At 35.8% G+C, this 72,089-nt stretch overlaps 2 protein-coding genes across 2 annotated transcripts; one reads left to right on the forward strand and one right to left on the reverse strand.

The window, feature by feature from the left end:
* Positions 1-24,657: 24,657 nt before the first annotated feature.
* On the reverse strand, positions 24,658-26,232 carry LOC137825649 (F-box protein CPR1-like). Its single transcript, XM_068631373.1, has one exon. It carries the CDS (start codon positions 26,005-26,007, stop codon positions 24,799-24,801), a length of 1,209 nt encoding a protein of 402 aa, XP_068487474.1. The 5' UTR covers positions 26,008-26,232; the 3' UTR covers positions 24,658-24,798.
* Positions 26,233-33,326: 7,094 nt separating this feature from the next.
* On the forward strand, positions 33,327-42,012 carry LOC137826766 (uncharacterized). Its single transcript, XM_068632902.1, has 2 exons — positions 33,327-39,966; positions 40,666-42,012. Exon 1 carries the CDS (start codon positions 36,104-36,106, stop codon positions 37,043-37,045), a length of 942 nt encoding a protein of 313 aa, XP_068489003.1. The 5' UTR covers positions 33,327-36,103; the 3' UTR covers positions 37,046-39,966; positions 40,666-42,012.
* Positions 42,013-72,089: the final 30,077 nt, after the last annotated feature.

Genomic DNA, 72,089 nt, shown 5'->3' on the forward strand with positions numbered 1-72,089 from the left:
ACCAGCTAGAAAACAAGCTATCTCCCAAGTGGACCGGTCCTTTCAGAATAATGGAGGCCCTTGGGAATGGAGCATATAGACTCGAGACATTAGAAGGTGGTGTGATTCCTCGCACTTGGAATGCGACCAACCTGAAGTTTTACTTTAGTTAAATCTTGCACTTGTACACGTTTATGGGGACACTCTTTTTCCCTTAAAAGGGTTTTTTAACGAGGTCACCCAAATAAAAGTGATTCAGTTAAAAGTACATTGCAAAGTTAATGAACCTCTCCCTTGTAGTGATAAAGTCAAGAGCGGAAGCAATATCGTTCCCCGAATAGACCTCCCTCTTACATGAGTTCACAAAGCCCGAGAATAGTACGGTTCGTAGAAACGAACAAACCTCTCCCTTGTGGAGGTAGTCAAGAGCGGAAGTAGTATAGTTCCCCGAGGAGACCTCCCTCTTGCGAAAAATCACCCAATTCGAGAACGGTATGGTTCGTTAAGATAAAGGAAGAGGTATCATATTCTCAGTTGTACCCTAACTCTATACAGCAAGGGTAAGGTTGAGAAAGTAACCACCCGCTTGGGGTAACCAACATCAGGAAGAGGAAGGCGTACGCCCCCTCTCACGTATTAAACTCCAAGAACAAACAAGCACGCAAATCAGATAAAGGCAACAGTTAGAAGAAATAAATACTTATAAAGTTCGCATACAAAGAAGTTTGGTCGACAACAAAATAGAGTTACAAAAAGAGTCATTCTCGCGGCACAATTTCGCCGTCCACAACGCATTTTGACTCATCGAAGAGGGAGGGGTCTACCTCAGGATATGCGCAAGCAAACTGAGCGACAACGTCTACCTCGGCTTACAACATACTATTGGGAAGACCAGCCTTAAACAGGCTGGGGGCAGTTCCCTCCATAAGAGACATGAAAGTGAAATTGCCCTCCCTTGAGGGAGCAGTAATCACCATCGCGTCTGATCAAGGAGAAACTAAGAAGTGTTACGAAAACAGCCTGAGGACGAAAGGAGGAATATTCTTTGTCACGTCCAGACCACCAAGGGAAGATGGAGTGACCCGAGAAGAGATCATCTGAGAAAACTGTCTCGAGCCTACCGGAGGTGTGGTAGAGAGGGAGATCGAAAGGAAGATGTTTAAACTTGGGCAATCTCTGAGCAGATAGTCGCGGGACCAAATCTCCGAGGTCATAGCATGACACCTCAATGCCTCCGCGTAGTTCGTCGCTGACATGCCCGACATTGACCCTGATTTCCTGTGTCATCGCCTCACTCTGGACCCCAGCGTCCGGCCTGTCTGGCAGAGAAAATGAAAGTTCAACGAAGAGAAGCGACAGGTCATCCGGGAGGAGACAGAGAAACTGTTGAGGGCTGGCCACATTAGGAAAATCCAGTACCTTGAATGGCTGGCCAGCATGGTGCTAGTCTAGAAAGCAAATGGGAAGTGGAGAATGTGTGTCGACTTCACGGATCTCAACAAAGCCTGCCCAAAGGAATCTTACCCGCTGCCCAGCATCAATGCCTTGGTAGATAGTGCCTCGGAGTGTAGGTTGCTCAACTTCCTAGATGCCTTCTCTGGTTACAACCAGATCACGATGCACCCCAGGGATGAATGCAAGACCGCATTCATGACCGAATCATCCTGTTATTGCTACAAAACCATGCTTTCTGGGCTGAAGCATGCATGGGCCACCTACCAACGGCTAATGGACAGGGTGCTGGCACCCATATTGGGACGAAAAGTCCAAGCATATGTAGATGACATGGTGGTCACCACCCAGTAGAGGGAACAACATGCAACTGACTTAAAAGAGTTATTCATCACAATGGCAAAATACAGGCTAAAGTTGAACCCGGAGAAGTGCGTGTTTGGAGTAGAGGCAGGGAAATTCCTGGGTTTTTTGCTCACTGAACGAGGAATCCAGGCGAATCCCGAGAAGTGTGCTTCCATAATAAATATGAGAAGCTCGATCTCGGTGAAAGAAGTGCAGCAATTGACAGGGCGCATGGTCGCACTGTCCAGATTCGTATCGGTAGGAGGGGACAGGGTCACCCTTATTTCCAATGCCTGAGAAGGAACAACAGGTTCGTCTAGACCCGTGAATGTGAGGAGGCTTTCGAGAAATTAAAGAAGTACCTGGCCAACCCTCCAGTATTGTGCAAACCCGAGCTAAGTACCCACTCCGCTTGTATTTCGTAGTTACAAAAAGGGCTATCAGTCCAGTCCTGTTACAAGACCAGGACCCGGTACAACGACCAATCTACTTCGTCAGTAAGGTGTTACAGGGGCCGGAGGTAAGATACCAGACCTTGGAAAAGGCGGCCTTAGCAGTAGTATTTTCAGCAACAAGGCGTCGCCATTATTTTCAGAGTTTCACCGTCATGGTAATGACGGACCTTCCAATCTGCAAAGTCTTGCAGAAACCAGATGTGGCGGGAAGAATGGCGCGATGGGCAGTGGAACTATCTGAATTCGACTTACATTATGAACCCATGGGCCCCATCAAGGGCCAGATCTATGCCAACTTCGTAATAGAACTCTCCTCAGTAGCTACCCATCAAGAAGGGACGGATTTCAAGTGGGTACTCTTAGTAGATGGTTCAGCAAACCAACAAGGTAGTTGAGCAGGTGTCATTTTGGAGGGTCCGGATGAGATGCTAATCTAGCAGGCCCTCCGTTTCGCTTTCAAAGCCAGCAACAACCAAACAAAGTATGAGGCCCTGATTGTAGTAATGCTGCTAGCAAAGGAAATGGGAGCAAGGGGATTCTTAGCAAAAAGTGATTCTTTGTTAGTTACAGGACAGGTCACGGGGGAATACCAAGTTAAAGACCCTCAGATGGCTGCATATTTAGAATACGTCAAAGTGCTGAAAGAATCATTCGACGTGTTTGAGTTAGTCCATGTACCCATAGAACAAAATGCCTGAGCTGACTTGCTTGCAAAACTCGCCAGTTCGGGCAAGGGGGGCAGGCAGAGGACGGTGATTCAGGAAACCCATTCTTCCTCAGTCTACAAGTTAAACAATCCAACGAAGGAATCTTTGTATGCCATTCAAAGTATTACAAAGACATTCTTAAGAAGTTTGAGATGGAAGCATGTAAAGCAACAACAACTCTTATGTCAATAAACTGCTATCTAGGAGCTGATGAAGCTGGACTAGAAGTTAATCAAACCATGTACAGGGGTTTATGGGTTCTCTTCTTTATCTAACCGCAAGCAGACCAGACATTATGTTCGTTGTGTGTCTTTGTGCTAGATTCCAGTCCTGGCCCAAGGAATCACATCTCAAAGCTGCAAAGAGGATCCTGAAATATCTGAAAGGCACAATATCAATGGGCTTATGGTATCCCTCTCTCTCTCTCCTATTCATTTGGAGGTCATTCTGACTCAGATTTTGCAAGTTTCAAATTAGATAGGAATAGTACAAGTGGAACATGCCACTTACTTTGATCAAACCTCATTTCATGGCATAGTAAGAAGCAAGCGTATGTAGCTTTATCCACTGTTGAAGCTAAATATATAGCAGTTGGTAGCTGCTAAGCATAGATTCTATGGATCAAACAACAACTTGAAGATTTTGGATTAAAGATTACCAAAGTTCCTCTTCTTTGTGACAATATAAGTGTCATTAACTTGACAAAGAATCAAGTCCAACACTCTATAACAAAGCACATTGAAATAAGATACCACTTCATTCCTAACCATATAACCAATGGAGACTGTGAAATCATGTTCGTTTCACAGAGAGATAACTTGCTGATATATTCACCAAACCTTTATCAAAGGACAAGTTCTATTCTCTAAGAAATGAATTAGGAATTCTTGATATGCATGCTTTATCTTAGTTATATCTTCTTTTGTTTTGTCTATTTGATGAGACAAATAGGGGGAAAAGTGTTGTTGGGAGCTGTAATGTTCTCAATTGTGTTAAACTATTATAATTTTTTGGAGTTTTTAAACTGTTGTTTCTGGTTTACATAATTGTAACCGGTTATCTCTGTGATATAACCGATTGTTCTATGCAGCTCTGCTTATTTGAAATCTAATATTTTGTGCATATCTGTTTTGGACTAGACTATTTTGTGTTTGTTCAGTGATTGCAGGATTCAACATATTCTAAACAAAGAACATTCCTAAAAGCATCCCAAGGATTTGTCTCCATCAAATAGGGGGAGATTGTTGAAGATGGGAAGATTTGATGTATCAAATCCTCTTTGAAGCCTGAAGTTGTGTTGTGTTTTAGATTTAGCTTTTGGTTTGGGGTTTAGAATCTTTGTAAGATCAGTCTTGATTGTCAAACAAAGCTTATTCCAATCAATTTTAAAGATTTAAGTGTTTTTCAATGCAAAGGGAAAAACAACCGATTAAAGTTTCGAGATAATCGGTTGTTTGTCACTTAGCTGGAAAAGGTGTTTTGAATCAGTTATATAACTATCAAAACCATTCAACCGGTTAAATCGCAATTTTAACCGATTAAATATGTGTTTGCATAATAGTTTTTTGAAAACTTGTTTTAACTGATTTGGTTGTTAAATCTACCTTCAACGATAGCTTCTCATGTAATATAAAATTAGTCTTCTTTGAAACGTGAACAGATTGATGAAACAGAAAAGTTTGATACTCTGATTTGAGATTGTTTAGAGAGATTACCAATTGTTTGTGAAAAGGTTTTTACCAAGTTTTAGCAAGATTGCTTTTGAGCTTTGCTGTGATTCAAAGAACTAATCAATAGGGTTCTGGTGTACTGTGATTCCAGGTGTTTTCTATCCCTGTTTAGGTTCTTGTAATTGTTCATATTACTCTTTGATAAGATGTTGTAAAATCCTATAAAGTCAGTGTGATTTTGGCTTGAGGTGTTGGTTGTGTGCAAAGAGGGTGAGTAGGCTTTGTGGGATTCAAAGTCACCTCTTTGTGTGGTGTGTGTGTAATCTGTGATTGGTTGCATAGTGAAATACTCAATGGTTTGATTGAGGACTGGATGTAGCTCTTGGATAGAGTGAACCAGTATAAACCTTGTGTGCATTTTCTCTTTCTCTTCTCTCCATATCTGTTTGTTATTTTTTGCTGTCATAAACAACCGGTTGAATCGTAATATTAACCAATTATATTTCTGTTATTTGTTTATGTTTGGAAATTTGATTGGCTTTCTGAATTGCTTTTCTGAGTTGATTGTTAAAGTTTCATTCTAAGCCAAGTAATTGTGAAAATCTTTTGTAAACAATTCACCCCCCCCTTGTTTTAGCCATCGATCCTAACAGTTCTTGTGTTTCCTTTTCAATTCTGCACTTTATTCTTCATTTCAATCGGTTCATTTGCTTTATATTGTGTTTCTATTCAGTTTAATGTGTTGTTCTATCTTTCCTTTCAATTTCCGCATTCTATTCTAGTTTTCTATTCTGTATTTTGTTGTGTAAGGAGATGACACTCATGTTCGTGAGTTTGGTTCATCATTTGGAAGGCATTAACCTCTATTGATGTTTCCTTAAGCCTCCTGTTTTTGTCCTTATTGTGCCACACCTAGTCAATTTCAAATCATGTGGTATCAGAGCTATGGTTGTGATCAATTTTTTATTTTTGAGTTGATTGGCACTTTAATTCTGATTTTGTGTTAGTTGATTCTGTTTTTGCTTTAATTGTGTATTTCTTGTTGTTTTCTTTGTTACAAATTAATTGTGTTTGAGTCATTTTGATTTTTGAATCCATATATGTAAGGAGATGGCACTCATATCCATGAGTTTGGTTCATCATTTGGAAGGCATTAAACTCCATTGATGTTTCCTTAAACCTCCTTATTTCGTTCTTAAAGTGTCACATATTAATGAATCTAAAATCAACTCACATCATGAAGGTTCAAGTAATAACAATTAATTTGAACCGAACAAAAAGACAAAAAACACAAAATCAATCGGTCAGCATTCAAGACAATCAAGAAAACTATGAACAACACGGATATTAGAAAAAAATAGAATAAGATCTTACAACCATAGCTCTGAATACCAAATGATGGAAAAACGCTCTTCTTCTAATTGTGATCTTTGTAATTTCTTCTTGGGATGGATGATGAAGGAGATCTGATGAGCGGAAGCATTAAAGAAACTCAAGAGGAGTTTCCATGGATTTGAAGTGGAGTTAGGAATTTATGAAAGTGAGAGGTGAGGCCAACTCACTAGGAAAGAGTCTAGGCTAAGTCTTGAAGGAGACTAACCTAGGGAGAACTTAGGAACAAGTAGAATGGCCAAAATTAGGCAGCATTTCATTACTAATTCCAAGTTAAAGAAATACATGTATAAGAGACTCCTATTTATAGGAGAAAGTCTCTCAAAAACTCTCAAATGAGAGTGTGACAAGTGTCACCACCTTATTGGTGCAAATCCTCTCCATTTAGGAGAAAACATGTGGAGACTCATGCCTTCCTTGCCTACATTTCTATTTGCACCCCTCTTTTACTATTTTACACATTACTTTGCTTTCTATTTACATCTTTCTCTACTTTGGCCCAAAATAAAAGGCCCAAAACATCCTAACTACTCTATACAATTTTTACAAGGCTAAGAAGAAGAAAAAGACTCTACAAACTCTTCATTAAAGTTTAATCTTCGTGTATCTTCTTGGCCGAAAGTTTTGAGGCTGGACGGTTTCCATCAACATGCCTTCTTAACTGGATACAAACGACATATGAAAGAGGAGCGCCTTGGAGTGCAAGAATTTTCTGGAACATTTTCCAAAAGGAATTTCTTGTTGAAATCTTATGGAAGAATCCCAACAGAATTTGGAAGGAAACGCGAAAAATTTCAGCTAAAACAGACGAGTATTCAGTTAGAAAATGATCAAACAGTTTCACACAGAAACGAACCTTCCTATACGTCGTGGCAATGATGAATAAAAAATTCATTGCAAATATTGTTGAACGAATTTGAGGCTCAAATCTCAGCCACAACTCAATACACACCATAAGGAATGTCTGGTAAAAATTTCAAATAAAAACAGTCAAGGAATGAGGTATAATAAGTCCTAAACCGAGAGCAAACAAAACTGAAAAATTTGTTTTTCCAAAAACAGAACATTTTGGCTTTTCTTGCTTATATCTTTTTTTTGTATTTTCTTTTTGGACATGCCTCATTGACTGGATACAAACAACATATGAAAGTACTTTTGTAAGTGTTTTCGGAACTTTTCAGCGAAATATGAACTCATAATAAAATTGCAGAAAGTAGGCCAAAATTTAGCAAATCTGGAAAGATGAGCGCCTTGGTGTGCAAGAAGTGTCTGGAACATTTCCCAAAAATTATTTCTTGTTGAGATCTTATGGAAGAAATCCCAACAGAATTTGGGATGAAACACGACAAATTTCAACTCAAACAAACGAGTATTCAGTTTGAAAATGATCAAACAGTTTTACAAAGAAACGAACGTTCCTTTCAATCGTGGGAATGATGAATAAAAATTCATTGCAAATATCAAACACAATGCAATACACACAATAAGGAATGTCTAGTAAATATTTCAAATCAACACACCCAAGGAATAAGGCGTAATAAGTCCCAAACCGAGAGCAAACAAAACAGGAAAACTTGTTATTCCAAAAACAAAACGTCCTCGCTTTTCTTCCTTATATCTTTTTTCTAGGTTTTCTTTTTGGAAGTTCCACCTTGACTGTATACGAAAGACATATGAAAGTACTTGCGTAAGTGTTTTTCAGAACTTTCAGCGTAATATGAACTCAGAATAAAATTGTAGAAACTAGGGCAAAATATAGCAAATCTGGAAAGAGTTGCTCCTACGAGTGAAAGAATTTTTTCGAACATTTTCCAAAAAGAATTTCTTGCTGAAATTTTATGGAAGAGTCCTAACAAAATTTAGGACGAAACGCGACAGATTTTAGCTCAAAGGGACGAGTATTCAGTTAGGAAATGATCAAACAGTTTCACACAGAAACGAACCTTCCTTTCAATTATGGCAATGATGAATCAAAACTTCATTGCAAATCTTGTGGAACGATTTCGAGGCTCAAATCTCAGCCACAACTCAATACACATAATAAGGAATGTATGGTAAAAATTTCAAATTGAAACACCCAAGGAATAAAGTGTAATATGTCTCAGACCAAGAGCAAACAAAACTGGAAAACTTATTTTTCTGAAAACAGAACGTCATGGCTTTTCTTCCTTATATCTTTTTCTCTGTTTTCTTTTTTGTCGTGCCTCCTCTACTGGATACAAACGACATATGAAAGTACTTGTGTAAGTGTTTTCGAAACTTTTCAGCACAATATGAACTCAGAATAAAATTGTAGAAACTAGGGCCAAATTTTGCAAATCTAGAAAGAGGAGCGCCTTGGAGTGGAAGATGTTTATGGAACATTTTCCAAAACGAATTTCTTGCTGAAATTTTATGCAAGAGTCCTAACAGAATTAGGGATGAAACGCGATAGATTTAGCTCAAATGGACGAGTATTCAACTAGGAAATGATCAAACTGTTTCACACATAAACGAACCTTCCTTTCAGTCGTGGCAGTGATGAATAAAAAATTCATTGCAAATCTTGTGGAAAGAAATTGAGGCCTAAAACTCAGCCACAACACAATAAGGAATGTCTGGTAAAAATTTCAAATCTAACACCAAAGGAAGAAGGCGTAATAAGTCCTTGACCGAGAGCAAACAAAATTAGAAAACTTGTTTTTCCGAAAACAGAACGTCCTGGCTTTTCTTTCTTATTTATTTTTCTGTGTTTTCTTTTTGGACGTGCCTCCTTGACTAGATACATACGACATATGAAATTACTTGTGTGTTTTCGGAACTTTTCAGCGAAATATAAACTCAGAATAAAATTGGAGAAACTCATGTGAAATTTTGCAAATCTGGAAAGAGCAGCGCCTTGGAGTGCAAGAAGTGTCTCGAAAATTTTCCAAAAAGAATTTCTTGAGGAAATTTTATGGAAGAATCCCAATAGAATTTGGGACGACACTTGAAAAATTTCAACTCCAACAGACCAATATTCAGTTGGAAAATGATCAAACAGTTTCATACAAAAATGAACCTTCATTTCAATCGTGGCAATGATGACTAAAAAAATCATTGCAAATCTTTGGAACGAATTTAGGGCTCAAATATCTACCACAACTTAATACTGAAAATAAGGAATGTTTAGTAAAATTTTCAAATGAAAACACCCTACGAATAAGGCATAATAAGTCCTAAACCGAGAGCAAACAAAATTAGAAAACTTGTTTTTCTGAAAACAGAATCTCCAAGCTTTTCTTCCTTAGATATTTTTTTGTGTTATCTATTTGGACGTGCCTCCTTGACTATATACAAACGACATATGAAAGTACTTTTGTAAGTGTTTTCAAAACTTTTTAGCGCAATATGAACTCAATAAAATTGAAGAAACAAGGGCAAAATATTGCAAATCAGGAAAAAGCAGCTCCATGGAATGAAATAAGTTTGTAGAAAATTTTCAAAAATATTTTCTTGCTGAAATCTTATGGAAGAGTCCTAAATGAATTTGGGACGAAACTAGAGTGATTTCAGCTCAAAAGGACGAGTAGTCAGTTAGGAAATGATCAAACAGTTTCACACAGAAACGAACCTTCCTTTCAGTCGTGGCAATGATGAATAAAAAATTCATTGCAAATCTTGTGGAACAGATTTGGGCTAAAAACTCATCCATAACTCAATAAACACAATAAGAAATGTTTGGTAAAAATTTCAAATCTAAACACCAAAGGAATAAGGCGTAATAAGTCCCTGACCGAGGGCAAACAAAATTGGAAAACTTTTTTTTTCGGAAAATAGACGTCCTGGCTTTTCTTTCTTATATCTTTTTCTGTGTTTTCTTTTTGGACGTGCCTCCTTGACTGGATACAAATGACATATGAAATTACTTGTGTAAGTTTTTTCGGAACTTTTCAGCGTAATATGAACTTAGAATAAAATTATAGAAACTTGGGTTCAAGTCAGGAAAGAGGAGCGCTATGGAGTGTGAGAAGTGTCTGGAAGATTTTCCAAGAAGAATTTCTTGGGGAAATTTTATGGAAGAATCCCAACAGAATTTGGTACGACACTCGACAAATTTCAGCTCAAACAGACCAGTATTCAGTTAGAAAATGAGCAAACAGTTTCACCACAGAAATGAACCTTCATTTCAATCGTGGCAATGATGAATAAAAAGTTCATTGCAAATCTTGTGGAACGAATTTAAGGCTCAAATATTTGCCACAACTCAATACACACAATAAGGAATGTCTAGTAAAAATTTCAAATCAAAACACACAAGGAATAAGGCGTAATAAGTCCAGGACCGAGAGCAAACAAAAGTGGAAAACTTGTTTTTCTGAAAACAGATCGTCTAGGCTTTTCTTCCTTGGATCTTTTTACGTGTTTTCTTCTTGTACGTTCCTCCTTGACTGGATACAAACTACATATCAATGTACTTGTGCAAGTGTTTTTGAAACTTTTCAGCGCAAAATGAACTCAAAATAAAATTGTAGATACTAGGGCAAAATTCGCAAATTTGGAAAGAGGAGTGCCTTGGAGTGCAAGAAGTTTCTGGAACATTTTGAAAAAAAGAATTTATTTTTGAAATCTTATGAAAGAATCCCTTAAGAATTTCGTACGAAACGCGACAAATTTCAGCTCACACGAACGAGTATTCAGTTAGAAAATCATCAAACAGTTTCTCACAAAAACAAACCTTCCTTTCAATCGTGACAATGATGAATCAATAATTCATTGCAAATATTTTAGAACGATTTTGAGGCTCAAATCTTAGCCATAACTCAATACACACAATAAGGAATGTCTGGTAGAAATTTCAAATCAAAACACCCAAGGAATAATGTGTAATAAGTCTTAGACCAAGAGCAAACAAAACTGGAAAACTTGTTATTCTGAAAATAGAACGTCCTCGCTATTTTTCCTTATATCTTTTTCTGTGTTTTCTTTTTGGACGTGCCTCCTTCACTGGATACAAACGACATATGAAAGTAGTTGGGTAAGTGTTTTCGAAAATTTTCAGCACAATATGAACTCACAATAAAATTGCAGAAACTAGGGCAAAATTTGGTAAATCTGGAAAGAGGAGCGTCTTGGAGTGCAAGAAGTTTCTGGATCAGTTTCCAAAAGGAATTTCTTGTTAAGATCATATGGAAGAATCCCAATAGAATTTGGGACGAAACGCAACAAATTTTAGATCAAACGGACAAATATTCAGTTAGAAAATTATCAAAAAGTTTCACATAGAAACAAAACCTTTCTTTTAGTCGTGGCAATGATGAATAAAAAATTCATTGAATATCTTGTGGAACAAATTTGAGGCTCAAATCTCAGTCAAAAACTCAATAAACACATTACGCAATGTCTTGTAAAAATTTCAAATCAAAACACCACGGACTAAGGCGTAATAAGTCCTGGACCGAGAGCAAACAAAACTGGAAGACACATTCTTCCGAAAACAGAATGTCCTAGCTTTTCTATCTTATATCTTATATCTGTGTTTTTTTTTTTTGGACGTGGTTCCTTGACTGGATACAAATGACATAAGAAAGTACTTGTGTAAGTGTTTTCGAAACTTTTCAGATCAAAATAAAATTGCGGAAACTAGGGAAAAATTTTGCAAATCTGGAAAGAGAAGTGCCTTGGAGTGTAAGAAGTTTATGGAACATTTTCCAAAACGAATTTCTTGGTGAAATTTTATGGCAGAGTCCTTACAGAATTTGGGACGAAACGCGAAAAATTTTAGCTCAAACGAACGAGTATTCAATTAGGAAATCATCAAACAGTTTGCCACACAAACTAACCTTCCTTTCAATCGTGGCAATGATGAATAAAAAAATCATTGCAAATATTGTTAAACGAATTTGAGGCTCAAATATCCGCCACAACTCAATACACACAATAAGGATTGTCTGGTAAAAATTTCAAATCAAAACACTCAAGGAATAAGGCGTAATAAGTCCTCGACCTAGAGCAAAAAATACTGGAAAACTTATTTTTCTGAAAACAGAACGTCCAGGCTTTTCTTCCTTAGATCTTTTTATATGTTTTCTTTTTTGGACCTGTCTCCTTGACAGGATAAAAACGACATATGAAAGTTCTTGTATAAATGTTTTCAAAACTTTTTAGCACAATATGAACTCATAATAAAATTGCAGAAACAAGGGCAAAATTTTGCAAATCTGGAAAGAGGAGCTCCTTCGAGTGAAAGAAGTTTCTGGAACATTTTCCAAAAAGAATTTCTTGCTAAAATCTTATGGAATATTCCTAACAGAATTTGGGGCGAAACGTGACAAATTTCAGGTCAAACGGACGAGTACTCAGTTAGGAAATGATCAAACAGTTTCACACAGAAACAAACCTTCCTCTCAGTTGGGGCAATGATGAATAACAAAGTCATTGCAAATCTTGCGAAATGAATGTGAGGCTCAAAACTCGCCACAACTTAATACACACAATAAGGAATGTCTGGTAAAAATTTTAAATCTAAACACCAAAGGAATAAGGCGTATGAAGTCCCTGACCGAGAGCAAACAAAAATGGAATACTTGTTTTTTCGAAAACAAAAAGTCCTGGCTTTTCCTTCTTATATCTTTTACTGTGTTTTCTTCTAGGACGTGCCTCCTTGACTGGATACAAATGACATATGAAATTACTTGTGTAAGTTTTTTCGGAACTTTTTAGCGTAATATGAACTCAGAATAAAATTGCAGAAACTTGGGCGAAATTTGGCATATCAGGAAAGAGGAGCGCCTTGGAGTGCAAGAAGTGTATAGAACATTTTCCAAAAATAATTTCTTGTGGAAATTTTATGGAAGAATCCAAAAATAATTTAGGACGACACTCAAGAAATTTCAACTAAAACGGACGAGTATTCAGTTAGAAAATGATCAAATAGTTTCTCACAGAAATGAACCTTCATTTCAATCGTGGCAATGATGAATAAAATATTGATTGAAAATCTTGTGGAATGAATTTGATGCTTAAATCTCAGCCACAACTCAATAAGGAATGTCTAGTAAAAATTTCATATCAAAACTCCCAAGGAATAAGGCGTAATAAGTCTCGGACCAAGAGCAAACAAAACTAGAAAACTTGTTTTTCCAAAAACAGAACGTCCTGGCTTTTCTTCCTTATATATTTTTTCTGTCTTTTCTTTTTGGACGTGGTTCCTTGACTCGATACAAACGACATATGAAAGTACTTGTGTAAGTGTTTTTGGAAATTTTAGCGCAAAATGAACTCAAAATAAAATTGCATAAACTACGGCAAAATTTTGCAAATCTGGAAAGAGGATCCCCTTGGAGTGCAAGAAGTTTATGAAACATTCTCCAAAAATGATTTCCTTGTTGAGATCTTATGGAAGAATCCCAAGAGAAATTGGGACGAAACGCAACAAATTTCAGCTAAAACGAATGAGTATTCAGTTAGAAAATGATAAAACAGATTCACACAGGAACGAACCTTCCTTTCAATCGTGGCAATGATGAATAAAAAATTCATTGCAAATCTGAAGGAACAAATTAGAGGCTCAAATCTTAGCCACAACTCAATACCCACAATAAGGAATGTCTGGTAAAAATTTCAAATTAAAACACCCAAGGAATAAGGCGTAATAAGTTTCGGATCAAGAGCAAACAAAACTGAAAAATTTGATTTCCGAAAACAGAACGTCCTGCCTTTTCTTCCTTATATCTTTTTTCTGTATTTTTTTTTGGACGTGCCTTCTTGACTGGATACAAACGATATATGAAAGTACCTATGTAAGTGTTTTCGAACTTTTCAGCTCAAAATGAACTCAGTATAAAGTTGCAAAAAGTAGGGAGAAATTTCACAAATTAGGAAATTGGAGCGCCTTGGAGTGCATGAAGTTTCTGGAACATTTTCCAATAAGAATTTCTTGTGGAAATTTTATGGAATAATCCCAAAAGAATTTAGGACGACACTCGATAAATTTCAGCTAAAGTATTCAGTTAGAAAATGATCAAACAATTTTACACAGAAATGAACCTTCATATCATTCGTGGCAACGATGAATAAAAAATTCATTGCAAATCTTGTGGAACGAAGTTGAGGTTCAAATCTCAACCACAACTCAATACACACAATAAGGAATGTCTGGTAAAAATTTCAAATCAAAAGACCTAAGGAATTGTTCCTGCCGGTTGACTTGAAATGCCTTTGTGCGCCTACGTCACTCCTTCGTCCAGAATCTTTGTGTTCGCACGTGTCGTTCCTGTGATGAATTCGTGAAAACACAAAGACAAGGGGCACCCTCGAGGCCGTTTGCACTCTGACGCTCAAGTCAGTACTAGGGCTAGGAAACACCAAAATTGTGTAACCGTCGTTGTGTGTGTTAAGCGGCGTAAGGGAATAGCGTACCTTGCCAAGTCTGTTTACCTTACTATTTATAGACTGAAACTAGGGTTTCCTCTTGACCCGAAATGGGCCTTTCTGATGGGGCAGGCCCAACAGTGTTGTTACCTTACTCTTAGGATAACCTAGTGCTTGGGGTCCCTAACTGGAGTGCAACCTCTGACGGGGTGACCACCTGGGCGCCTCCTCGTGCACCTGATCTCTGGGGTCACCCGCCTCTGGGAGTGCCCTAGTTGTTCACGTGCCATGCATGCAGCTCACCCTTGGAACGCGACCCTTACGAGTCATATCTTTCCAGTGGCTCTACACTTTGTGTTACGCCTAAACACGTCATCCACTCTACACGCATGGACCCTCGTGATATAGACTTCTCCTTTACTGATAACTGGTGTTTGGTCTGGGATCCACCTCACGTGGCCCAGCTCTACTGTTTGGGTTCCTGATGTCCGATCTCTCCACACTGTCTAATGGCACGTCGGTACATGTTGATGACCGGTGTCTGACCACTCTTTGGCTCCTTGACAGACGTGTTTCGTGGGATACTGGCTCACACCGCTCGTGGGACCCGCTCACGTGGCACCAACATTACCAGTGGTCAACAACGCCCAAAGACTGGTCGGTACAGGAATAAAGCGTAATAAGTCTCGGACCGAGAGCAAACAAAACTAGAAAACTTGTTTTTCTGAAAACAGAACGTCATGGCTTTTCTTCCTTATATCTTTTTCTATGTTTTCTTTTTTTGACGTGCCTCCTTGACTGGATACAAATGACATGTGCAAGTATTTGTGTAAGTATTGTCGTAACTTTTACGCGTAATATGAACTCAGAATAAAATTTTAGAAACTATGGCAAAATTTTGCAAATCTGGAAAGAGGAGCCTGTTGGAGTGCAAGAAGTTTCTGGAACATTTTACAAAAAGAATTTCGTGTTGAGATCTTAAGGAAGAATCCCAACAGAATTTGGGATGAAATGCGACAAATTTCAGCTCAAACGGACGAGTATTCAGTTAGAAAATGATCAAACAGATTCACACAGAAACAAATCTTCCTTTGAGTCGTGGCAATGATAAATAAAAAATTCATTACAAATCTGGTGGAACGAGTTTGAGGGTCAAATCTCAGCCACAACTCAATACAGACAATAAGGAATGTCTGGTAAAATTTTCAAATCTAAACACCGAAAGAATAAAGCATAATAAGTCGCAGACTGAGAGGAAACAAAATTGGAAAACTTGTTTTTCCGAAAACTGATCGTTGTGGCCTTCCTTCCTTATATATTTTTCTGTGTTTTCTTTTTGGACGTGCCTCCTTGACTGAATACGACATATGAAAGTTCTTGCGTAAGTGTTTTTTGGAACTTTTCTGCGTAATATGAACCCAAAATAAAATTGCATAAATTAGGCAAAATTTTGCAAATCTGGAAAGAGGAGCGTCTTGGAGTGAAAGAAGTTTCTGTAACATTTTACAAAAAGAATTTCTTGTTGAAATCTCATGAAAGAGTCGTAATAGAATTTGGGGCGAAACGCGACAAATTTCAGCCCAAACGGATGAGTATTCAGTTAGGAAATGATCAAACAGTTTCACACAGAAACGAACCTTCCTTTCAGTCATGGCAATGATGAATAAAAAATTCATTGCAAATGTTGTGGAAAGTTCCGAAAACACTTACACAAGTACTTTCATATATCATTGTATCCAGTCAAGAGTTCAAAACAAAAACACAACAAAAGATATGAGGAAGAAGAGCATGGACCTTCTGTTTTTGGAAAAACAAGTTTTCATGTTTTGTTTGCTCTCGGTCAGGGACTTATTACGCCTTATTCTTTGAGTGTTTAGATTTGAAATTTTTACCAGATATTCCTTATTGTGTGTATTGAGTTGTGGCTGCGATTTGAGCCTGGGTTTATGAAAATGCAGGTTTGAATGTCAATTTTTGGTTGAAAATCTGAATTATAACAAAATTATGTCGTTTTAATTTGCGTATCTCGCTCAGGCCAGAAAATTCTCGTTCAAGCCAGACAATTTTTGCTCATACGAGAATGAAGTGAAAAATTGGGTGCTTTTGGGTTTGTTTTCACCTAAGAAAGAAGGAATCTCGCTCAAGCGAGACCCATTTTCGCCAAAGCGAGATTGTATCTCGCTCAAGCGAAAACAAGGTGAATTTTAGGGTGCTCTCGTATTGATTTTCTCTCAAGAGAGATAATTTCCCTCAAGCTAAAAAAACTCAAAAAAAAAAATTTCCTATGAAAGTCTGGTTTATTATTATTTTTTATTTTAATTAAGTATAATTTTTTTATTTAATTATGTGATAAAAAGTAAATAATTTATCTATGTGAAATTTGTGATATATATTGAATTGTTTATAAATTTAAGTTTTTATGTGATTTAATGGTGTATTGATGTGTTAAATGAAGTATGTAATGAAGTGAGAATATGATCACGACATAATATTTTTAGAAAGAAAATATCGTGTTGAGATATTTAGGATAATGTATTGATTTGTGATGTACTCTAAAAAGGGATGATCCTGACTCTATTGATATCTTAGAATCATATAGATGAAAAGTATCATGTGGTGAAGGAGGTTGATATGATTCTGTCTAAGTGTGAAAAAGAACTTGGTCTTTCAAATAGTATGAATTAACCATGTCATACGAGGAGGTTGAGGTTGAGATATTTTTATGTGCATGAATATGTGGATTCACAATGGGTTTGATTACATATGCAAGTCTCTGAGTGATAATTTCAATATACTGGTCTTCTAGAAGTAGAGTCAAATGTCTATGTGTTGTGGGCAGTAAAAGTCTGACATGAGAAGGATAAATTATGAATTTGATAGACACTTAATGGTTTAGTGAAAATGATTTGAAAGTTGATGATTTTATGTTTGTTAATTGAAATTGAAATTGAAATGATATAGAATTTTTTTAGCTAACTTACCATATTCTTTGTTTTGTTTTGTTTTGTTTTATTTATTTATGATGATCGTTTATTTACCTGATGACAGACGACGTTGCAGGTGATAAAACTCCTCAATAAACAATTAAAGGATGTGATGTTTTTTCAAAAATGTGTTTTTAAACTTATATGTATATATTAAAATCTTAAGAGATATATATTGAGATATTTATATACATTTATATATGTTTATATATTAATTATATATTATGATGGAAGAGGCCCCATCACCAACTTTATTGAAAGGCCACCAACATGTCAAATGGAGTCAACCACTAGAATTATGGTCAAGATGAACCAAGAGGACGCATTTTACATGCCATAAACTCTAGTATAGACTTGCATTTTATTTCTTGTCAAAAATTAGCATAGGAACTTTATTTGTAATTTTTCATAGAATTAATTTTGGCACCTAAAACACCAACTCAGGTAAACTTAGAGTTTCTAAAAACCTCTAAATTTACCTAGGCCGGTCTAGAAAGCCCATGGAGGGGGTGAACATACAAACTAGACACACCCCTCCCCATGTGCTCATTTAGGCTCCACTTTTGGGAGGTAATTCATTTGAATTTCCCTTCACTTTCTTTTGAATTTCCAGCCCTCTAAACACTATAAATAAGAGGGTTTGGCTCTTGTATTTGCAAGATTAATATACTTAGTGAATTGCTTCCAAATTGTGCCAATTTCACTTCTTGCCCAAAAAACCTCTTAGGGTAGGCTATTGATCTTCACAAATCTCCCTTACCAAAGAGAGTTGGCCTCACCACTCTCAATCCCTACCTTTCATGCACCTTCAAGGTCACCATAGCTCCTAGGAGGACTTTGTTTCGTTTTCACTCCATGAAGCTTCCGCCAATCACCAACAATTCTACAAACAATGAAGGCACTTCTCCATCATTTGGTATCTAAAGCCATGGTCTTCAAGAGATAAGTGCCTTATTTCGTTTTTGTTTTCGTGTTCATCATTATTCCGTGTTGTCTTCATGTTTTCCATATTGTATTTCTGTTTTTTACATTTTAATTTGATTTAGGTGCTGTTTGGAGAAATTGAATCAGTGCATTGTGTTCAAATTGTTCTTGAGCTTCTAATTTTCAAATTTGTGTAGGATTCCATATACATTTGTGTTGTTGTTCTATTTTTGGTTTATTTGAGTCTTTATTTCAATTTTAATCGGTTCATATTGTGTTGCTTTGAGTCATTTTGAATTTTGAATCCAATTGTGTTTTGTCTAGTTATGTTTCTCCTAAATTGTCATTGATCCTGCCTGTTGACCAGAACGCTGGAACCTGCCTCGTCAAAGGATCGACGTGTGCACCGCTTCAAACCTCCGTCCTTCTTCGAGATCCACCTCAAGAACCTGCAAAAGAACAGAGCGGCGCCGCTGCGGCCGATCGCACTCCAACGCCCAAGTCAGTGACCGAACCACCAAATACTAAGAGCGAGAACGCTCAAGAAATCTCAAGGAACCGTGCAATGTTCTCTCTCACAGTAAGCTCTGGAACTCGCAAGCGTAAAGAGTATAATCTGAACGTGCGTACCTCAGAAAGTTCGTTGAGAACTCTTATATACCTGGTCACTTTCTCTCTCCTGGCAATTACAGACCTGGACACGTGGCTTGCATCCAGTCGTACACGTGCCATCATCTGGAGCCTCCTTGACTTGGGCGCTGCTTCTGACTCTCTTTTTGGCTAAGTTACTTATGCATGGTACTGCCCAGTGCATAGATAACTTGGGAGCGCGATCTATACTGGAATTGGCGAGTTAGGGTGCTCTCGTACACCTTCCCTGTGGTCTCGCCGGCCGCCTTCATAATCTGCACCACCTTCATCTTCGGCGATGTGCTTGCTCTGGCAATCTCCAATCACTTGGTCGCCTGAGTTTACACGAACCTGTGATACCTGGTATGCTGGAGATCGGAGCACGCCAACTTAATAACTAGCGATTACACGAACCCCCCGACTTCCTTCCCTTCTGCAAATCTGGCGCCTTGTCAACACGCCTACTCTGTGGCTTGGTGCCACGTTATCACTTCCGACTACCAGGGCGGTACAGTCATCAATTCAATGTAGTGTTGTTTTTGATAATTTTGGTTTCTTGATTTGCTTTGAATCCAGTTTTTAATCTGAATTTGTTTGATCCTTTGGTGCTTTTTCCTTTTAGATTTGAGTTCATATTTGTGTGTTAGATCCATACAAATTCTATACATCAATTCTATTGTGTTCTTGAAGCTTCTTCGAACTGTTTTTAATTCCAGGATTAGGATCACTTTGTTTTCAATTCTGTGCTGGCTGATTTTACTTATCAAATTAAAATCCGTTGAAGAAAAATTGTGAAATTCTGGATTTATACAGATTGATGTGTTAGAAAAACAAGAAAAAAAGAATCAAATCAAAATACAAAATAGAAAAAAAAATGATAAATCAAATGAAAAAAGTGTACATCCTAGCGCCAAAAGAGACGGTAATTTGACAATATATTTGAAAAATTTATCACAATTATTTGGTACATTGTTTTGGTGTGATTCCAGCACCAAAATTTTTCAGATTCAAAATTCAAATAGCCAGCTCAGCATAAATTTTCGAAGTCACGCTTTTTGTGCCTAAATTTTCCAGTAGTATTGTTTATTTTTTTTAATCAGTTCTAGTGTCATTCTTTAGGTTCAATTTGTGTGCCACCTTTTATTGAGTGCTTATTTGATTGCTTGTCAAATTTATTCAACATTCTTTCAAGTTGTGTCATACAAATTACTCCATTTGTTGTTGTCCTATTCTAAATTTGAATTGTTCTTTGCTTTAATTTGTTGACCTCAAATTGTTGGTTAAAGAATTTCAAAGTGATGCTTGTTAAGTTGGAATTAACCTTTGTGGTGAGTCCATCCCTACTTAGTAGGTACTGTTTTGGAGATTTAAATTGACTAACCATAAGAGGTTAAGGCAAGGAGTTGCAGCAAACAGGATTACAAACACATACAAATTATGGAATGCAGCAAGAAAGAGTAACAAAAGCCAAGGATTGCATAGTTTAGGAAATATGAATTTTACTTTGTAATTCAAGTTCTCTTGTATTTCCTTTGAATTGTAATTACATTCAACTTTGATTAATTAGTGGAATAATTACATATTAGACGGTGAGTGTGTCTTCAATGGCTCTAAGTGTCTAGAAGCCTCACCTTAGGATTCGTCTAGTTTAAAGCTTTTTAGTTGGTAATCTTTAATTTGTGCTTAGTTAATTGTTTTGCTACTTGTTTTATGTTGTTAATTGCTTTGCATTGTTCTCTTTTGCATAAAATAGTGTTTTTCATTCTTAATTGTGATCTAAGTAAATTACTTAGAAAAAGATTTGTGAAAAGTCTTGAGGGATAGATTTTGGCAAGGAAAGACTTGATACTTAAGAGATCCTATTGATCCACCTCTTTTTCCTGGAAAGCTACCTTCATTACTCTCCTTTTCTTTTTTGAGGTAAATTACTTACAACACATAACTTTAACCATGTCTTCTCATCATTCTAATGAAAGTGAAGGAGAGTTTATCAAATCTCTTTTGAAACAACTAGCCTCTCAATCACTTTCATATAGACAAATGGTTAAAGAAAGAAATGAATACACCAAATCCAAAAAAAGTTCGCATGCATCTAGCTCTAGGGGAAATGAGTCATATGGAGAACAAAGTATTAAAATCAATGAATACTACCAATCACCCCCTAGGAGAGTTAGAAAGGAAAAGAAAGAAAGCCCAAGAGAGGTTAGGGTAGATCTACCTCATTTCCATGGCAAAGAGAATGTAGAAATCTATCTAGATTGGGAGATGAAAGTAGAAAAATTGTTTGCTTGTTACAAAGTGAGTGAAGAAAACAAAGTACCCTTGGCCACTCTAAGTTTTCAAGGCAATGCTATGTATTGGTGGACGACCCTAGAGAGAGATAGGCGTCTTCATAAGTATCCTCCCATAGAATATTGGAATGATCTTAGGGGAGCCTTAAGACGTCGTCATATTCCCTCCTACTATAATAGGGAGTTAATGGACAAGCTCCAAAGACTCCAACAAAAGACCATGAGTGTAGAGGAATATAAGCAGAAAATGGAAATATACATGATGAGAGCCTCAATTAGGGAGTCTGAACCCACCACCAGAGCAAGATTCTTAAGTGGGCTTAACCTTGAGATTAGAGATAAAGTTGAACTTTTGCCTTACCAAGACTTGAATGATTTGATTCAACTATGTATCAAAGTGGAACAACAAATTTTGAGGAAAACTTCAAGTTATAGGGAAAACTCATACTCTAACTCTTATCCCAAAGAGGAGTATAAAGGGGAGGAAAGTGTATCTAAAGAAAAACCAAGAGAAACTCCCAAGAATGTAGGAAAAGATGTGCTCACTCCACCCACTCATAGTAGAGATGTTAAATACTTTAAATGTTATGGTAGAGGTCATGTTCAAGCCCAATGCCCAAACCAAAGAACTATGTTCTTAAGAGGGGTAGATGAATATAGTAGCCATGACGATGAAACTAGTGGGGGAGAAGAAAAAGAAAAAGAAAATAGCGAAGGAGCATATCCATGTGAGGGTGAGTTAATGATGATCCAAAGATCCCTCAACAACCAATCTAGTGTGAACCAAGAGACACAAAGAGAGAACATTTTCCATACAAGATGTAAAGTTTTTGAAAATGTTTGTTCTCTCATTGTGGATAGTGGCTCTTGCTGCAATTGTTGTAGCACTAGAATGGTTGAAAAGTTAAATCTATAATTAATACCTCATCCTAAACCTTATAAACTTCAATGGATCAATGAATATGGGGAATTAGTTGTATATAAGCAAGTGAAAGTCGAGTTGTCTATGGAAAACTATAAAGACAAAGTTTTATGTGATATAGTTTCCATGGAAGCTTGTCATATTTTGTTGGGTAGACCTTGGCAATTTGATAAGAAAACTATGCACAATGGTCTTACCAATGAGATTACTTTCACTCACAAAGAAAATAAGTTTATACTTTATCCCTTATCACCTTCACAAGTGGTAGAGGATCAAGTGCAAATGAAAAAAAAAAAAAAGAGGAAGAAAAAATAATAAAAATAGAAAACCAAGAAAAAACCCTTAGAGAGAAAATGGTGTTGGAGAAGAGTGTTCCTTCCCACAAGGTCATTCAACAAGAAAAAAGAATTAAAAACACACTTGAAAATATGTTTCTTGTTGAACAACCTTCAAGCCTTTTAAAAGGAACACATAGAAAAAATCTTAAAGAGGTTAAAAACAAAAATTTAGAACAAGGGAAGAAAAACTTAGAAAAGAAATTTTTTTTACTCCTCTTTAAAGAAACTTTGTGAAAAGTTGCCGAAAACAATAGAAAAACAAAAGGAATGGCAACTTAATAAAATTGATTTTTATACAACTTCTCAAACTGACACATTTGCTTTGTTTGATGATTCCCATAGATGGACATTTGATCTAGGAGGACGAGCATAGTTGTCAAAGCAAGAAAAAGGTTGTTATTCGGGATCGACCCTGTAGATATAAGGATAGATATTCTCAAGAAGGAGGAGATGATGGACACCATCCAGCCACATACATTCCTCTACTAATGACGAGGACGAAGCCTTGGATTTGAGGACAAATCCTTTTCAAGGGGGAGGGGATGATGGAAGAGGCTCCATCACCAACTCTATTGAAAGGCCACCAACATGTCAAATGGAGTCAACCACTACAATTATGGTCAAGATGAACCAAGAGGACGCCTTTTACATGCCATAAAATCTAGTATAGAGTTGCATTTTATTTCTTGTCAAAAATTAGTATGGAAATTTTATTTGTAATTTTTCTTAGAATTAATTTTGGCACCTAAAACACCAACCTAAGTAAACTTAGAGTTTCTAAAAACCTCTAAATTTACCTATGTCGGTCTAGAAAGCCCATGGAGGGGGTGAGCATACAAACTAGACACATCCCTCCCCATGTGCTCATTTAGGCTCCACTTTTGGGAGGGAATTCATTTGAATTTCTCTCCACTTTCTTTTGAATTTCCAGCCCTCTAAACACTATAAATAAGAGGGTTTGGCTCATGTATTTGCAAGATTAATATACTTAGTGAATTGCTAGCAAATTGTGCCAATTTCACTTCTTGCCCAAAAACCTCTTAGGTTAGGCTATTGATCTTCACAAATCCCCCTTACCAAAGAGAGTTGGCCTCACCACTCTCAATCCCTATCTTTCATGCACCTTCAAAGTTATCATAGCTCCTAGGAGGACCTTGTTTCGTTTTCACTTCATGAAGCTTCCGCCAATCACCAAGAATTCTTCAATGAAGGCATTTCTCCATCTAATTAGATGCATATTATATTAGATTTTAGATATGAAAATTTAGTAACGTTACACTTTTTACTTTAAAATAATTAAATAACATTTTATTAAAAAATAATCACCACAACTATTTTTTAATATTGTTCTTATAAAATTATATATATACTAAATTATATTATTTTAATGTCTTTAATATTACTTTAAAAAAAATTATATATATATATATATATATATTAAAATTATATTATTTGAATATCATAAAAATACGAATATACATCTACTCCTTATATATGTTTTCGCCAGTAAATAATAGTGTAAACAGATTTAATGTCTGTGAAACAATTTCAAATATATAGAATATGTTTTCTATTTTCATATTCTAAAATTTAAATGTAATTCTTAAATGTTTGTTAGCATTGATTATACACAAAATAATAATGATATTTTTGAAAAATAAATGTTACATTTAAAAGTGATTTTCAGTAAATATATAATTAATACATGATTAAATATATAACTAATACTGATTTTAATTAAATATAAAATTAGTACATGATTAAATATCTAATTAATACTATGTTATGGTTATTATCAATGTAAGTTTTCTATTTATTATTATTTAAAGAACTTAAAAAATGAGTTTAAATTCTAGAAAATCTAAAAGAATATATTTAAATTTTATAAAGACAAAAACAATGAGAAAATCTTTTGGATAACATGTTTAATATTTAAAATAATTTATAATGGCTCACCATGTTTCATTCTAAATAAATTAACACATGCAGGTAGAAGAGAGAAGTTTTCTTCTGTTGCATATTTTTGCTCATCTAAACTGAAAATTATAATATATGCAAGCCGCTACTGACTCGATAACTGCGTCAAGACTTTTTAATTGGAAAATTTTCAACTTGCAAAACAAGCAGAAATGACAAAGATTTTTCAACTTCAATAGCGTAAGAACTGCACATTCATGAATAAAAAGTTCCAAAATATAACATTCAAAACACCCAAATTCTAGCAGCAGCAGCACATGTTTTTGAAAAAAGAAAACTGACATATATATCGAATAGATTATGTGATCAGCCAATTACAGCAATGTGTGGCAACTAAATAACAAGGCTGTTCCACAAGCTACAAAGCAAACAGACCAAAGAACCTAACATAGTTTAATTTTCTAGAAAGAAATCAGATATTCAGTATCATGTAGCAGAGGGTCAGGAACCAAACTACATGATAAACATTTGTGACTAAACTCGTTTCCCCTGTGAAGTGAAACAAGACTTTCTGTATATCTAGCAGCCCTTATAGAATCATATTTTCCATAAACCTGAAGATCCCTTGTTTTCTCCGAATCATAAAGCACCAATCTTTCGTTGTTGTCCTTCCAAAGAAACCGATTGCTCCCATAAAACCCCACGAGCTTGTAAATAACTTGCACGGGTCCTACACTGTATAGCTTCACCCACGACCCTTCGTTCCAATAATCTCTCATCACCCACACGTCAAAGTACTTCTCTGACCCTCTCACGGGGTAAACAACAACACCAATTGAAGCAGATTCCTCAAAGGGTGCCAGAGTTGCAAACTTCTCGTCTGAAGAGTCACGTATTCTTGGCACTTTTATCTTCCTGAAGGACTCATTGACCATGTCAAATGCTAGAACAACGTCTTCTGAGGCACCTGACTCTTCAACAAACCCCCACCAGTGGCAACAATTGTTGGCATAAGTGTAGACCCGAGAAGAACCCCAAATTTTAATTGGGAGTGGGAGAGCAGCATCAACTTTTCTCCAAGAGTTGGAGTTAAGGCTATACAACTCAGCTGTCCAGTACCCAACTTGTCTTTCATCTGTTTCCTTCAACCAAAGGTCTTTGATCACAACAACTTTGTAGTCATTTCTTCTGGGGTCAAATCCAAAGCCTGCATAATCTGTGAAAGAATAAGTCCCATGAGGACTTGTGAAAGGGGATTCAGGCAAAGCCTTGAACTGTCCCAATGAAGGGTTCATCAAGACATTAGGATTGCCTTCTAGGAAGTATATGCCATTGCAAGGACCCATTATTTCGGTCCAGTATTTGTGATCAGAGTTGTGCTCATAGGGAGGGTTCAAAACATCGGAGGAAAGGAGTTCTTTGGGGTCATTGACGTTCCAAGAAAGGACAGAGATGTAAGTTTTGAGGCCAGAAAAAAAGGGTCTTCGAATGACCAAGAGATGTTCCTCTTGGCTCTGAAGATTGTTGTAGACAACAGAGTAATTGGTAACAAAATGAGGATCAGTTATGAGATCAAACCAGGATTTGCAAACGCACTTGCATAGCAGCAACACCTTCGCTGGCAACCTTGAGAACACGTTGGACACCAATTCTCGTGGCAAATGCTCCATGATATGGTCACCTTCTTTGAGCACTTGCAAATTGCAAACTGCGAGTTTGCTCCTTCTCTATTCTGATTCAGAACATGTTCAATAGGCAACTAGACAGTGACTAAAACAAAGTATATTCATTGTTTTTCTATCTCTTCATCTCTAAACTAATATGCGGGTCAACTTTGGCTGTCTATAAAATATCTTCAATTATAAAGGTATTAATGAATGAATGGTAGCCAAACGGAATTCAATAGATATTTTGTGGATTTCATTTTATATTTTTCCTATTACATTTATTGCTTTATTTCACTGTTTTAGCTGTGTGAATTACCTTCAATTTCCAATCCAAGTCAGGAGTTCTTAACGAGGCGTAATTAAGTTTTAATTACCTTCATTTGCAATTGAAGTCAAAACTCACAAGTATTCTGTTAGTTTGTTTTTTATCACTAATAAGATAGTTTCATACTAATTTATGTATTATAGTCTTCAACTTATCAATCACTTGACAAAAAAATAAAAAATATTTTTAACACTTAATAAAACTAAAAAATTAAATTAAAAATATCAAAATTTAGAACAAAAAATAAAACTTCGTTAAAAATTTTAATTACTATAAATTTTGTATTTTTGAAGTTATAGAAAAGGAAAATAGACTTTTTTTTATATAAGAAAGGAAAGGGAAAAATTTGTTTTGGATTTCACATTTTTTTTAGCTATGTACTTGTATGGATTATTTATAGTAAAAAGCAATTATCAATATTGATAGAGACTTTGAGCATATCCAATGGAACTATTCTATATTTAAAATAGTGGTTTTAAGATTCAACAATGAACTATTTCATTAACGAATACAAATCACTATTACTTAATAAAATATAATTATTTATTTATTTTTTTCATAAAAAATACTTAAAATTTAAAATTATTTATTTAGATTTCATTGAAATGGGTAGATTTATTTTGAAAATATAAATTTTTACTTTTATTAAAAAGAAGAAAAGTTTGTAATTTGAAACGATGTTTTTTATTTTTATGAAAATAAAGAAGTATTCAAAATTAGGAAAGAAGTTTTATCTGAAAAAGGAAATATTTAAAAATTCGAAGAGACTTTATTTTTTTAGTTTTATTTAGAAAAGAAATCAAAATTTAAAAAGATAATTGAAAGGGTATTTTGCTTTAAATAATATGATTTTTTATAATTTTTAAACGTAAAGCTAGAAAACGAAAAATTAGTAGATATTTAAATGTTTACTAATTTTAGGAGAGGCATTCACTCAAGTTTCAACAAGTCAATCAACAACACACAAAATAAATGATAATTGTTTAGACAACATAAACTTATGCAATGGAATCTCACAAGTTTTTGCAAACTATCTTTTCCAACGTTTTGTATTTGAGAGTTGTTGATTTCTTGTCTTCCTCTTATTGAATATTTTAAATTCAATATCATAAAATTTAAATTTAATTTGGAGAAATAATCATCAACTATAACATTTCTTAATACTTACGGGTGGAGTTTTGAACAATTTAATAGAAAAATATCAATGTACTTTTCTCTAAAGGTGTAAGAGTGAAAGTTGATCAACTTCCCACTTGTATGCCTATTTGAAGATAGATAATTTGAAGATATTTGCTTTCATTTAGGACGATCATCAATACATTAACTTCTAAACCTTACTCGATTTCTTCATACAATTTAGATCTTCTTTAATTAAGATCACATATTGATGGAAGCATCTCCGGAGTAGCGGAAGATTTAGAAAAATCTTAGAAATCTTAGAAATTTTTCCATGTTTCTTAGAAGAAACTCAAAACTAGGGTTCGTCTTTCAAGGAAGACGTCTTGGAAAAGATCCCTTCAAAGAATACTTCCATTTTAGAGACATTCAAAGAACAAGAACACAAACAAATATCCACAGTCAAATTCAAGTTCAATTTAAAAGCAAGTGTTTTCAAAAGGTAATGAGCTCTATATATAGATGGGGAACCCTCTTGCATTTCATGATTCAAAGGATGTGAGATTAAATTACAAGAGCATATGTACATGTTCAAAAGGGAAAAACCATACAAAGAAGTCCCACATCAAGTAAGACTTTATGTTTTTAATCCTTTATAATCTCTCCTCTTGTATAATTATTTGCATAAAGTGGTGTGAGCTTGTAGTTGTGTGTTGACTAGGATTTGTAGGGATTTTTTACGTCTATAGAAAATTATAAGGGTTAAGTCTTCTTCCATGAGGAATGTTGTGTTCCCTCCCTCTGGTGTTGTGTCACATTAAATGCACATGACAATTATAACATGTTGATACAACCTAAGAAATGTGTATTAAGGGTTCTTTGTTTCATAATAAATGCCCTTAAATGTCTTTATTCTCTATGATTACACACTTTAAAGTGTAATCTAGTCCTGTTCAAACTTAACAACACACATTATTACTAATATAGCTAATCATGAGTATAAGAATTCAATCAAATTTAAATTATTTTTAATAAAATAAAAGTGTGTTAAAGACAATGCTTTAGTAAAGATATTAGTCTATTGATTATTTGTTTTAACAAACTTAAGTTCAAAGAGATTTTCTGGACATAATCATGAATGAAGTGATATCTTACTTTTATATACTTAGTCTTAGAATGTTGAATAAGGCTTTTAGATAGGTTGATTGTATTAGTGTTGTCACAATATACGAGTATATTATTTTCAAAACTGTAATCTTTCAGTTGATACTTTACCCATAGAAGTTGAGAGAGGCAGCTTATAGATGACATGTACTTTGTCTCTGTTTTAGATAAAACGATGAAGTTCTTCTTATTGCTTGGTCGAGAAATCATATAAGGTCTAATGAACTAACATTCTCTAGTTTTGTTTTTTCTGTCAATAGGATTTCTAGAATAGTCTATGTCAAGAAGCCTTCTAACAGGTTTCTTATAGCACAAACACATTATTTGACCCCACAAGATGCTTTGAGATCCTTTTTAAAGCCTTTAAATGAGACTCTTCAACATTTAATTGGAATCTTACTCATAGACAAATGTTATGAATTATATCAAGTATACTAGCGGTAAGGTAAAGAAGGGATCCGATCATACCTCTGTAGATCTTCTTATCTACTTTCTTACCATTTTCGTCCTTGTCAAGTGAGACTTACACATGCATGAGAGTCTTCATAAGCATTGCGCCCGACATGGTGAAATTCTTCAACATTTCTTTGATATACTTATGTTGATGTATAATAATACCTTTTTCTCTATGTTTGATCTACAAGTTAATAAAATTCAACTTATGTTTTCTTAAAGCAAGATGGTTTCAAAAGGACCCCTATAGAATACGAGTCTATATAAGCTTGAAAAGTGAGGAGCTTAGAGATTTTGAGAAAGAATCTCCCTCCATATCCTCTCACATAGAAAAGCTTTACATTGGTGCAACAAGTTTGTACTTCTTAAGGCCAACACAACAATACTCACCCAACAATGTGACCATGATTTCCTTAAAGAACTATCATTTGAATTTTGGAAAACTTTTAAAAGAATTCAGCAAAAAGTAACTATAATTGGGTTCTAAGATATGCACACTACAACTTTAGATGCTATCCAACCTAAGCTTGATTATAACATACCATATAGAGAAAAAGTGTCTAGAAGCTAAGTTGAAAAAGAAGATAGAGGTAGATTTGTTAGCAAGGTAGGAAGAAGTTAAAGCTCTAATTGAAGCTCAGTCTCAAGTAGAGGCACAAACTAAAGAAGATGAAGAAGAAAGAGTTGTTGCAAAAGCTTTAGGCAGAATCATACAAAGGTTGAGGTGGGTGGAAACTGTGTAATTCTTATGCAAGACATTTTGTCAAGCTCCCAAGGTGATGTGAGTTGATTTTAGATTGATACATTTTTTAGGTTACTCTTTAGATTAGCTTTTTGAGATTAACAATTTAAGGTGAGAACCCAAAGAAGATCCCCACTGGACACGAACTTAATCAAGTGGTTAAGTAAGTGTAAAGGTTCACTTCTAGAGGGCAAAGAGAAAAACACAATATGGTGAGTATGATGAGATGGTTGCGGAAATTAAGAGAACACAATGATGATGATGACAAAATGAATACCAAAATTAAAGAACATAACAAAATAAAGAAGACATGGGAGGTGGCGCAAAAGAAAATAACAAAAGAGAAAAGATGAAAGGATGAGAAAGCTTATGGAGTAATGGACAAGAATCACACCACTAGGAGGATGGGATACTCCAAGATGATTGGTGAAAGAGCCGCCAATTAAAGTTCTCACACACTCAAGATAAGACAAACTATAAGAACTCTCAAGTCTCACTAAAATACTCCCGCAGAGTTTCATTACTATATTCAAATTCAATGTGTGATTTACAAGAGAGGAGACACCCTATTTATAGATATGAGTGCCTTAGAGACGGAGAAAGGAAGGGTAGGGGTGTAAATGACTACAAGCTTCTAGAAACTAGGTTAAATGGGAGCACATGGGGGAGTCTTCTAGAATCTACGTCAAAGATGAGCACATGGGTGAGTTTTTATAAGCTAGGTTATTGTGGGCTTTGGCATAAGCCCAATTTACTAAGTACACCCTTTTATAGCTTATTTTTCTAATTGAAGCTCGAAGTGAGCCCAATTTATTTGCTTAACTTGTCTTGTAAGAAGACTAGAAGAAAAAACAAATGGATTCTGGTTCATGTTCGGTTCTTCCTTTGTTGAGGCTCTTCTGAGATTTGGTGGAGCCTTGTCTTGTGTCTTGTGAAGAGTATGTGGTGTCCTTAGTCATCTATTTGTCGAGTTGGTCTGTATCACAAGGCACTGTCAAGATCCCAAGGCTTAAGCCCATCCATGTTGTACCTGTTAATAGTCAACCCAAAAATATGGTTTACGAAATACAACTTCTAATCCAATATGTGTTGTGTTAAGAACGTCTTGCCACTACAATATAATTATTGGCCATGGTAGAGCACCAAACGTAGAGGATAAAGCAAGATGTGTGTACTTTAGCATATCAAATCTAAAGTTTCTTTGTCTTGCTTCTATGAACTCTCAACATACAACCTACTAAATTTGCTCAGTTAGTTGAACTTGCTACCTAACAAACCTCTAGTCAACAACAACAACCATGACCACTACAACCATGGTGCCAAAAGGTGGATAAGTTAGAAATGTTGAATTATTGAACATTTTCTTTCTTGTATATGTCTTATGTTGTCATTTTCATAACATTCATAAACATGTATATTATGATTATCCTTTTTATTCAATTTGTGCATTATTTGATAATACATGTGTTCATGTTTTGCTTATCATTATATCAATTATCGTTAAGTATTTGTTATCATGAAAAAGGGGAAGATTATTGAAACCTAAATGGTCTAATCTTATAATTTCCTATAGAGTTTCATGGTAATAAAAACTAAACAAGCTATATATATTATTGTTACATGAACCTTTTAATGTGGTTTTATGAAAGTTAAAGTGGGGTCCAAATAGCAAGATAGGCTAGAATAGGTGCCTTTAGCATAATAGGGGGTCTAGTTATCATTTTAGTTTGTTTTTTTTACCTAGTTTCTAGAAGAAGTGGCCTAAGGTGTGGTTTTGACTTAGTCAAACCCTAAAGGCAGCCCTCTCACACATTTACCATCCTACCCTTGTTTCTTGTTTTCCAAGGCACCATCTCCTATAAATAGGGAGTCTTCCTCCTTGTATTTTCAAGTTGAATTTTATAGAAGAAGGAAAACTTTGTTTTGTGTTGTGTTTTTATTCGTATATAAGATAAGGATGATGTAATATGTGTGTGGAAGAAAGAGAAACTTCCACTACAAGAAAAAAATGTTTTAACGGAGGTTATTTAGCGGAGGATAATATAACCCTAGAAATTAATTTAACTAACGGAGGTTTTTGTAACATTTATTAAGTTCCAAATGTTTATTCTAAAACCTCAGCAAAATAATGGAGGTTTTTTTAACCTTCGTTAAATTCCAAAGTTTATTCTAAAACCTTAGTAAAATAACAGAGATTTTTTAACCTTCGTTAAGTTCCAAAGATTTATCATTTTTCTCCATTACTTTCCCATTTTTTCTTCTTTTATCACTAAAAAAATTATTTATCAAAAACTAATATAACCTATATAAATTTAAATAAAAAATATTTTTTTAAATTTTAATTAAATTACAAAAAATTTTCACACAACCTCTACAAAATACCTAAGGTTTTCTCAAACCTCCCTAAATAAATATAATTAATATTTTCATCTTCCTCTTTGTTTCCCACCACATACTCACGACATCTGCATTGCTACGACGCCAACCATTACACTTTCATCAAAGAAGCCATAAAAACCATTCTCCATTTGTTGCTCCAGAGAACCTCCTTTCGCCTTTGCTTTACCACGAAATCTGTATTGGTCGGCACCAGATGAGTATGTGTTTGATGAGAATAAAAAAGATGCTATTAATAGGAGGAATGGACAAGGGCCAAAACATCTAAAGTTCTTCTTATTAGTTTTTTCAAAAGATGAGGCCCAAGTCCAAGAAGCCCAAGCCCAACCATGAGGAGCAAGGCCAAGGCTTTAGGAGATGAGCATCATTGGATGTCTCTATTTGTAATTTCCTTTTGTGTAGTTTTAGTAGAACTTTAAAAGGAAGGTGTAGGTATTAAATAAGGGGTGCTAATGTACAAAACAAAGTCACACCTTCCATGTGACATAAAGAGTAGGTGTAGATATAGTTTTAGGAGGTGCCAAATAAAGAAACCAAGTCACACCTCCCATGTGAAGTCACACCTTCCATGTGACTTGTTTTTTGTGGCAATTTCAAATGAGTTTCATTTGAATTTTCCCACCTAAATTTCAGCACCCTCACACTATAAATAGAGGTGTCATGCTCTTGTAAATTAAAAATTTAGAAATTGAAGAAAGGAAACTTTACTCAAATTGAGAGAGATTTGATCTCCTTCACTAAGTCTTATCTTGTGAGCTTTGGAGGGCTTCAAGTGGCGGCAACTAGCACTCATCTTGGAGCTTTCACCATCCAAGTGGCGTGTCCATCTCCTTCAAGTCTTCATCCAATTAAGTTCCTTCTTCCTTCCATCTCCATTTCCATGTTTCTAGCAATTCCAATCGATAGTTTTTCTTTTTCGGTTTTGTTCTTTAATTTCCACCGTTTGTTCTTGTTTCTCTTGTGTTTCCTTTAATTTCCAGCACTTAATTCTCTTTTCAATCGGTTCATATGTGTTAGTTGCTATTTTTAATCAGTTTAATTGTTCTATATTGTGTTTCTACTTGTGTTCATGTGTTGATCTTGCTTTCCTTTCCATATTCTCCCTATATTTGTGTATAAGGTTATGACACTCATGATTCTTATGAGTTTGGCTCTTCATTTGGAAGGCAATGTCCTCCATTGTACTGTCCTTAAGCCTCCTTGATGGACGAGGGCCCAAGCTTCCAAGACTAAGACCGTCTAGCCATGATGGGAGCGTCTAGCCTCAAAAAAGGAGCGTCTAGCCATGATGAGGAGCGTCTAGGCCATGAAGAGGAGCGGCTACATAAGGAGCATCTATGAAGAGTCCTAGACCGTCTAGCTTCACATATACATGGGCCAAGCTACGGTTTGTGAAGAGAAGGCTTTGTTGCATAAAGGCCCATTAGGGGTACTTAGTAAATAGAGTAGTGCTAGAAAGTAAAAGAGAGTGAACATTCTAGAATGGTGCTTACTTGGCCAGACATGAAGCATGTGCCATGTGCCTTGTCATTGTTGCATTTCATTTGGCTCTCATTTCATTTACACTTAGCTTAGCTTTTACGGTTTTATAGCCTATAAATAGGAAGGCTATCTCTTGTATTTTCCAAGTTTATTGTGAGTAAAGTTATGCTGTCATTTTGTGCCAAGCTTTGCTTCTCCCTAGAATCCTAGGCTCTAAACTTCAATTCCTTCATCTTTTCCCTTGGGCTGGCCGAACCACCCAATACCCACACTTAACATGCTCCTACAAGATCAACACCACTCTTAGGAGGATCTTGCTCACCTCATCCATTGCTTCCGCCCCTTTACTCTACTTTGATTCAAGAAGAACTTCATGAAAATGCCATCATTTGGTATCATGAGCTTTGGTTCTTCAAGATGAGTAGCTCTTGGTCTTTTCAATTTTAGTTCTTCTTTATTTCATATTGTCATTTATTTTCCATACTTGTCTTGCTGTTTTTTACATTTTAATTTGTTCTTGGTGTGCTTTGTGGAAGATCCAACCGAAGCACTCTTGTTCAATTGATCTTGAACAAGTTCTTGTGCAATTTGTGATAGGATTCCATACACCTTTGAGTTGCTATTTTCTTTTAGGCTTTTGAGTCTTTATTGCTTTCATTATTTGGTTCATATTATGCTTTGAGTCTTTAATTTTCTGAATCTATACATGTTTTGTCAAGTCATGTTCATCCTTATTGTCAACAATTCATAGTAGTCCTTTTATTTGGCTTGATTGTTTCTTGATTTTGGGTCTCTTTAATTGCTTGAATCTGCTGTTCTTTGCTCTTTTGGTGCCTTTTTAATTTTTAGTTTGAGTTCATATTGTGTTTAGATCCTACACAATTCTATTTCACAAATTTCCATTGTGTCTAAACTTTGGTATCTTGCTGTTTTTGTTTCCAGTTTTCAGAATCCCCTGTTTCAGATTTTCTGTGCTGACTGTTTTGATCCAGAAAAATATTTCCACTCATAGGAAAATTTTCATTCTCTGGAATTTGCAAGTTTGAAGTGTTATAGAAAGGACAAAAAAAGAATTAGTCCAAAAGAAGCAACAGAAAAAAAATGATAAATCTTTTAAAATCAGTGTGCAAACCTGAGGCGCTACAGCTGGCGTAACTGAACACCAAAATTGCAAAATTTATTAAAAAAACTTGGTGCATGCGTTTTGAGTGATTCCAAAGCCAGGATTTAGCTAAGATCTTGAATATCTTGCATATCAAATTTCAGAGTCATATCTTAAAAACACAGCTCAGCATAAATTGGGGAAAAATACGTTTCTGGCCCACAACATTTTCCAGTGGTGCTGTTTTTTTTATTTGGTCATCTAAATCTAGTGCCATTCTTAGGATTCTTTTGTGTGCCTACCTTTATTTTGGTACCTTTTATTTGTTTGCTTTAATTTATTGACTCTCTTTCTAGTTGTCATAATCTAAATCCTTTTGGTGGTACTGTTTTATTCAATTAAATTTGTTTCTTGCTTTTGTTCTTTGACCTCTAATTTGGGTGCTGGAATTTATTCTTCTTTGGTGCTTATGTGAATGGGAACTTGACTTGGTTAAGGTTTAGCCCTTTGATAGGTGCTGGAAATTGGAGAATTAAGACCATCATTCTAAGGAGAAGACAAAGCCAAAGCCGAAACAAGCATTCTTGAAAAACACTACAAACACTTGGAAGATCAACAAGCAAAGACAACAAGGAAGTGCACTAACCAAAAAGAGGATCAACAAAGGGAGTTTTCTTAATTCCTTTGCAACTTGGTTTATGTTAATTACCTTTTAATTACGTCTTAGACGGTGAGTGTGTCTTCAAGGGCTCCAAGTGTCCAAGAAGCCTCACCTAGGGCCGAATAGTATAGCATTCTTGTTTAGTAATTGTTACTTGTTTGTATTTGCTTTTCTATTGCTTTAGTAGTAACACTTTGCATGGTTAGTTTTGTTTAGAACCGACTAGCTTTGTTGCATAGATAGCTTACATTGTTTTCTTGCATCTAATTTCTCTACTTATTTGTGTTCTAAGTGTTTCACTAAGAGAAAGTTTTGTGTGAAGGCATTGGAGGATAGTTTTTGGCAAGGAAAAGGCTTGGTACTTAAGTAGTCCATTGTGACTCACCTCCCTTACCTGGAAAACTACCTTCTTTAACTTCCCTAAATTTTCTCAAAGTAAAACACCTAAATACACAAGGTTTTAGCCATGTCTTCTTCTTCTCACTCTCCAAAGTCTATTGAAAGTGAAGTAAAATCTTTGAAAACTCTTTTAAAAGAAGTTACACAAGTGGTACAATTAATCTCTTTTAGACAATTGGAGAATGAGAACAAAATCAATGAGTTGGCTAGAGCTCAAGAAGAGAAATCACAAAACTCACAAAAATAAAAAAAAAACTCATGCATTCCATTCTAAAAGTAATGAGAAAAGATGAGTACACAAGTGGTGAGGATGAACCTAGTACACAAGAAAAGGGGGAAGGAGAGAGGATAAATCCTTTGGAGAGGGACTTATTGATGATTCAAAGAATCCTCCACAATCAACCTAGTGCATCCATTGAGACACAACGAGAGAACATTTTTCATACTAGATGCAAAGTTTTAGAAAATATATGCTCTCTTATTGTGGATGATGGATCATGCTGCAATTGCTGTAGCACTAGATTGATTGAGAAACTAAATCTACAAGTAGTTCCTCATCCAAAACCTTACAATTTACAATGGATCAATGAGGATGGAGAACTACGTGTAGACAAACAAGTGGAAATCGAGTTTTCTATAGGTAACTACAAAGATAATGTTTTGTGTGATGTAGTACCTATGGAAGCTTGCCACATCTTATTAGGTAGGCCATGGCAATTTGATAAGAAAACCTCGCATAATGGTCTAACTAACGAGATTTCTTTCATCCACAAGCACAAGAAGTTTGTACTTAGCCCTTTACCACATTCCCAAGTGGTAAAAGACCAAATACAAATGAAACACAAAAGGGATGAAGAAAAAATAGAAAAAGAGAAAAATTTTGGGAAACAAAAGGCGTGGGAGAATAATGTTCCTTCCCACAAGGTCATTCAACAAGCCAAGCACAATGAAAATACCTTTACAAACATGCTTCTTGTTGAACAACCTAGCCTTTCCTATTGTAAAGGAACACTTGCAAGCATAAGCACAAAAGAAAAGTCTTTAAAAGAAGCTTGCATAGATCAAGACTATTTCTCAAATGTGTTAAGATATCCCCAAAAGAATGACAAGTTATCTATAAGCACCTACCAATTTTTGTATGAAGTAGTGCCTAGAACAACTTGCCATGTCTTATTGAGACAACCATTGCAAAATGTATAAATTTTCATAAACCATGGTTGTACCAACAAGACTCTCTTTGCACATAAGAGAAAAAGTCTACAAGAAGGAGAAGTCATGGGACAAATGAGAGTTGATAAAACTCTAGAGCTTTTAAGAGGAAAACTTTTGTCACCCATGAGAAAAGAAGTTCAAAGACATTACTTTAGGTATACCTCTTGTTTTCAAACTACACCTAAAGCAAAGTCCCAAGAACTCTATCCTCCTTCACCTTTTGTAAAAGATCCTTGGGAAGACACACATTTCAAATTAGAACTTCCTAGGACGACAAAAGGTTATATTTCATTTTTCATGGATGTGGATAAACTCATCCCAAGAAACGTGACAAGCTTCCATGAATTATTTTCAAATGAAAGAGCTTCAACATTTGCAAACATAGCTCTTCCTTTTATGCTTCACGAAATCATGAAAGACACTCACAAATCTTGGGATAAGAATCCTTTTCCTTATAAGCATGCATACAATGGAGTAGTCCACAAGATTACTCATATTTCTCCATTTGAAGTTGTATGTGCCCAATGTCCTCTTGCCTTTTTAAAGTTGTTACCATCTCTTAAAAGGCTTATGCCTAAGGGAAAAGTAACTACTTTTGGAAATTTTAGAAAATATAAAAGGATTAGAGGGCACCTACAACCCTCAAAAGGGAGGTATTGTGAGAAGTTGGCCAAAACAAGAGAAAAATGGAAACTTCATGCAATTATTTGTTCTCCAAAGGCTCACCCTAACCCCTTTGCTTTGTTTCAAGATTCACATAGATTGATATTTGATCCGGGAGGACACACCTTGACGAAGCAAGAGGCTGCTATCCGAGATCAAGAATGCACATCTGAGGATAGATCTTCTCAAGAAGGAGGAGATGATGGACACCATCCAGCCACAACCATCCCCTTAGCAAAAGCCTTGGATTTGAGGACAAATCCTTTTCAAGAGGGAGGGGATGATGGAGGAGGGCCCAAGCTCACCACACTATGAAAGCCAAGCTTCCAAGACTAAGACCGTCTAGCCATGATGGGAGCGTCTAGCCTCAAAAAAGGAGCGTCTAGCCATGATGAGGAGCGTCTAGGCCATGAAGAGGAGCGGCTACATAAGGAGCATCTATGAAGAGTCCTAGACCGTCTAGCTTCACATATACATGGGCCAAGCTACGGTTTGTGAAGAGAAGGCTTTGTTGCATAAAGGCCCATTAGGGGTACTTAGTAAATAGAGTAGTGCTAGAAAGTAAAAGAGAGTGAACATTCTAGAATGGTGCTTACTTGGCCGGACATGAAGCATGTGCCATGTGCCTTGTCACTGTTGCATTTCATTTGGCTCTCATTTCATTTACACTTAGCTTAGCTTTTACGGTTTTATAGCCTATAAATAGGAAGGCTATCTCTTGTATTTTCCAAGTTTATTGTGAGTAAAGTTATGCTGCCATTTTGTGCCAAACTTTGCTTCTCCCTAGAATCCTAGGCTCTAAACTTCAATTCCTTCATCTTTTCCCTTGGGCTGGCCGAACCACCCAATACCCACACTTAACATGCTCCTACAAGATCAACACCACTCTTAGGAGGATCTTGCTCACCTCATCCATTGCTTCCGCCCCTTTACTCTACTTTGATTCAAGAAGAACTTCATGAAAATGCCATCACTCCTTATTGATGGGAAAAATGCACACGGAAGCAACACACATAATCACGAATCAACTGCAGAAAATAAACAACACAGGATTTAACGTGGTTCGATCGCCAACTGCAACCTACATCCACACGGGCAACTATTAAGTTTTCATTATATCCTGTTGCACACCAATTACAAGTACAATGATCTCTTTAAATAGTGACAAATAGAGATAATAAAGGGACACAATGATTAAGCCCACTCACTAAAACATGGTGTCTACTCGGCCCAACCCAATTGGTCTTGGCTTCATACCTAACAATCTCCCACTTGAAGTCAGGGAACAATGTTCACCTGCGCTTCAACTGTGTACATTGTGTCTTGTCAGCCCAACCCAATTGGTCTTGACTTCATACCCAACACTTATTGTGTTCCTAAAGTGTCTATGCTTGATTCAACTCACATCAGTGTTGGACACAGTGACCAACCGATCGAGTCAAAGGACACTTCGAATCGCGCATTGAATAAGAATCACCACATTTACAAGAGCATTTAATGTGTTGTAACCGTATCTGAAATATGTGGGGAAACATCTCCGCAAAAATCAGTCAAATACTAATTAACTGAAAGGTGTTATAGATATTCCTTAAATAGCACACCTCCCTATTAATCATGGATCAGGATGCATCAATTAATAACTAATATTCAACCCATCATGAAGAAAGCCCATAACTAGCACTATAAATAAAACTTCGACAAAGTTATAAGGTACGTTTTTACTCTAAAAGAACATTCCAAAAATACTAATACTGACTTGAGTGTTGGAGTGCGCAGGTACACCGACCGCCTGAGTTCAACCGTGAAAGAAGGAAGCTCGAAGTTACTCAAAGGAGAACCAACAGGCACCGACATGTCACCAGATTGTGTTACCTGAGTCCCCTTTTCCCTACACAAGTACAGAATCGATTCTCTACAAGGTAACCTGAGTCCCCTTTTCCCTACACAAGTATAGAATCGATTCTCTACAAGGTAAGTTCCACGATCCGTTCCTTTATATTTTACCCAAACTGCAAACCGATTTCCTGCGCGACTTTGTTCTGCGCATGGTTATGAGTTTTTGCTAGTGCGATTTTTTTTTCCAGTTCTCCATAACTAGAGTGATTATAGGTTGGATTATCCCATAATCAAGCTCTGTGAAGAAGGAAAGTACATAATTCAAATTAAGTGTTTGGATGAAGAGAAAATCCTAAACTAGCTACTTAGATTTTGGCTATTTGAGAAGTTAGCTAGTTAGTTACCTTGAAGTAAGTAACCGGCATCACTATGATTTTAGCGCATTCTAATTAAGTTCTTACATTATATCTTTCTCATGTTATAATATTAGGATATTAGTAAGTGTTTATGATATTATTAGTGTTTTTATATAAATTTTCTTTTCCATTCAGTTCATGTTCTCTCCTTTCTGGTTTGTTCTTTGCCTTGCTTCTTGTAGGATTTGTTTTATAAAATGTAGCTATGATTTTTTCAGTCCTGCATAATTCTCTATTTTCCGACTCCAGCAATGTTTACGAGTCACATGAATCTGATACATGTAGTCTTTTAAGAGATGGAGTTACAATTTTGTATCAAGTTTATTTGCTCTACTGTAACTATTATTAGAGTTCACACAATGTCTTACCAGAATTTGTTAGTATAAATTTATACTTTCATGTCTGTTGTTTTTCCATTACATAAACAAGTGTAGCTACGTTCAAAATATTCTCTGTTGAGAAGAGGAAGTGTGAGAATAAGACCAGTTCTCTATGTTCATCTTAAAAAAAGAGTTGCCAAATTGAAATTTTGGTCTCTAACTTCTTTCATTAATTCTCTCTCTACTTATAGGATTTTATTTACAAACTGAACTTTCTTTTTAAAGTTTTGGTTTTCAAAATTGAATGTTTGTCTTCCTTATTGATTAATGGATAACTAACAGTATTGTCTGCATGTATTTATTGTTTTCAAAGGAAGAAGAGTGGTCAGGGACCCCGGTATGCGTAGTTTCGGATTGAGGGTGGAGTTATGGGGATACCTTGTCATATCAGGTGGTTCTATGGAGTAGTGTAAACGAGGTATGTCACTACTAGATGGTTGTGTTAAAGCTGGAAGATTCTGCAAGTGGAGCTAGTCGGTGGTGGATAGGATGGCTAATCCTCATGTCTGGTAGAGTCAGTTTTTGAATGCCCACCTGTTTATCCTCATGGCTGGAAGTGGCAGCTGTTGATTGCCCACCAGCGTATTGAGAGGTTGGCCTTTTTTGCAGTGCCAACATGGTCCTATTCTGGAACAGCGGCGTAAAGAAAAGCACAGGATGTCCTGGAATCATGTCCACCGCTTGTCAGCACTGAGAGTTGAAGTAAGATATTGTAAATATCTTTGGTAATCATGATGGTGGGATTATACCCATGTCCTTCAACGTGGATATCCCTAAATGGCAAACAAAACTTGGGAGACTCTATCTTCTGCAGAACATACCCCATAAGGATGTGGCATTGTAACAGATGAGATGTGTGGTATAGAATCATGGTGGCTTAATAGTTGTTGTGGTGTTTAAATCTCCTTGGAAAGAAAGGTTCATATGAAGCTGCGCCCTATACATGAACCACAGGTATGCAGAGCAGGGACATACGTGGTAGCAATTGGTAGAGGGATAAGCACACGAGGCAACCACGTGGGTATTCGTTTGGTGTGAAGTCAACAACACCTGCACGACTTGTCCTATCTGTATTTTAATGTACTGCATAAGCTGTTAGCAGGGATTGAAGTCTGGAGCGGTGGACTATAGGTGATATGGTAAGATGGGCTTGGCTAGTTGTGATGAAGGCACTGCAATGACTGAGCTCGGTGCAAGTTGGAATCGAGGAGCCCCAAGATGAAGGCTAGGGTCGGTATAGCGTAGATAAGGAACGGTATGGAGAAAGGGTAAGAGGTGTGCCAAAATTCATACACGGATAAATATCCCAAAAGGAAAGATAACGGAGGCACTTGCTGTGGATGGAAAATAGGTCCTGTGTGGTAGCTTATGGTACACGAAGAATTGGAACTGCTAGTATTTCGTGAGCCCAATTAGTGGAGACTTTTTAAATAGGGTGTTACAGATGTTGAGTTGAATGGAAGAGGGGGATGGTGTCTCCCAGTTATGTTGCAGTGAATTTCTTGGGCAGTAATTGGTAGAGGACGGTAGAAGTTTTAATAGCTCTATCTATTCTTAGTTTTTCTGTTGCTTTAAGTACTTTTTGTATATGGGTTGGGACACCCCTTAAGTGTCCCAGGTTTAATTAAATTAATTCTTTGCTGATAAAAAAAAAAAAAAATTTATTGTTTTCAAATATATAAATGTTTATGCATATATATATATATATATATATATTTATACATGTTTCCCATAAGGGTCATCATGTCTTCTTTTCACTTGTTTTTTTTTTTTTGGGAGAATCTCGTTTTTATCCATTTTCTCCTTTAAGCTTTCTTAACTATTTCTTTCATTAAAAGCTAAAGTTAGAACAGGGAAGAGGGATGGAGCACTGTGAAAGAAAAGAAGAAGGGAATAGTATCATTAATCTGAAAAGTGTTACCGAAAAAACCTAAAAAGCATTTATATACATGTGGTGTGAATAGGAAGAATGGCACATTGCATACAACGCATACAACAGAAAAGCAGAAAAGGGAAACCCCAACTGGTCTAGAAGTCCAAAAAAAAGCTTAAGAAAAAAAAACTTCTAATATTTTAACATTTGACCAAATTCTTTCCAATTCCGGTTGTGTCTCTTTAGTCTATTATTTTGGCAATTTTTATTTTTTTTATATTCATACGTAACCTTTTAAACTCAACTTTGCCCTTGTCACAAATTTGCTTATGGATATTAATATCTGGAAGTCACAAATTGGCTTACGGATATCAATATCCGGAAGTCACATATTTGTCTATGAATATTGGCATCCGGAAGTGTCAGCTTTGCCTATGGATATTGACATCTGGAAATGTCAGTTTTGCCTACGGATATTGGTATCCAAAAGTGTCATGTTTGCCTACGGATATTGTCATCCAAAATTTTACTCTTTAAATGTGAACATCTTTTTCTAGAAGGCACATCATGCTTCTAGATATACATATCCGGAAGCCAATAATCCTCTACTCTTTTTTTGACAGTTGATGATTTTGGTACTTTTAATGGATTAAAACCCACTAAACTAAAAAAATTTAAAGAATTAATGTTATGGACTTTAATCCAAAAGCAACTAGAAAAGGCAAAATAAAATTGTGAAACCATGTGCCTAATTGCCATTGAAGTAGCAAACCAATAGTTTGGTGAAGCACTCTGAAAATTCTTGAGCGGAAATGCAATGGAAAGAAATGGTTGCATTCCTCAAATCAATTGGACCGAGAGAGTGAGGTTTGTAGGACCCTTTTATCTCCAACGAATGGGACAGTGCCATGTGTTGGCAGGGGCCACATGAGATTCAAAGAAAAAGTTAAAGGGATTGGCAGGGGTACATTCTGAATTTTTTCATTAGAGCAAAATATTCTTTCGCTCATAATTATCTGAAACTATTCTAGATATATACATCTGGAACACAATAACACAATTAGGGATATATATATCTAGAAGTCAATAATTTATAAAAATTTGTTGTTATACTAGATGCAGTTAACTTTAATCTAATTTCTATTTCATTAAGGATACAATTGTAATTTGAAATTGACATGTTGGGTGTCAAATGATACGGTGCAGGTAAAATCTGCCTATTAATGTTGTATATATTCCAGAAACTTCTTCTAAATTACTACTATTGACCACATTCTCCCTCAATTCTAATATATATTTAAGATTGGCTAGAAATGATTCTTTGAAGTTTGAACTTTATTTTCAAAACTGATTTTTACATGCATGTTCATATTCTGGTGGCATGTGAGATAGAAACACTAATGGAGGTTTTTAATGTGATTCTATAGGTGAGAAGGTATGTGTACCATGAAGTGGTTCGATTGGATGCTCTAAAGCTTGTCGATTGCTCCAATATTTAGGTCTAACAAAAAAGTAATTCTTTTCAAGAAATTACATTATCTGCCATAAAAAAAAATACATGAATAAAGATTCACTAATTAGTAAGATTAAGAGCATATCTTGTGGTAAAAGTGAAAGATGATCACAATAATTACAGTGAGTTTAACTGAATTGATGGTTTGGATTGGATTGGATGGGAGCCATACACCATTAGTGATACTAAATTGATATTTTTAAATCAGAGGCCACAGTTAAGGTCATTTAAACTTGTTGTATTTGTTGATTTGGCTCACACGATCCAACTTCTATTCCAAAACGTTAGAAATTTGATTTCTTAGGTAGTTATTGCCGCACTCATAGTCCCTAGGATTTGCCATATCAGTTGTTTTTTTTTATCGATAATAAAAAATAAATAAATAAAAACCACTTCAGGGGTGGTTCAACCCTTATACACGGTACCCAACTACCATTCCTGCCTAAACCCTCCCAAACTTAACTAAAACTTACCTTGCCCTTGCAACAACTAACACTCTCAAAAGATTAACCTCATGCACAACATAGGTTCTAAACACCAATCTGAAAAGGAAAACAAAGCTGACCTAAAATTTAAAGAGACTCAAGACCAAACCTTTACTTGCACCAAAGAAAAAACTTCAGACGCATCCGCCACCCCTCTCTTAAAAATAAAGTTGTTCCTGTGATTCCATATCTCACTCACCACCCCAATATCAGTGGCTTTGCCATTACAAGGGTGTCTAAAGATAAAGATGGTGCATATGAAGAATAAAAAACCATAGGTTTTTTTCGGTTTGAAGAAGACTTTGATATTGAAACAATGACTTTTTGGAGATTTTTCAAATGCAGGTAACAGAGAGCGAGGTCAAGCTTCTAATATAATATTTACCCAATTTTCCTATCTGTGGGCCTGTGACAGATTTATATTTTGGGTCTTCTCAATAACCTTTCAAGGTTCTCACTATATTTTTTCTATTATATATTTTCTAAAAGTTTAGAATAATGGGTGTTTTCTAGAATCCATATCAACCTGTTAATTCATTGTGTGTATGGAGTTTTTTCTCAGTGACTTAGGAATGAATATGTCTTCAAGTATAAGCTTCAGCTTGTCTTGAAAGTATTATTGTTCATCTTATAGTGTTTTTTATTACTGGATGTACTTTTGATAGTTGTCTCGTGCTTATAGTTTTAAACATCTCCATTGTACACCAAAAATAAGTGTAAGATACTAGGAAAATATGAGAACTTGAACTTGTGTTCATTATGCATGTTGTGTGCACTATTGATTATTATGTTGCTACTTTTTACACAATACTAGTTGCCATATATGGTTTATATTTTAGATTTATTTACTGATTAAGTTACTTTTATAATTTATTAATTTTACAGTTTGTAAGACGACAATCCAAATTTGGACAGATTCAAAGTATGTTTGTTCTAAGCTATTGTCAGTAAGTTTGGATATCGTGCAGGTATAGATCCCTTCCCCCTTGACCATGCATTATTCTTATAATTAACTTCTTGTTATTTGCTTATATAAGTTAAAAGTTTTGCTTTTCTTAATATAGGTTTGTTTTTTCCCCTAATTATTTTGGTTTGGGAATTAACTTTCATTTCAACAACTTTTTGTGTTGTGGAATTTTTTTATCTTTCTCTCTTTATTTTGGATGTGGGATGGGTTGGTTTCTTTATGAAATTTCGTGCCTATTTTTATTTTCAGTATATATGCTCATGTTACAAGTACTTGGATATTGTGTTCCGATTGCCATTTAGTTTTGTGTTTTCACACTTTCAGAATAGGTTTTGGGATGCCGAAGAGATAGGGTCTTTGCCAAGAAGCAACCATATATGGTTTTTATGTTTCTGCTTTCTTTCAGGGTACTATGTTTTGTAGGGGTGTGAAAACTGTCAAATTATGCCTGTTAGAGTTCACTGACCAAGTAGTTGTTTTCCCTGAATTCATATTTTTTTTTACTAACTTAAAGTGTTAATATTTTTATTTCGAAAACTGGGCTATGCACTAATCAATAAAATAAACCCTTTTATAATTGGTGAATATTCAGGTTTGAGACCTGGAACACTTGTTGGTTATGTTGCATTTTACCTTTTCCCCATCCATGCTCTTTTTGTAGTAGTTCTAAAAGCAAAAGAACTGAAGATTATTGATGATCTAGGAGTGTGGCTGGTGGAGCTGTTTTGGTGATTTTGGGCTTACATTTGGTTATATAAAATTTCGGAGGTAATCTTCTAAAATTTTGTAAATATGCATTGTTTGCTTCCTTTTTATTTTCATTAACTTATTTTTTATTGTTTAAGAACTCTAATATGATCTACATTTCTCGTTAGAAGACTTTTCAAGTTAAAAACTTCAATCTTGTCCAATTGAACAAGTGCTTATTTTTCATTTAGTTAGGTAACTAGAAACATTAAAATTAAATTGTGCAATAATGTACAGTTAAATTAAATTATGCAATAATGTGCAATTTTTGTGTAGTGTTAGAACTGTGATGAGATAATATTCAAGAATAAACAAGGTAGTTATTCAAATTGAGATATGATAATATATAGATTGTGTTTGTGGTATATTGGCTTTATAGTGGCTTCACTGTTACAGTATCATTGTAATAATCACCCGTGGGTATGCTTGAATAGTTTATGATTTCATTGACTTACCACTGATTTGCATGAAAATAACTTCAAATGGTGAACACCATTCATGTAGAATAAAAGGTCATTGTTTAAAAAAATTGAAATCTTAAGTAAAACAAAACCACATTAAGATTTATACTAGATATGAGAAGAACGTTATAAAAGATAGTTAAATTATAATTTATAGATAGTTTATCAATGAAATGTTGGGTAGAATAGTTATATATGAGGAGTGTCCCATGCACATGGTCATATATGTACTAAGTACGATTAAGAATACTAGTTTATTTCATAAACTATTTTGCATCATCGACCCTAACAAATATATTAATAATAACTTTTTTAATATAATGATGTGAGTTGATTTAGGTTGATTCATTAGTTGACACTTTTTAGAATTATGATCGGTAATTCTTAAGCAATTAAGATGAAAAGTCTAAGGAAAATCCCAGCTGGACATTAACTGAACAAGTGTTAAGTATATGTGAAGCTTCATTTCCAAACACCAAAGGAAAAACACAAGTATAGGTGAATATGAATGACAATTAGTGGTGCGGAATCAAGAACACAATACAAAGCTAATGAACCGATTAGAAATCAAGGACAATACAATTGCACCGATTGAAATTAAGAAACAAACACATTGCACCGATTAAAATTGAAAGAACCGAATAGAAAACAAGAACAACAACACAAGACATATTTAGAATTTTGAAATGGAATGGAAATGGAATTGGAAGATGAATGATAGGAAAACTTATGTGGTTGAAGCTAGGAAGAGGTTCACGCCACTTGGAAGGTGAATAGGCTCGAAGATAAGTGAGGTTGCCGCCACTTGAGAGCTCCCAAACACTCATAAGATAAGACTAAGCTAGGAGAAAAGGGTCTCACTAATTCTCACTCAATTTGAGTATAGTAACTTTACTTCAATTTCAATGTGTTTTTACATGAACCAAGCAGCCCTATTTATAGTATTAGTGTTTTGATCAAAGAAAATAGGTGGGAAATTCAAATGAAACCCATTTGAAATTGCCGCCTAATACAAGTCACATGTAAGGTGTAACTTCACATGGAAAGTGTGACTTTGCTACTTCTTCTCATAAGTCCTAAACTCATATCCACACCTCCCTTTTATGTTCTTTTTAAATCTACTCTAATGAAATTACAAAAAGAGACATCAATTGATGCTCATCTCGTAATACTTGTTCCTTCCTTCTAGTAATCCTCCGAGGCATGGTGGATGATGTAATCATGGATTGGGCTTGGGTTTCAAATTGGACTTAGCGTTGTTGGGCTTGGGCCTCCGGTGTCCTCTCTTTTTGGTCCTCATCATATAATGACTCAGTTTAAGAAATACTGTTATGAAGATTATTTATAAAAAAATAGAAAGATTTAAGGATTAATTAGAATAAAACAAAACTTTTTACTGTAGGATAAACTACATTAAATAAACCTTATTCTTGATAAACAGCTGCAAGCCTGATCCGAAATTTATTTCAGTAAAAAAAATACAGTTGCATGTTACACAGGTGTAAAAAAATATTAAAAGAAATTAGTTCTAAACTCCTATCCACGCCTCCCTTTTATGTTCTTTTTAAATCTACTCTAAAGAAATTACAAAAAGAGACATCAATTGATGCTCATCTCCTAATGCTTGTACCTTCTTTCTAGTAATCCTCTGAAACATGGTGGATGATGTAATCATGGGTTGGGCTTGGGTCTCAAATTGGACTTGGCATTGTTGGGCTTGGGCCTCAGGCGTCCTCTCTCTTTGGTACTCATCATATAACACTACAAGAAAATCATGAAATAGAAACCAACTTTTTAGAGACCAAAATAATTTGCAATTGTAACTAAATTAGAGACTAATTTAAAAATAAAAATAAAAAATTTGTTTCTAAATTATTTTCTATTATTGTTAAATAGTTTCTAAATTGGTATCTAATTAGCAACCAAGATTTTAGAGACCAAATATAGAAACTAAATAATTGGTAGTTAAAACCTTGGTTGCTAATTAGATACCAATTTAGAAACCATTTAATAATAATAGAAATTTCATAATACTGTCCAGCCAAACTCTGTATCTTACTCTGCACACAAATTCGGTCCAACAAAAATCATGAATGAATCCAATACTCAAGAAAACATAAAAAAAAAACTTGTATTCTGGCGAGGCAAACAGAAGAATCGTTATCCTTAAAACTTTACAAAGTGATGGAAACCAAGTAGAGGATGCTCAAGGCCATGAAGCCCAAGCCCAACAAGGGGCCCAAGCCCATCAAGGGGTCCAAGCCCAACAAGGGGCCCAAGCCCAACGAATTACTAGGAGCATGGCAAGAGCTTTGGGACAAGAGTATAATAAAATGGCTCTTCTTATTTCTTTTGTAGAATAGGGGTGTGAATGTAATAAAAAGGTGTAAGTAGTAAGGGGGTCTAGGGGGGAGTGTAGATAGGAGCCTAGGGGGTGCCAATCTAGGAAGGAAAGTCACACTTCCTTCATTGTCTAGATTGGCGCCGAATTTCATTGCATTTGTGTGCCATTTAGCTTGCATTTTCAGCACCTCTAGGCTATAAATAAAGGTGCTTAGCTTGTACAATTCAGATTGGAATTTTATAGTAGAGAGACTATACTCAAATTTGGAGAGAAATTGTGAGTCTTGGGTCTTCTTCTTCCTTTGCCTTATCTTGTAAGCAATGGTGAGCTTCAAGTGGCGGCACTCCATCACTTATCTTGGAACAAGGAACCAAGTGGCGTGAATGGCTTCTCCAATTCTCAAAATCCAGCAAGCTTCTTCTATAAGTGTTCTTCTTCCTTTTCTTCAATTTTCATTCGGTAGTTTTTAATTTCCTAGTCTTTCCTTTCATTTGCACCGTTTAAATTTGTGTTTCCAACTTTGTTTCTTTGATGCTGTTCGGTTTAGTAGCTTAGCATTTCAATTCTGTCCAGCTTTTCAATTCTTGTTCTTCATTCCTTGTGTTTGATTCCATTTGACAATATATGGACTTCCATATGAGCTTTGGTTTGGTGCAAAGTCTTGGTGAGTTCTTGAATTAGAACATTGATCCAATTCTAAGTAAAGTGCCATTTCATGACCAACTCAAGTTGCTTCTAAGAATGTCAAAGAATCATGTATTCTTGCTATTGCATTCACATCACAAAGATTATACAAAATCGATTTCAGGAAGTGCAAAACAGTTAAGGATACCTTGAGAGCACTGACTAGATCGGTGCGATTGTCTTCATTGAGGGATTTACAGGAAAACCAAGCGAAGTGAGAAAAATTATAATTGAAAAAAATTAGGGAGAAACAGAGATATGACACGATATAAAAAACACATAGCAATTGAAGAATCTGAGTCGAAACACATCGTTCAGTGCTGTAAGAGAAAGAAATCAAATTGGAGAGAGAGAAAAGGTAGAAAAGAACTCACCGATTGAAGGGAGAACGAGAAGAAGAAGCCTGTGAGGAAAAGGTACCAATGAATAGAATCGATACCTATCAACAAAATCATAATCAAACTCTTGATTAAGCTATACATATGCAAAACTAATTAACATTAAACTCATAGAAACAGAAGAAGAAAAAACTAATTATTACCTTTGTTCGGCCTTCTTCAAATTAGGATTCCAAGATCGTCAAATAAATAACAAACATCACATCACTAATCGCGAAACATACTTGCGCTTTGCAGACAAGCGGTTCTGTGGTGGAGCGAAGGTTGAAGCAAGTTCCTTGGTGGAGTAGCAGAACCATGTTTCGTGCTGGAATAGTAGAAGCACGTTTCGTGTTGAAGCAGTAGAAACAAAGGTCCAGTGGTGTGCGATGGGAGTGAGGTGCGAGTTGGACAAAAATGAGACTGAAGAAAAGAGAAGATGGAAATGAAAGGCGAGTTTAGGTCTACCGGAAGTGAAGAGGAAATGAAAAAAAATAAGGAAAAAAGAAGAAGAAAGAATTTGAAATAAAATTAGAATAGTTTACTAAGGTTTTAAAATAAACCTCTGCCATTTACCACAGGTTCTCAAATTGACCTCTGCTATTTACCAGAGGTTTTAAAATAAACTCTGCCATTTACCACAGGTTTTCAAAATTAACCTCTGCTATTTACCAGAGGTTTTCAAGTAAACCTCTGCCATTTACAGGAGGTTTTCAATAAACCTCTACTATTTGTTTTCAAATAAATCTCGTTAAATAGATCTTTGATATCTAATGGAGTTTAAAAAAGTTTTTCTTAATTAAATTTATTCTGAAAGTTATATTAAGCATTGATAAATAAATTTCTTTTAATATAATATTTCTCTATAAACATATTAAAAATATAATTAATAATATTTTTAGTTTATGATAGTTTTTAATAAAAAAATTATATAAAATAAACAAAAAAAATTAATAATTTTTTATTAAATAAATATTTCAGATTAATTTTAAAAAACGTTAACATATTTAAATTTACACTTTCAAAACTTTAAAAGATTTAGTTATCAAATATATTAAAATTATATTTTTAATTATTTGTTTATAAAAAAAAATTAATTACATTTATTTATTGAGATGTGAGAAAATCTAAAATATTTTATTGATGTTTTAAAATAAACATGTCAAACTTAACAAAAATTTAAAAAAATCATTATTTAGATGAGGTTTTAGAATAATCTTTTGAAACTTAACGAAAGTTAAAAAACTCTACACTATTTTGTATAGGTTTTAAAATAAACCTTTGAAAATTAACTAAAGTTAAAAAACACTTCAGCTATTTTATAGAGGTTTTAAAATAAATCTTTGAAAATTAACTAAGGTTAAAAAAGACTCCGTTATTTTATGGAGGTTTTAAAATAAACCTTTGGAAATTAATGAAAGTTAAAAACACCTTCGTTATTTTGTCGAGATTTTAAAATAAACCTTTGAAAATTAACAAAGGTTATAAAAACTTTCATTATTTTGCTGAGGTTTTAGAACAAACCTTTGAAAATTAACTAAGGTTAAAAAACCTCCCTTATTTTGTTGAGGTTTCAGAAAAAAACCTCCATTAATTAAATCAATTCATAGGGTTATATTAACCTCCGCTAAATAACCTCCATTAAAACCTTTTTTTTTGTAGTGAAACTAATTTAGAAACCAATTTTTTATTTAGTTTCTAAAATAGTTTCTAATTTAGTTACTATTGCAACTAATTATTTTGGTGTCTAAAAATTAATTTCTACTTCATGATTTTCTTGTAGTGTAATGACTCATATTAAGAAATACTGTTATGAAGATTATTTATAAAAAAAATGGAAAGATTTAAGGATTAATTAGAATAAAACAAAACCTTTTACTGCAGGATAAACTGCATTAAATAAACCTTATTCTAGATATACAGCTGCAAGCCTGATCAAAAATTTATTTCAGTAAAAAAAATACAACTGCATGTTACACAGGTGTAAAAAAGTATTAAAAGAAATAATATATAAAGGATTTTACCAAAATTGTCTCACCTTTTTAATAAATACATTACATTGAAATGAAAAACACTGAATTTTCATGTTTGTGTCAAAATTTTAGAGACAAATTTAAAAATGTAACACTATTAAAGTTTTTGTTGTTATCAGAGTAAATAGTTCTTATGAGTTATAAAAATTCCTTTTGAGTGAACTAATAATATTGTGTTCAAAATTATAAATAATTTGAATAAATGTCCGCAATGATTAAGAGGAAACAAGGAAAGTTCTTATAATTAATTTACTCTATTAGAATTTTACAATTGATAATTTTTTTCTTTAAGGTTAATTGAATCATGAGTTGATTATGTTGAATTCTTCGTCGATAATGTTTAAAAAGGTTAAATAACTTGTTTTATTTTTCAAATTTACATTTCTAATTGTGATACATGTTTGTATTGTAGGTTTTTGATCAAGGAATTTTGGATATCATGAGGAGCATATGTTATTGTTGAAGAATATAATATAACACTAATACAAAATATTAATACTACGACATTATACAAAGACGGTTAAACCAAAATCATTGTAAAAAAAAGGGTGGTGGCAAACTTGTAAATATAGAATGGTCTTTAAAAATCACTTCAGACACTTATAACGACGGTTCTCTGTAGAGTCGTCTTTAAAAATCACTTCCAGACACTTATAACGATGGTTCTCTGTAGAACCGTCTTTAAAAATCACTTCAAGACACTTATAACGACGATTCTTTATAGAACCGTGTTTGATTGTTAGTGTAGGGACATTTACAGACTTTTAAAATCTCGTCTTTAAGCTTCTTCGCTACCCACTCCTTCATTCTAAAAAACCCCTTATTCTTTCTTGCGTCGTGCAACCACCTCCTCACGCCACCAATCTCCTGCACTACATCCACAACCCTAAGCTGCCACCATACCCCTCTACCTACGTTGCTTGTCTCGCGCCCCTGAGGGCCACCATGCCCCGCGCCACCGCGCCCTCGCCCTGCGCATCCACCGCGACTCAAGACCCTTCCATCGCTCCGCACCGCGACCCTGTGTGGACAACCGTGTCGCGCCTCCAACACAACCAGTGCTGCTTTCGAAGCCGTGCACCAGTGTTCCCCTTCACCGCCCATCAAAACCCATGCACCGAGTGAAATTGCAAAATCTCAATCCTACCCTCTCGAACACAACCAAACATGGTTCCTTTCGTTGACGATGCAACACAGAAGAAGATACCCAACCCTAGGTTCCCCCTCACTAATTCTCACTCTTTTTTCCTTTTTTCTTGTTTTAATTAACAAAATGTGATTCCACTCCTTTCTCTTATTGATGTTTGGTGTATAATTTTTGAGCGTGTTGTCAAGATGACGACGCTCCCGTTGTAGAAGACTTGAAGGACGAAGCTGATGGTGATGAAGACAATAATGGCAAGGAGCTCAAGGTGTTCCTCTCTTGCATTGCATTTTTTTACTGCTTTTATGTGTTAACCTAATGAAATCCTTATTTAGTACTTCTTTTATTGTTTTGTTAATAAAACCCCATATTTTCTAATTTATTAACTTTTATTATTGAATTTCCATGTTCTTTAGCACTTCTTTAGGGTTTGGGTAGAAGTCCTCACTTAACTCATTACACTAGTTATGACTCCCTTTAATCCAATTTATTTTAAAGAGACACACTTATAACGATGGTTCCAACCGTTTTTAAAAATATTTTTTAAAAATTTAGTTATTTAGTAACTAATGTAACGACGGTTGATTATACGTGTCGTTATAATTCATTTATAACGATTGTTCCCCAACTGTCGTTATAAATGGCTTATTTATAACGACACCCAGATTAATGACGGTTCGAAAATCGTATTTATATGTCCTTTTTAAATCGTATTCATTTGTGATACTTCATAACACTATTCGTTTTAAATTGCTTCCTCGTAGTATTTATTTATTTATTTTTGAATTTCAATATATTTATTTTGGTATATTTTTATCAATATTTTGACATATTTTGTCAATTGATAAATGTTATATCTATTTATGTGTTTTATTTATTGAAAAAGTACTTTAACAAATATAAATAAATAAATACAATAGATGTAAATAATTTAAAAAACACAAGAATGCCTAAATGATAAATGAATAAAAAAAACATTTTAAGGTACATTTTACGAAGGTTCTGGAAGCTATGATATTTTATGAAAGTTCTGAAAGCTATGATATTTTATGAAAGTTCTGAAAGCTATGATATTTTACGAAGGTTATGAAACCTATGATATTTTACGAAGGTTATGACACCTATGATATTTTAAGGAGGTTTTGAAACACGTGATATTTTACCAATGTTCTGAAACCTATGGTATTTTTTGGAGTTTTAAAACTCATGATATTTTACGGAGGTTTTGAAACTCATGGTATTTTACGGAGGTTTTGAAACCCATGGTATTTTATGGAGGTTTTGAAATTCATGATATTTTACGGAGATTCTTAAATTCATAGTATTTAACAAGGGTTCTGAAAGACTTTTCCTGATGTTTAAGAAAAGCTCGAGAACACGTTCCCCAGAGATAGTTTAGCGAGAGGAATTTCAACAGGTAAATGACGTAATGGACGTTTTAACCATGACTAATGAAAAAATAAACCTCCTTAAAACCATTTTTTCTTATCCCTCACATTATTTTTCTTTTCTGAGATGTGAAGAATAAAATAAAAAATTTATTAATTTATAAAATAACCATTAAATACATTAATACACTATCACTATTACATTAATATACGTGTCATTATTGTTTACAAACGAGGAATCCTACAATTTAAGAAATTTAATCACGTATAATCACTAATTTCTCTTTGTACCACTTTATTTATTAATATTAATTAAACTTGTTTCCTTTTGCTTAAACAATTTTGTACTGGACAAGAGTGCTCGAGGGCTCAGGACCTCGTGTATTGGGTCCAAAGGGTGGGTCACGAATTTGGCCTAGATGTTGGTCAGCCCAAAAAAGGTAATTAAGATCAAATATATAATTTTTATTATCATATTATTCGGAAGATAAAAGATAGAGAGATATTTTATCTGTTGTGATATTATATTTTATTTGTTGTGATATTATATTTTATCTGTTGTAATATTATGTTTTATTTGTGTTGATATTATTCTGAAGATAAAATATAAAGAGATATTTTATCTGTTGTGATATTATTCTAAAGATAAAAGATAAAAGAGATATTTTATCACCTGTGATATTATTCTGAAGATAAAAGATAGATATTTTATCTCTTGTAATATTATTCTGAAGATAAAAGATATAATATGTTGTTGTTAAGTTTGTTATCATATAATTCTGAAGATGAAAGATATAATTGTTATCTCTTGTGATAATATGCATGTTAGTTACATAATAATTAATAGTTGTTGAGAATGAAAGAGGAGCACTTGAGAATAATGGTGCACACGTAAAATATTTGTTGATAGTTGTTGTTAACCCTAAAAGATAGGGACGTGCAATTAAAACAGAATGTTGGCCTGCGGTTTAGCACCTGAAGATCATTGGTGCCCGTGACAGGTGGTTTTTCTGTTAGAGATGAAAGATTAATGTGCTTAGTATATTTTCAGTTAAGATTTTATTTGATCAAGGGAGAAACTGTTGCATGTGCGGTTATAAAAGGGGTCTAAGACCCCAGATGAAGGTATGTTGTGTTGAATCAAGTGTGTTCAAGCTTTGAAGAATCCAAACCCCTTTGAAGGTTGATGAAAGGCTGGATGTGCTTGCTGTTGCAGAGCTGTCTTTAGATAGGATCTGGGGTAGAATTTATGTGTAAATCCACTTTTGATTGAATCCAAAGCATAAGCATTCTCAAACCTTTTAATTGAAAGTGTTTTTCAAACTAAGTGAAAAACAACCTGTTTTTTTGTCGAAACAACCGATTTTTTTATACTTAGGTGTTTTTAGAAAGGTTGAAAACTGTTTTTGATGGTTGACTTGCTGTCAAACCAAAACAACCGATTGATTCGTGAAAACAACCGATTGTTTGTTGTGGGACCATAACAGAAAATTGTTTTGTACTTTGACTGAGCATTAAATGATTTTATAACTGAATACGCTCCAGTTTTAAATGCTTTGACCAGTCTTTAATTGCAATAAATAGTTTGTTCAGTTTTTGTAACAAACAACTTAGTTTTAATCAAAGAAAAACAGATTTGAGTTTTTCACTGATTTTTCTTTTGAAAGAGTTAGAGATTGCTAGATCAAAGAGAGTGTGATATAGGATTTTCATCTTGTATTGATTTTAGATCTTTTCTGTAACAAGTGTAATCCTTTGTACTTTGAAAGAAACTTTGTGTGTGAAGCTGAGAAGTGTTGTGTTTTCCTGAGGTTGTCAACGTCAGCATTCTTAGTGGTGTTGTGCTGAAGCCAAAGGAAGTGTGTGTCTTGAGGGGATCAAGGTCACTTCTTTGGTGGTGTTGTAAGTAATCTAAGGTTGATTGCTTAGTGGATTCCCAGTGGTTTATGGGAAGACTGGATGTAGCTCTTGGTTAAGAGTGAACCGGTATAAACCTCTGTGTGCATTCTCTCTATCCTTAAACTCTTTAAATTCAGTTTTTTATTTGTGAACTGGTATAAACAACCGATTATTTCTGCGAAACAACCGATTGTTTCTGCGAAACAACCGATTGTTTCTGCGAAACAACCGATTTTTTTTCTGGTGCTGTGCTTATTTGCTTTGTGTTTTGGCAAACTGAATTCTGATTCAAGTATTTTTCGAAGTAATTTCATTCTAGACTTAAAACTTTGCGAAAAGCCTCATTAAACCATTCACCCCCCTCTAGTTTAAAGCCATACATTCTAACATGTTGTTTTTGCATACTAGACTGAAAACTGTTTACTTTTTGTGAGCCCTTATTGACTTGAGCGTTGGATTGCAATCGATAGGTAGGCCGCCCTCTGTCACAATAGGGTCACCTTTCAGTTCAACAAAGAGACATAAGTCAATACTCAACTGTGGCAGATCTAAGAGAAGGTGTTTAACCTAGTCAACCGGCGGGAGAGTCAACCGACTAGAACATATTTAAATATTAGTTTCGCACATTTCAAGTCATTACAAATAAAGTACACAATTTTATTTGTTCCTGCCGGTTGACCCGAAACGCCTTCATGCGTCTACGACAATCTCACGCCCAAGAATCCCTGCGTTCACTCGTGCTTTCCTTCCTATTGAACACCTGAAACACAAAGACAAAGGGCACCCTAGAGGCCGTTTGCACTCCGACGCTCAAGTCAATCATAGGGCTAGAAAACACCAAAAATTGTAAGCGTAAAGCTCTGTGTCACTATGTGTGTTAAGCGGCGCAAATGAATAGCGTACCTTACTAAGTTTGTTACTTCCCTTTATATAGCCTAGGGTTTCCGTTGTTTCCGTTACCCAAAATAGACTTCCTAAGGGGGTGGGCCCCATCACCACTGTTACCCACTCTTAGGATAACCTAGCGCATGGGGTTCCCTAACTGAAGTGCAACCTCTGACAGGATGACAACCTGGATGCCTCCTCGTGCACTTGATCTTTGAGGTCACCCGTCTGGGAGTGCCCTAGCTGTTCACGTGTCATGCATGCAGCTCACCGATGGAACGTGACCCTCACAAGTCGTATCCTTTCCATAGGCTCTATATTTGTGGCGTCATCCACTCCACACGCATGGACTCTCGTGACCTAGGCTTCTCCCTTACTAATAACTGGTGTGTGGTCTGGGATCCACCTCTCGTGGCCCAGCTCTATTATTCGAGTTCCCGATGTCCGACCTCTCTACACTGCCTAGTGGCACGTCGATACATCCTGGTGACCGATCTCTGACCACTTCTTTGGTTTCTAGGCATACGTGCCTCGCGTGACACTGCCCCACGCTGCTCATGGGACCCCCCGCTTATGTGGCCCCAACATTACTAGTGGTCAACGATGCCCGAGGATGGGTCGGTACACAAGCCCCCAGTCTCAAGCTGTAACTTGTTCAGCGTTCTCGCCTTTGGTGACCTACGTGGCTCTGTATGACAGGACGTAAAGTGCGCCAAAGTGACGCCTCTCTGAGCCTGTTTTAACTGCGCACACGTGTTTTGATCAACGACCATGGCTTAACGTTGCTTACGCTTCTTAGTTTACGTTAAGTATTCGAAAATGCGCGATTCCATTCACTGTTGCATCATTCTCTGAAACACCCTTGGTTGCTTCGTCTTTTTCTTTGAGCGCTCTCACGTTTCTCTATACAAAGTCCTAAACAGAACTGCAACTGGGTCGTGTTGAGGCTGAGCTCCTCCAACAAGCCGAGAGGTTCAAAGAAGCTGAGGCTGAATTACCGAGGATGTTGTTGATGCTTATGTCACGGGGTTCGAGGACGCCCTTGCTCAGGTTGCCTGCACGCACCTTGAGATGGACACCTCACCCTTCGCAGCATCAAACCGTGTTGTAGACGGGCAGATTGTTCCAAGGACTCTTCCCTTTTAGCTTGTACTTGGTTGCCGAACGAACAGTTTCTATTGTTCGCTTGTAACTTACTTGCTCAGATGCTTAGTTGCTTTAACTCCCTTAATCTTGATTTGAGTAAAAACTGCTTTTTTATCTTATTCAACTGTGGTACCCTGCCCTTGTTGTATAAAGCTAAAGGGGGGGTTTAACTATGAACTAGGTCTCCAAGGTCTTTCTTGGAGGGAGGGAATGATGCGGACATCCAAGCCCAAGGGCCACGCACAACAAGATTGGAGTATTAAAATAAAATAATATTATTATTTTATTTGGAGTTAGGATTTGAACTCAAGACCAAGTACAAAGTATCAACCTAACCACTGGGACAAATGATCACTCTTGAAATATAAGGATTGTAGTATTGTCTTATTTTATTACAAACAAGAAAAGACCTTTGTAATTTATACACTATTGGAACTCAGATTAGGGGGACGAATATTTTGATAATTTTATAGAGTGTTTCCCTGCTAGGGTTTTTCCCTGTATCTTGCGATCTTATCAAGAATCCACCAATTCTTGTGGCGATCATCCTTAGGCTTATCAAACTTTGTTTGTGGCGCCTTCCTTTATCCAGGTTTCTATTGTTACTGTTTTGAATTTATTCCGTTCCGTAACCCTAAATTCCCAATTTTATTGTCATGTCTATTTGGATTCATATCAGTACCCTTCCACTCACGAGACTTCGAACGCAAGGGAAACAATTCCTTGACTAACCTCAGCTTCGCTCAAGGGTGAGGAGGATTTATTTGGTGAACTATTTCGTTCAACCTTGGCGTTCTCACTTGAGGGGGGAGGCGTTCTCTATGAACCCGTCTTTCCACCCACGAGACCTCTAGCGCAAGGAAAACAAGTTCTTAACTGACCTCAGCTTCACTCAAGGGCGAGGAGGATTTATCTGGTGAACTATTTCGTTCAACCTTAACGTTCTCACTCGAGGGGGGAGGCGTTCTCTACGAACCTACCTTTCCACTCTCAAGACCTCTAATGCAAGGGAAACAAGTTCTTAACTTACCTCAGGTTCGCTCAAGGGCAAGGAAGATTTATCTAGCGAACTATTTCCTTCAACCTTTACGTTCTCACTCGAGGGGGGAGGTGTTCTCTACGAACCTACCTTTCCACTCTCGAGACCTCTAACGCAAGGGAAACAAGTTCTTAACTGCATTGTACAAAACTCGAGAAAATATTTCAATCGAAATTTATTGGGTGACCTCATTAAAAAACCCTTATAAGAGAAAAAGAGCGTCCCCTAATACAATGCACAATGTTGTTGGTTAATTGAAATAAAACTTGAAGTTGACCGCATTCCATGTGTGAGGATCCGCGCCTCCTTCCACCGTCTCCAGTATGTATGTTTTGTTTCCAAGGACCTCTGCCATTCTAAAAGGACCAACCCACATGGGGGAGAGCTGACATGGGACTGCCAAGGCCGCCCTCTCCAGTACCTGGTGTCTTTCCTCAGGCCCTTGCCATACTTTGCTCACAAAGCATATGACTTTCTGAAACTGGTCCTGTTTTGGAACAAGGACTGAACTGATCGCTTGATCGATCACCGCTAAATACAAGCTAAGTGAAGTGCTTGGCTGCGGTTTTCACAAGACTGGAGGGTTGGCTAAGTACTCCCTCAACCTGATGAACGCCTCTTTACACTCTTGGTAAGGGAAGCCACCCTCTCCTATGGCTGACGCAAATCCAGACAGGACAGCCACGCGCCTCGTCAGTGCGCACCTTTCTGGGCTTACCTCCATACCACGCTCGGTGAGCAAGAAACCCAGAAACTTCCCTGCTTCTATTCTGAACACACGTTTATCGGGGTCCGGTTTCAGCCCACGCTTAGCTATTGTCGCAAATAGCTCTTCTAAGTCAGGTAGGTGTCGTCCCTGTGTCGTTTGGTCGAGGGTGTTGCCAAGCTTGGAGACATTTCCTCCAATCTCTCTTTCCCCTGCATCGCCAACCGGCTCAACTCGGCCTTCCCGGGCAATCCTTGCACAGGCGATCTCTGCTTCGGCCTGGGTGATTTCGATGTGATTGATCTCGGGCTGGGCAACGTCTTCTGAGTGCAGTAGGCGCGTAGTGACCATGAATACCCCTCTCTTCATTTTGAGGTTGTTCTCATAACACCTCTTGGCCTTCTTCTGGTCTGACTTGATGGTAATCACCTTTCCTGCCAAGTCAGAAAGCTTCATCTTCATATGCCTCGTCAACGGCACCGCCCCCAACCTATTTAGCGTAGGTCTACCCAACAACATGTTATAAGCAGAGGGGGCATTGACGACGAGATACCTGATGTTCTCCGTACGAGAAGCAGTGCCATCCGTGAAGGTGGTCCTCAACTTTAAGTGCCCACGCACCTCCACCTGGTCTCCCACGAAACCGTACAGGCAACCAGTGTAGGGCCTCAGCATGTCAGGGGACAACTGCAGTTTGTTGAAAGTGATCAGAACATTACGTCTACTGAGCTTCCTTGATCCACTAGCACATGGTGCACCTTCCTACCAGCGGTTACTACTGAGATTACCACCGGGTCGTTGTCATGGGGAACAACGTCCTGGAGGTCGGCCTTGGTGAAGACAAGGTCGACATCAAAAGCATTGTCGGCCCTCTGTGCTTCTACCGACATCACCGCCCGTGCGTACCTCTTCCGCTGAGAAGCGGTGCAACCTCCTCCCGAAAAACCTCCCGCGATGGTGTGAATCTCACCATGCACGGGAACTTCATGCCCCGTGTCACCCCCTGTCACCGCAACGTCCTCGACACCCTACTTTTCCTGCAAGTAATCCCTTAGGAAACCGTTCTTCACCAACTCGTCTAGCTGGTGCCCCAGTGCCAAACAGTTAAGTATGGGGTGGCCGAATGCTTGGTGGAACTCACAACAGGCGTTCTTGTTGGGCCCGAGCTTCTTTTCGGTCTTAGGGGGTTCCTTTAGCCTCTCCGCTATGTTGGGGATAGCGATGAAGTCCTTCAAATCTACTACGAAGTCGTGCCTTGGTGGCCTGTTCTCCCTCTCACGCCCCCTGGTTTGAGGCTTTCTTGGTTGATAGAGTTGCTGCTTCGCGGGGGTCTTCTTCTCTGTCGTTGCCTCATGCACCCTTAGGGGTTAAGGACTACCTGATACACGCGGGCGCGTGGGAAGCACACACGTGCACTTCTCGTTAGCTTCCCCTTCCGCCGCAATATGAGCCACCGTGCGGCGCCTTATCTCGGCGAAAGTCTTAGGGTGGTTTCTGATAAGTGACTCACTGAAGGGCCCTGGCACGATGCCCTTTCTGAACACATGCACCATCATCGTCTCTTCCTTGAGGTTCAACCTCACCACCTGTGCTCCAAAACAGTGAAGGAACTTCTTCAGGGACTCCCCCTAATATTGTCTTATGTAAAAGAGATCATAAGAGATGGGTGGGGGCGCCCAATTCGTGATGTACTGGGTTATGAACAGCTTGGTGAGTTGTGGGAACGACATTACGTGGCCATCAGGGAGGCTGATGAACCAATCCATCGCTGTTCTCACTAGGGTGCTCATGAACAGTTTTCATCTCACCGCGTCGGATCCCCCAACTAGCATCATTTGCGTATGGAAAGCCGTGAGATAGGCCTCCGGGTCCTCCGTACCAGTGAAGGTAACTTTGGGCCCTACAAACGTGGTTGGTATCACAACCTCCATGATCTCTTGCGAGAACGGCATCGGAAACTCCTGGGGTGGCATTGCAGGCTCTTGATCTCCTTCCTCGCGTTCGCCTGCCTGATTTTGCATATCCCTGCGCAATTCCTCATTCAAACGACGCAGTTCTTCGTTTGTGGCCTGCGACGCCGCCAAATCAGCCTGGATGCATTCTTGGTTGGATTTTCACGCAGCCACCTCTTCTTGAAGGGCCTGCATCGTTTCCATAACCTGTTGCAGGGTGAGGCTCTCTCCACCGTTTGGTGCAACAGGTCCCTGCCTCGTATTTCTCATCTTTTCGATCTTTCTTGTTCTTGTTGGTGGGAAAATGTTTTGTATCGTGCCCCATGGTAGGCGCCAAATGTTCCTGCCGGTTGACCCGAAACGCCTTTATGCGTCTACGACAATCTCACGCCCAAGAATCCCTGCGTTCACTCGTGCTTTCCTTCCAATTGAACACTTGAAACACAAAGACAAAGGGCGTCCTAGAGGTCGTTTGCACTCCGATGCTCAAGTCAATCTTAAGGCTAGGAAACACCAAAAACTGTAAGCATAAACCTCTGTGTCACTGTGTGTGTTAAGCGACACAAATGAATAGCGTACCTTACTAAGTTTGTTACTTCCCTTTATATAGCCTAGGGTTTTCGCTGTTTCCGTTACCCAAACTAGGCTTCCTGAGGGGGTGGGCCCCAGCGCCACTGTTACCCACTCTTAGGATAACCTAGCACGTGGGGTTCCCTAACTGGAGTGCAACCTCTGACAGGATGATCACCTAGATGCCTCCTCGTGCACCTGATCTCTGGGGTCACCCGTCCTGGGAGCGCCCTAGCTGTTCACATGCCATGCATGCAGCTCACCGATGGAACGTGACCCTCACAGGTCGTATCCTTTCCATTGGCTCTATACTTGTGTTACACCTGAACGCGTCATCCACTCCACACGCATGGACTCTCGTGACCTAGGCTTCTTCCTTATTGATAACTGGTGTGTGGTCTGGGATCCACCTCTCGTGGCCCAGCTCTACTGTTCGAGTCCCCGATGTCCGACCTCTTTACACTACCTAGTGGCACGTCGATACATCCCGGTAACCGATGTCTGACCACTTCTTTGGTTCCTCAATGTACGTGCCTCGCGAGACACTGCTCCACGCCGCTCGTGGCACCCCGCTTACGTGACCCCAACATTACTAGTGGTCAACAACGCCCAACGACGAGTCGGTACATTATTAATAATCATTATATCAAATATTTTATTTACACCAACTTAAAATTAACTTAACTTTCACATTTTCAAATAATCTTAATATTCATTTTCATTACTTGAATTTATTTTATACTAAATTTTTTGTAAATTATTATTATGATACAAAATTTTATTATAACTTTAATTTAATTTAAAAACATTTTAAATAAATTTATATTATATTTTTATATTTTTAATTTATTTTTAAATTTAATTTTACTTATTACTACTAATATGAACAATGTTTAGTTTTTTTATTCTAATCTAAGGATTTATTAATTAAAACTATTAATCCATTATTTCAATACTTTATATAATATATTTATTTTAATATTACTAAATTATTTCAATTTATATAAAAATTATTCATTACAATATTATTGTTAATTCATTTAATTAATCTTACATGGGCAAATTAATATTTTAAATTTACTATTTTAGTATATATTAAATTATTTATATTTTATTATTTAAATGATTTTAAATTTAATTCATTATGAAAAATGAAAAAAATATGAATATAAATATTAATTTCAAACTACTACTTAAATTTTTAAACATTTTCTAGTTTCGATTGTTTCTTTTAAAAATTTCAAATATTTATTTTAAATTTATTTGATCAATAATCATAATGTCATATAATTTCTTACTTTTTTTGTTTTATTAAAATATTTTTTGCAATTGAGTCAGCGTGTGATGGTAACTACATCTCCCAGAATTATTCGTTTTGATGATAAATCCAAATATGTGTAGCTCCCTCTTTTGCATCGTGGTCAAGAGTGGATGTAAAGGATTTCCAAAACGAAAACATCAATAATTATTGATGAGCATTTCCTTGTCTCATTCCCCGTCTCTATCTATAGCAAGGTCCCAGTAGCAATCACCTTTACCTGCAAATCTGCAATTGCAGCTCCACCGTTCCTCTGCCCCTTGTCTTTTTCCTTCTATTCCGTTCTTTTATAATTAAAGGTTAAATTAAATACTCATATTCATATATTTTGCTTTTAATTATAAATATATTACATTTTTTATTTTTATTTTTATTTTTTTTATTAATTTTATTTAAATTTCGTTAATGATCAAAGTAATTAAATATACATTTTAATTTTTTAATTTTTTTCTTTAAGATTAGTTATATATAAATATATCATTTTTAATAAATATATATAACAATTGTTAAAAATAAAGTATGTGTTCAATTATTCAAAAAAATTAAAAAATTAAAATTTTAATATTAGAATTGTAATTTTTTTATTATACTAAAATTATAATACATTATTATTTATTAATAATATTATTTAGAAACTCACACAAATCTTACTTTTATCAAACTTATGATCATTGAATCTTACATGAATAACTTCTTCAATAATAGACGTCCCAGAGTTGTACACTTTATATGTTTTAGATGTTTTAAAATATTCAAGTAAAATCCTTTCATAATTTTTGGAATCAAACTTTCTAGGATCGTCTTTTGTATTCAAGATAAAACTTTGGACTCCAAAAGGATGGAAATAGGAAATGTTGGGTTTTCTATCCTTATACATTTCATAAGGAGTCTTATTAGTCAAGGGTCTAATGTAAATTCGTTTTTGTAAATAGTAGGTTGTATTTATTGCCTCTGCACAGAAGAATTTTGGTGAGGAGTTGGCTTTTAACATAGTTCAAGTCATTTCTTGTTAAGATATATTATTCCTCTCAACAATACCATTTTGTTGCGGTGTTCTTGAAGTAGAAAAGTTAGGGTTTATGCAAATAGTTTTCACAAAAGACTCGAAAAATTTCATTTTCAAGTTCTCCACCATTATCACTTCTGATAGCAACAATATATAAGCCTTTCTTGTTTTGAACTTGTTTAAAGATTTTATAGAAGACTTTGAAAGTCTCATCCTTATGGCTCAAGAATTTGGCACATGTTCACCTTATAAAATCATCAATAATGACTAGACCATACATTTTGCCTCCAATAGACCCAATTATGGTGGGTCAAAAAAGATCCAAGTGTATAAGGTAAGAGGTCTTTGAGTGGACATGTCATGTTTGCTCTTCAATGAGCTATTAACTTGTTTTAAGTACCATAAAAAAGAGGGAGATTGTTATAGTAAAAGTCCAACAACCTATGATTTTGATTAAGTTCTTAAAACAACTAAATATAACACATGGTCATTCTTCATTTGTAAGACAATAACTTTTCAACTACAGATCACGTAAGACATAAGTATTTCATCTAACAGGCGATACAACATTGAGCAATATTATTTTTACATATGATAAGCATAGTTGATGCTTAGACGATACACACATAGTTTAAGCTAACCTTGTTCTATACAAAAACATATATGCTTATCTATGTTGTAGGGGATGTTCGTACTTCCGTTTGCTAAGAAGTTTCGTATACAAGAACAAGTCACATAAAATGATCTCTTGGATGAAGACCTAGAGTTTCTTTTCTTCATAATTTCCCAGACATTAGCAAGGACAACTATAGAAAGACTATCTACTTCGTACGACTTTGCATTTTAGAGAAAGTCAGGTAAAGGCACACTTCCCAAAAAGACATAAGTACATATTCAACTATTGGGAGGTTATGTAAAAGAAGAAAATGCCTTTTAATGTTGCATGAAGTTCTTTTAATGCATCCTTCACATTCAAGCTCATTAGAAGAAAGAAGGACATTCAGAAGGGCTGAAGTTACTCAACAACTAGAAACAAATTTACAACGACTACTTTTAGAGCCTATATAAAGCAATTCAAGAAGAAGAAGAAAGTGTGAGACTACGCTTTATAATACTAAAACACTACTTAATTTTCTATGCCTATTAAAAGCTTCATAGATAACCCTATTTGTGTTCAATTAACAAACTAGTTTTGCATATGTCTATAGACGATATTTCTCTCTAGTGGGCAATTGTGTGATTCCTTGATCACCACACAGATAGTCTTCCTATTTTAGCTAGGATTGTTGCTTGCTAAAGAATACTTGTTTTTAGCTAGAAGTGGTTGTTGTTTAAAGAATACTCAGTTAAATTAGAAGTGACTTAGAGACAAATATTTGGTTAGCCAGAAATGGCTTATCAAAAAAGTACTTGGTTAAGCCAGGAGTGGCTTATGAAAGAATACTTTGTTAAGCCAAGAGTAGCTTATGAAAGAATACTTTGTTAAGCTAGGAGTGACTTGTGAAAGAAAGTACTTGGTTAAGCCAAAAGTGACTTGTGACTGAATACTTGGTTAAGCCAGAAGTGACTTGTGAAAGAATACTTGGTTATGCTTGAAGTGACTTATGGAAAGAATACTTGAATGGGATCAACCAAGCGTGACTGAGAGCATAAACAATACTCGAGGTGTTAGTTAGGAGTGACTACAAGCCTAAACAATACTCAAGGGCTTAGTCATGTGCTTTCCACAACCCTCTATTTTTGTGTTTTTCACAATCCTCTTATGTGATCAAGAGTTGATTAGGTTGGTATCCTCTTGGAGTCTTCCAAAGGTAGAACATATCCTCTTCAGTGTGTTCATGAGTTGATTTCGTAGTGTTTGTTGTCTTGTGTTTGTTTTCATGTTGTGAGTGCTTGTACAAACATTTGAAGATATTGGATTACAGTTATTCTAGGTTGAATAATTGAGACTAGATGTAAGATAATTTGTGATATAAACCAGTAGAAAAAATTTTATGCAATATTTTATCAATCTTGATTCTCAATTTCATTGTATTCGGTTTTTCAAATTAAAATAGGTTTTAAAGAACTTGAAGAAAGGGTAAATATTTTTTAAAAAGTTTTTAAAACCAATTCACCCCCTCTTGGTTTTTCTAAGCCTCGTTCTCTTTTATAACACTTTTGCTCTAAATTCTTGAAACATAGACCTTTCTCATGTCATGTGTTGTGAGCGTGACAAGCATTTGTTTGTTATTGTTAAGAAAATATGTGAGAGGTATTATTTTTATCTTAGGTACCTACTTAGATTTGGGTCCTTTCAAGTTAGTGTGTATAGGTCATTTCTTCTTTGGAATGCCATGAGACAATGTAAAATAATTGAATGCGTGTTTGGACTTTTCATGAGGCTTATCCTCGCTATAGGAAATCTCATATTTAACACGAGGTTTCCTCAAAGTTCTTATAAAAATTTTAAGCCTTTTATCCCCTATAGAATTTGGGACATAACTTTTCTTGGTGTTAAATTTCATCTTGTATTCCATTTATTGCTTTGTTTGAGTCTACAAATGGCCTTTTACCGAGAATTTTGGTTTTCAAAAGAATTTCCTTTTTGAATTTCCAAAATTTGTACTTTGAATTTTAAGGTTTTACTTCAAATCCTAATTTTCTTCATACAACTTGTTAATTTGTTTGAGCTCAAGCTTTTTTCATTAACAAGAGCATATGATGGGTCATGCCTGAGTTTTAAAGATTTGAGTTGATAAGTGAATGCATATGCATAGGAAAGATCTTTATTTAATGCAAATAAAAGCATGTTCTAGATTAGAAGTTACTTTGATTGTAATTATAATTTACTTTCAATTGTAAATTTTGTTCAATTTACAAAATAAATACAAAATAGTAATTATAATATTTTGGCCCATTAAGCCCAACAAGTTTAGAGTCTGGACCGTAGAAGTCAAGGGAGGCAAGGAGCATTTGGGGCCACTTTTCTAGCCCACAAACTATACATGGATGCCCTAATAAACAAACAAGGAACACATGGAGCAAGCATGGAACATATTTAACACGTGTTAAATGTGAAAAGCAAGTTAGATCAAAGCACATGGCTTATCTTTCGATGAATGAAAAAAAAATGTTGTTACTATAGTTGAATTTTTTTAAAGGAATTTTATTTCTAGAAGAGTCTTATCTTGTCTATTAGATTTAAGTGGAAATTCACCATCATCATTCATCTTGAAAGACTATCCAAGTGGTGTGGCTTCAACATGTTTCCATTTCATATAAGTTCATTCTTCCCTCTTTTTCTTCTTTAATTTTTTCTCATATTTGTCTAGTTATCCATCTATGTGTTTGTTTCTCCATTGTCATGTTGCTATTGTATGTTTTTTTTTAATTCTTTTCTCTTAATGATGTAAGCTTTCACACTTATTTAATTTTTTCAGATTAAATTCGTGTCCAGTGGTCATCGAGTTTCAATCCCTTTCCATTTCTAAAATCCAAAAATAACACATAAACCACCTAAAATACTAATTGTTTGATGAAATCATTTTTGAGCAATTTCAACTCATATAATGGGTTCTTTTGTCACATTTTAAAATTATTTCTTATAGTTTTCCAAGTTTAGAAATAGTAGAGATAAATTTATAAAGGATTGAATAATAGTGTAAGTCATTGGAAATCTAACCCTTTATCGGATTTGTTAGACGATGGATCACAAGGTGTGTTGGTAATGATATTTGTACTTTTCATTCTTTTCTTCTTTAGATTTAAAAGAATCCAAATCTTCCCACGATTACATAAGACTTTTCTTTTTGAAGAAGTTTTTCTTCTAACTTTTATCTTGTTTTGGGAGTTTTGATATAAAATGTCGTGACTTCTTGCGATCATAGCATCTTTGCATTCATTTTGATCTTTGCCTATAAAGTTTTTTTTTAAAGACTACATTCCTTCTCCACATTATGTTGAGCTTTTTTGAGGGGAAAAGGAACTCGTCCTCTTCTTCGAACTCCTTTCCATTTGAAGAATTAAAGGCTTCTTTTATTTATAGGCATTAAGAACAAGAGACTCTCTCTCTTCTTTTTCTAGGCATCATGTTGCAAAGCTACTTCATGGGCCTTGAGGATACCAATGAGTTCTTCTAAAGTTATATTGCCCGGTTTCTTAGATGCTCGTTGAGTTGTTTCTTGTGATCTGGTGTGGGGAAACTTCTTCTGATTTTATGAATGTGTAGTTCTTATGAACCTTAATAGAGGGAAAAGCTCATTGATGATGATCTAAATCATTATAACATAGCTTGAAAACTTTCATCTTATCCATGAAAAAAAGACCCTTCATAGATAATAGTAAGGGTGTCCCACATTTGTTTGCATGAACTTTTGAATATTCTTCTTTTCACATGACACACATGGGATCATGTTTTACTCTAGCATTGATGTGGTACAAATGATTTTGTTCCTCTATTATAATGCTTTTGGTAGATGGGTTTTATTCATTATCTAATAGGATGTAGTTCCCATTCTCCATGATATATAACATGTCCATATGACATGATTAAATGAATGCTAACATTATTTTCTTCCAGTAGTTGTATTAAACTCCTTTTAAACTCCTTTTAAAGTAAGTGGTTTGTTAATCACATGACCTTTGAACTCCACAAGTCTTGCAAGGATCGTGTCTCTCATTCTGTCAAGAACTAACCGTAAGAGGTTAGATTTAATACCTAATAAGGTACAAGCACGCTCTACAAAGGTAGGGGTTGAATAGAGCACATATTTTTTTTTTCATAGAACATTAGATCATCTAGTGGCAAATATTACATCTTATATTAGGCTGTTGGAGACTATTTTTGAATGGATTGTGTTAGTTTCAGTAGTGCATCTTACCTTGTATGTTTAGTTATTATATATAGAAAATAGTTGGACATTGTTTGATAAGTGTCACTATTTAGTGAAATTTCATGTAAAAAAAATGTTAGACATTTATTGATTTTAATTGTTGATTAAGCTATAACTCAACCCTAATTTGAAAAATTATAATTTAATAATATATTTTGGAGTTATGAGATTAATATAACTATTTATTCCTAATTTTATGTTATTTTTAGGAATTTAATGAGAAATGAAGCAAAGAGATATATTATGAATAAAAATATCACTTAGCCCAAGCTCAATTAGGTTAAATAAGGGCGTAAGGCAGAGAGAAAGAACGGAGGGAGGAAACCCTAGGAAGCAACCGTTAAAGAAAATTATGTTTTGGATCTCCTTCGTTTGTTTTGGTGCATGTAATGACCATCATGAATGGCTAATTCCTTTCTTTTGGGATTGAATGTAATATTTTCAAACTCTGATGAATCCTGGTAATATTCATATATGATATTTTCTTCTTCTTTGATATTGGTATTGCCATTTTATGCTTAAAGCTTGAATTTTTATTCATTAACTTGATTATTATATTTTTTGCTTAAATCTTTAATATTTATTCATGAACTTGATTCTTGGATCTTGTGCTTAAAGCTTGAATTTTTATCCATGAACTTGATTCTTGTATTTTGTGTGTAAAGCTTGAATTTTTATTCATGAACTTGATTCTTGGATTTAACTAAAAAGTCCTTCTAAGAATCTGACCTAAATGAGAATACTTGATATGTTTTGATACTAGACATAGATTAGAATATATCAATTGCTATATAACATCTCACAAAAAAAAAACATGTAAGTTGTGACAATTTTAATATGATGGTTATTAAAAATTGTAACAATTAAAAATCCCGCTTTTTCATTCCCTCAATCAGATTTACTTTATTTTTTCTCCCAAAAAAATTCATTTCCTACACTTCGTCAAAGTTTCAATTTTTCAAAACCCTATTCTATTATTCATTTCCTAATTCCCCAAAATTTTCCAAAATCTTTTGAAACCCTATTCCATGACTATTTGGAAAATCCTTCATTGCGCGTGTCAGCTCATGTGTCGTTGTCCTGTCACAATGATTCTTAACAAGGAAAAACGACGAGGAGGTCGGGGTTGACATTGAACTAGACAAAGGAGTCACACACCTGTTCAAAAAACGATTAGACAGTTCTATTCCACGCTAGAGATGTCGATGGTGGGAGGAGATAAGCCTTTGCAAATGAGGAAGGTGGTGAGGGATACATACTGGTACTAGAGTTCGAGGAAAAAAAACTGGCTCGTCCTCTCTACTTGGAACTAACTTAAGGGCTTTATCCTTTTCCCTACCAAAAATACACTTCTTGGGGCATTTGCTTTCATATAAATCATTATTTGTTCATGAGAGGTATATATGGAGGTTTCCTCTAAAAGGTTCTCGGGTGCCCAGGGGTACATAGCTTGATAATCCATCAAACAGAGTATGTAGAACAGAAAACAACAAGCAAATGCAGGCACACATTCAGGCATACATCTAGGCAAAGAAAATCACACTTAAAGTTGCATTTCACATTCAAGCAAAACTATTAGCAAAGATAACGACGAGCATACGCAGAGAAGGATAAATCTAAAAACAGACCCAACCTAGGTAGTAAGGTCACAGCAGGTATTCCAAGCAAGTTATCATGCGAACAACAAGGTAATGGTTTAGGTAAGAAAAACATACCTTGGTTCAAGGAGCAATTGAGGGCAAAGAGATTTCCTAGGTTGAGGAAGGAGGTGCAAAGTGTTTGAGAAAGGCACAAAAAATTCGTGAGAGTGAAAGAAATGAAACAGTAAGAGGCAAGCGTTTTCGAATGGTAACTTAAGCAAATGAGAGAAAAACAAGCGACAACGCCTTTCCACCAGCGATGAAGAGGCCATGTGTACGTTCCCAGTTAAGTATGGTGAAATGTCACCTCAGAAACGCTTCGTGCATTGTGCCACGTCTGCCCATTGTGAGACTGACACATAAGCCATTAGTGCACGCGATTATCCCTTGGGCGTGGCCCTCTCCCGGGTCGTATCTATCCCAGGGATTCTCCAAAGGTGGCGTGGGTACTTCACGAGTCAGGTTACTCCCTACTGGTACTGGGGATATGGCCTTGAAGCCACCTTTCTCTTTCCCTTATCACTGTTCTGAGGTACCGGGGCCCGAGGCCTCCTCGTCTGTATCGTGGCCTCTTATTGTATCGTCCCCTCCACGGTCTTCCCAACCCGTGGGTATCGGGGAATGGTAACATCGACGCCTGAATCTGGCGACGCCCACACATGGCGACGCCCACACCTGGCGACGCC

This window comes from Phaseolus vulgaris, chromosome 8, assembly GCF_000499845.2.
Source record: "Phaseolus vulgaris cultivar G19833 chromosome 8, P. vulgaris v2.0, whole genome shotgun sequence".
Classification (NCBI taxonomy): Eukaryota; Viridiplantae; Streptophyta; class Magnoliopsida; order Fabales; family Fabaceae; genus Phaseolus; species Phaseolus vulgaris.

Coding starts and splice junctions, on each gene's coding strand:
- LOC137825649 (XM_068631373.1), bottom strand. CDS start 26,007: ATGGAGCATTTGCCACGAGAATTGGTGTCCAACGTGTTCTCAAGGTTG.
- LOC137826766 (XM_068632902.1), top strand. CDS start 36,104: ATGCATTCCATTCTAAAAGTAATGAGAAAAGATGAGTACACAAGTGGT.